The following is a 72,089-nucleotide window of genomic DNA, read 5'->3' as shown; positions in this document are numbered from 1 at the left end:
ATATTTGTCAAATTTTGGGATTTCCACTTGTGGAGGAAATGGAGGCATGTGTAGATTCTTGTCAAATGGAAAGGGACATATTGTTTCCAGAGAATATTGTTTTGGGAACTTGTCCTTATTCTTCAGTTCTATGACCTCTATCCGCAAGGCTAGTAATTGTTTGTGTACCATGAGTATAGGTGAGTCTTCCTTTTTAGTAACAAGTGTCTGGACATCATATCCAATAGGAAGTTTGGCACCTTGTTTTGCTAGTTCTAAGAAATAGTCTTCCTTCTCTCGGGTCATGATAGTTTTCATCATTTTTCTAAAGTCTTAGTCTTTCTGACAGTCAAGAATTTCTTTTTCTAGAGGTTCAACATCTTTGTTAGTCTCACTTGATGCTAAGGAGTCATTATGATTTTTGGGAATATTACGGTCATTTTTGTTTCCATCATTGTATTATGTCTCATGTATGGTGGAGATTCAGGTTCATCAAATATTGGTCCGCCTGATGACGACGACATGTCAGTGAGTGGATCCTTCATGTAGAATGGATTATCTTGATATTTGAAGGGTTGTTCTTTGCCTTTGGCTTCTTTCTTACAAGAATTCCTGGTTTGAATAGACATTTTTATGGATTAGTGTGACCTAAAGATGTTTGTGCTGTAGAGGTCAAGATCAATTTTAGAGCTAGTTATTCTGTTTAGAGTATTGTTTGGGAGAAACAACTAAGATTTAGTCTAGTTTCAGGAATAATCTATCCTGTATAAGACATTATCTAAGTTGATTCAAAGCTAGTGTAAGATTCAGTCTAGTTTCAGGAACGATCTATCCTGTATAAGACGTTATCTAAGTGACTAAAATTTGATAGGTAGTTGACTGAACTAGCTGAAAGGTGATCGACTAAATCGTGCAATGCAAATGGTAAAGGTACACTGTCTTGATCTATTTATGCTCAGGAAAATTGATAACCAGTATTATGTTCACTGTAATCTATTTTTAGGCAAGTTTGACTGTTCTGTTCTAACAAAACCAGAGACTCATATGACAGGATTTTTTAGACCGGACGATAATTTAGCAGCTACAGGATGACAATAGTTCTATTTCGTATGAGTTGCTACCTCATACTGTATGACAAATGGGTATGTGCAAGATGACAAAAGACTCAGAGTAGTTATGTCTCGTATGACATAGGATATAGAGCTAGATGATAGATGAAAATGACTCATACGATACAAGATCGGGCACAGGACGATAAATCAGAAGACTTGTACCACACACAATGTGATCTAGGATGATAAATTATCAAACTCGTACAACTGTTCATAGGACAAAGCCTAGAAATTTTGAGTTTTTCTGATTGCTGAGTATGATAACCGAGTATGACCAATTCTAAGATAGACTGATTTTGACTAGGATAGACTAGTTTCTGACACGGAGAGAGTTTCAAATCACTGAGTTGTTTCTTGTCTTCTCCAATTTTTGGTATTTCAGTTTTTGTTTCAGGGATGAAAACACAGAAAATAGGTAGTATGTAATAGTGACTCCAATCACAGCATGCAAACCCTAAGGAATTTGGTGAGGAAAGAAAACCTTTGCTTGTAGACTCAGGTACACACCCAATAGCTAATCAGAATACGACCATTGAGTCTCATGCAATGGATTCTCAAAGCCATATTATCTAACTCCAAATGCTAATGGGGGAACGAAATGACAAGTATCTTGGGAGAGTTACTATTTCTCTTGCGCAAAGATTATCTCCCTTTCGGAGGTGAACAGGGTAGCTTCTAATTTTGAATTGGATTTAGTCAGGGATCCGTTTGGTGCGTCGAGGTATAAACTTAATTAAGAGGTCTCCCAGCCTTGAAAACCAAGGTTTAATATACCCAAAGGTATGGAGGAGAGCTATTCCCGAGCACTGTCATTGACTTGATTTTCATCAAATCACGTTTATTTTATAGTGGGTTGGAGTACTTGGCATCTAGCCATTCCCACATAGGTCATTCCCCTCTCACTGGTCGTAAAGGCTATAGAGTTATTAGCTCCTCGAGAGGGAAAGCCTGCTAAAGATGTTGCAATCAATCTTAAGAAAATACTTCAAGGGTCTAGATTTCTGATTGTCTAGAAGAAGACAAGAGCATACTCTCCTACCTCTCAGATTTTTCTAAAACACAAAAGATAGATTTTGTTCATTAACTAGATAGCAAGTTAGGTGCCTAAAAATGAATTTAAAGAATACACGATGTTTAGTTGATTTTCCTCAGGCAACCTGCAAAGACAATGTTTCAGTAGTCATATTGTCTTTGTGCGACAAGCATATTCTTCAACAAGCATTTTGCAAAAACTAGTTAGGCTGTGAAAAACTTTGAGATAGACAGATAAACAGTCAGGGTCAGTCGTCAGAATAATCAATCAGAAATGAGAAAATTATGAAATTTGCCATTTTTTTAACTTGAAAATGTAGAATCGTATGACAGATTATCGACGCGTACAAGACAAGATGCAGTATCATATGAAAGAAGATTGCTAATGATCTCTGCTTGTATGACAAAGGATTTCTGCTCATACGACAGATGATTTGCTGGTACGGTAGGATATTTCAGTTCATACGGGACCTGCAGTTTATCATTTTAGCCTGTGAAATTTGTCATACGAGATGACGCAGAGACTGTATAGCTGAAAATCCGAAAAGTCAAAAAACTTAAAAAATAACAAAAATAAAAAATCAATCTTGGAGGCCAAAAAAAAGTAGTCTTGGGCCCCACAGTGGGTGCCAGATATGTGTGTGTGAAAAAGTGAACCTGTAGCTGTAAGCACAACACTTCAATTAAGTCATTATATGCATGGTTAATAATCAATAATCAATAAGTAATAAACCATAACAAAGTGACCAATTGCCTTCTAAAAGATGCGAGTATAAGATTGCTCTCATATTTTCATAAGCAATACCAGTGACTAGACTACACCAAGATGAAAGATTTAATCTATATGATATTAAGCTATATGGATACAAGATGGATGAATAATTCAAGAAAATAATCAATTCAAGCAATAATGGATGCAAGCAATAATGAATGGAAAATGGATGCAAACAATCTAAAAAGGACAATAATCTTCAATGACTCTAGAGTGAAATTAGCATGATAATAATCTCCAAGCGTGTTCTCAAAAATCTCTGGGGTCAATTGGAATGAGAGCTAAAGATTGAATTTATAGAGAATTGCAAGAGAAAAAGCTCAATTTAGGATTAATTGAAAATAATTGAGAAATCAGATTCAGTTAACCTTGAGATAGATTCCAATTATAGTTTAATTGAAATGCATTCAAATTAGAAGTTCAAGTTGCATTGGAAAATAATAATAAATTAATTCCATGCATATAGGATAAAAATAGATAATTCCATGCATATAGGATAAAAATAGATAATTCCATGCATATATTTGATTTATTCAAGAAAAAGGTCTTTTCAATGCAACTGAACTTCTTTTTCTGAAAAGCTTTGAGTTCCAATTTTAGAGAATAATTCAATAATTCAATTTAATTGCTTTTCTAATTTCAAGTTCCAAATTTAGAAAAAGAAATAATATCTCAAGTTTGATTTATCTCTCAATTCAATTCTTTTTTTTTCAATTCAACTCTTTCTTTGTAATTAATTTATCTTTTGTAATAAATTAATTCTCTTTGCATGATTAAATGGCAATTTATATTAATTAATTAAATATGCAAGGATATTTAATAAATTAAAATGGGATAATTGATCAAAATGATATTCTTGGAAATGATTCAATTAATTAAATAAATATTTAATTAATATTGAGTAATTGATTTGCCATGTGATATTTGATCATTAAAGAATTAATAATGTGCTCAAGATTGATTTAATTGCCTTTGGTTAGGACCTTGGTGATGTTGTCGAGATTAGGGGCCCATGGTTTAGATGACCAATTTTATGGTATTACAACCATCATGCCAAGAGTTAAACTGGTTAGCCCAAAAATATGCATGCCTGCATGATCAACAATCAGGCCACCCTATGTCTTTCAAGTCTTCATCAACACCACCTAGGACATAAACTGCACATTCTATGCTACCAGGGCTAATGCAATGATCTCCAACCTCATTGTCTTACATAACCTACAAGTATCTGTTAGCATTCATGTCGGTAACATCCTACACATACCTATTTCGTGTACTAGTCCATCACCACTACCGGAGAACCTTCTTGTAACTCCATACATTTTGTGTCACAGTGCATTTGAGTTCAATTGTTAATCTCCCTCCATTGAAACATGCAATAATGAACCATCTATCATCTATAGGTGTGTAGCCAAGGCAGCCACTACACACACTTATCTTCACATTTTCTTCCTTCATATCGGTAGTAGCTTGTTCTTCCACTGAGGGGGTGAATGATAAATTCATTGTACTACTCCCCCTAAGGTCTTTCATCTCCTTTAAGCCTTAGGAGATATCACCTGTGCATTGAATGCATAGTGTCGGTCCATGGTCTTCTTCCTCCATACCTGCTTAGTCTCATTCTTCTTCCCATTTTTAGTCTTGGGAGTAGGTCTTACCATCTTCTATTGATGGGTCCTTACATTTTCAGATTCTGCATCATGACTAGAAGTAGTGTTATAGTATCACACAACATCCATCCCCACTTCATGATAGGGGAATCTCTTAACATGTCAGTTTGACCATCTTCTTCTGGTCATGTTGTTGTGACTAGCGACCGAAACTGATGGACCTCTTGTTAATGTAGGGGAATTTCTTCTTTGGTTCCATGCAGGTCTCTAATTTCCGTATGCTCTATTTCTATTTCTATGTTGAGCATATCTTCCATACTTTCTTCTATGTGATTGCAAGTTCCTCTTCCTGCATTCAACCTTTCTATGGCAGATTCCATTGCAGTTATAACAAACAATGTTTGCATAACAGGGAAAGGGGACATGCATGTATCTAATCCTAGATACATTTGCTCATATGCATGATTTCTATGAGATCCTAGATTATTCCTTCTATATCTCTTTCTACATTCTTCTGCTCTATGGCCATAACCATTACATGCAAAGCAATAACTAGTAAAGGATGACATATAAATTACAAATTTATTCTGCCATGCATGGGGAGATCTTACCGGTTTAGCATCTCCATTTCTCCTTCTTTGAGAATGGATCCTTGGTTGTCCATTCTTTGCATTTATTCCATCTGATCTTTTCTTCTCCCATACTTTTTTGACATGTGGATGGTAGAATTTCTTTGTCCTCTATCGGGAGGAGGTCCTCTTTACAGTCTTCTCATGTTCTTGCTTTTGGTGAAGCAGTCTTTGTGAGGCCTCACCTCGACTCAGTCAGACATTCAGTGGATTTTATATTTAGACTATTATGGACACTTTATTTTGATGCATTTTGAGACTTAGAACTTATATGATTTCAGGATTCGGATAACATTGCTATGTTTTGATGATTTACTTATATGCTTTATGAGTTAGAACAATACATGATCATTAGATAGGATGATATTGCAATGATAGATGTCGTTATTAAATTTGCAGGACTTTACTATGATAATAGAACTTTGATGTATGGTTAAGTTTATGTGAAATGGGATAAATTGCTTATGTGAAATTGCTTGATAAACGATGTATTTAATCTATGCAGATGAAAATTGTATGCAAGTGATGATGTGTATTGTTATTCCTTTGATTTACATTATATGTGGATATTTGAAAGTACTAATGTGTAAATTGAGATGCGCAAGAAATTTACCATGTGACCATGGAAATTACAGAGAACCAAACCTAGACTTATGTATGTTCGTAAGCCAGGGGTTGTCTATTTGGAGAGACAACACCCCGTTTGTGTTGTATTTTATTCGTAACAGTATATGCTGCATGAGTGTTAAGTGTTATTTAAATTTAATGTGTAAAAATCACAAGAGACAATTTCATGTTTTATTTTGTAAAAGTGTTTTATTTGTGTCACTTGACACATGTGTGGATTTAAATGTAAATGTTTTATTTTTGTCTCTTGGTGGGAAAGTGTTTAACTATAGTTTTTCTTAAATAATATAATGTGTTGTCATAAATACTTTGGGTATATAATCTTTGGAGTGGTCAACATGTGTTTGACCCGAAAATAAACTTCAGAGGGGTTTAAAATGGGTTAAATGAACACCTAGGGGTAGTTTAATAGGGTTTCCTAAAGCCCATAAGGTATACCTAGGGTTAGGGGTAATTTTAGGCAAGTTTCCACTTTTAAATGATCTTTTTGACGCATTAAAAATTGGTTTTTTTGAGTTGTGCGAAAATTGAAAATTAGAAGTTTAAATCTAATTGAGATTTTTCCTATTCAAATGAGAGTCTTTTTGCATTCTGCTTTTCTTTCTTTTTTTGGGTTTTTTTTTAGAAACTTGTGAGAACTCAGAGAATGAGCTTCTTAAGCAAGATTTTGAGAATTTGAGGGTAATCACCCACTCTCCATTTTTGGAGACAAAAGAAATTTTGAAAAGAAAATAATAGTTTGGAATAGAAAAATTGACTAAGGGTAGAAGAAAGAAGATTCATGGATTGGGCAGCTCTTCCTCAAATACTATACTACCATTGGGCAGATTAAGGTTGGTTTGATTATTCTTAAAAAAGTCTATTTTTCTTGTATGTGTTTGAGAGTATGATTGATGAAAGAAATTTGTGTTTTTGTATGTCTTGTTTTAGAATTTCATTTGAAAATCTTGCATTATGTTTTGTTGTGTTTTGGGAGTTTTCTCAAGACCTCTTACTCTTGGGAGAGAAGAGGATATTGTGGGTGGTAGCAGTGACAACCCTCGAGTGAGAGACTCTTGTTTGAGAGCAATCACAAGGGATCTTTGTGTGACCCTTGCTGCATGGCCTGTTTGTGCAATGGGGGTCATAAGGAGGGATATAAGGCTAGAATGCCTTTGGGGGGCATAAGGAATATGGGGTTGAGATTCTTGATACATTTATTGTGCCATGAGGTGGCTACTTGTTTTTCCATACTTGCAATTCTCCTTAGGGTATTGGTCCACTACCACCCTTAAAAAGGTCATCACCAAAGTGTGGTGCTGTGAAGCCAAGTTGAGAGTCTGTCTGAAAATCTGTATGTATTTTGCCTTCTATGTGTTGCCTGTTTGTTACTCGTCTAGGACTTGGTTCTCCGAGCTCGGGGGTGGCTACTAGTTAGCCTAGGCTGGGAGGTGAGCACTTCGTGGTCATATTTATGTTTCTATTATGCAGGAATGCCAGGAGAAAAGACTAGGAAAAGTGAAAGGTTGCAAAAGAATATTGTTGAAGGAATTTTACATTGATTTGCAGTTAGTTGTTTTAAAATTGATAGGAGAAATACACCCTCATTCATAGAAATGAGAGGGAAGATGTAATATTGAAAATATACATGAAATTTATTGTTGTAGTTAAAAAAAAAGAGAAACATCCTGTAAATTTGTAGATTTTCGTTAGAGTTGTAAAAGGCTGGCAATGCTTCTATTCTCTATTTGTTTTAAAAAAAAAAAAAGATTTGTTTTATTATTTGCATGCAATAGTTTTTCTTGCTTTAAAAAAAAACAGTTTTATTTAAATCTGAGTTCTTCTTTTAGCTAAGAATCTAGCTCCATTTTAATTGCAGAAAATCATGATTTGCATTGCTGTTAACATGTAAATAAATTAGTTGTTCCATTGGTTGAGTAATCAATGAATGTATTTATTTTAGGAAAGCATATTGTATTTCTAATTAGTATTTTCTAAGTTCAGAAGAGGAAAATAAAACATATAGATTTCCGATGTGTAAGAAAAAAAAATAGCCTAGCAATAGATTTACTTCATTCTCTGTTTCAGCAATTAAAATAAATAAATAAAAAAAAAGCCTAAGCTTATATATATATGTGTGTGTGTGTGTGTGTGTGTGTGTGTGTGTGTGTGTGTGTGTGTGTGTGTGTGTAATTTGATTTAACATAATGTTTTTTTTTCCCTTTGTTATTTTGTTTTAAAAAAAAATCTGCATGTAAATCTTATTGAGGAAAAAAAAAATATATTTTCACACTTATAATTTTTGTATTTATAAATTTATATAAATATAAATATAAATATATATATATATATATTTATTTAAAATATATTTTAAAAAAAAAATAATTAAAAAAAAGGGGGGTTTTGGTTTGCACGCGGACCCCACTGTGTGTGCACACACTGTGGGCCGCGTGGCTTTCACTGTGCGAACACACAGTATGGGCCGCTTCGGCTCCCACTATGTGGACACACAGTGTTGGCCGCGGCTGCCACTGTGTGGACACACAGTGGTGTGAGCCGCCAGCGGCTCCCACTGTGTGGACACACAGTGGTGCCGTGCTGCCATTGTGTGTACACACAGTGGCACCTTCGGCGCCGTCGCCCTTCAAAAAAAACCTGCGACACAAAAAAAACCCGAGGCCGCCGCTGTTGTCATTCGGCCCTGTTAAAAAAAGAGATAAAAAAAAGTTAAACCCTAGCCGGGTAGGGCTGGGGTAATAAATTAAAATAACCAGTTTAGTTTATTTAGTTTAGAGTCATTTTATATATAATAAAAAAAATCCCTAATTAGGATTGGAAGGCATATTGACTATTATATTGGTAAGTTATTTTTAAAGGATTAATATATATATATATATATATATTCTGGTTATATTTTGGAATAAGTATTTAAAAGAGATTTAAATATTTAAATACCTCTATATGATTACTAATAGGAGGTAAAAGAAAGAGAAATATATAATTTTAAGAATAAAGCCTAGTCTTATAATTTTAAATGTATTTAATGTGATAAATACTTAATTATGCCCTAGTTAATTTAATTAGAGCATTAGAATTTTAAAATGGATTATTACAGGAGGAATTTAATCACTTTCCATTTGAGGATAGAATGGATAATTTTCAATTTGCATGCTAAAGGTGAGTAATAGCTACTCATAATTAATTTTACCCTTGTCGATTTAATTATCCAAATTAAATGTCACTAAAAACGATTATTATAATCATCTAAATAAAATGGATGTTTAGACTATTTAGTCTTATTGGAGATTGAATTAATCTTCCTCTCCTATTTCTTTAACATGATTGATTTAATAAAATTTAATGCCTAGGTATCTCATGGAGATAAAATTAGACCAGTTAGATTTCTGCAAATAAAATTAAATAATAATCGATGCTTGGTTCGTTTCAGAATTAGCTCGAATATAGATGTGGCAAATACATTAACACTTGTCGTGTGAGCGAACTTGTTAATTAATTAGTATTTAAAAGAAAAAAATCTTTCCGTTTTTGCCCTAAATTTTGGGCATGACATTTTGGTATCAGAGCCAGGTTTCCACACTAGGAACCTTACTCCACTTACGTTTCGCCTTAGCTTATTTAAAATTATTTTGTTAAATTCATTTTTTTTTATCAGACTTTTGAATTTAATTGAATTAATATTATTCTAAAAAGGAATTAATTATTTATTTGGCTTTATTTTCCTCTTAGGATGCCTCCGACGACGCGACAAGCTCGCAAGCACGGATGGGGTCCCAGACATGTGCGCATAGCACGCGAAGAGGTAGAGAGGGAGGCATCGGTTCCAGAGGAGAACCCAGGAGCACCTCCCGAACAGCCAAATGAACCTAACCGAGACCTCTTAGCAGCCATTCAGAATCTTATTGGCATAGTTCAGGAAAGGATCCCAGCAGAGAACCCTCAGGTTAGGAGTCATGACTCTGGGAGTCATAGATCTATTAATAGAGAACGAAGCAGGAGCCAAGCTCTGATTCCTGTAGAGAGTCCGGGTGGTAATGAGCCAGAGTCTGTGCATATGCCAGGACCACCTCCAGTGGTGGAACCAGTGTATTTTGAGAGAGCTCGTCGAGATCTAGGGGATCTCATCAGGGAGGTCATGCGCCTCCAACCACCATCCTTTGGAGGGTCTATAGATGGAGTAGAGGCCGAGGCATGGCTTTTGAGTCTTGAGAGGTGCTTTGTGTTGCATTCTTATGAGAGCAACTTGAAAGCACGTGTTGCAGTTCATCTTCTGAGAGGGACAACCTCCACTTGGTGGAGACAGGAAGAGTACAAATGCGGATTAGTTCTTGATACTCTCACTTGGGAGATATTCACAGAGAGGTTTCATGAGAGGTACCTATCAGAACACTTCAGACAGCGTCATATAGACGAATTTCATGATCTCCAACAAAAAGGCTTGTCAGTAACCCAATATGAGAGTAAATTCTTTGAGTTGTTGCCTTATGTAGATTATCTAAAGGATGAGAAACTTCTTGTAAACCGCTTCATCAGGGGATTAAATGCCGGTATAGCCGGGCCTGTTAGGATGTCCGCTCCAGAGAGCCTTCGGGTTGCTGTAGAGAAGGCACTGATTGCCGAGGAAATTCAGGTCAGACCATAGGACAATAGGGATCGGTTTCAGAACCGAAATCCCGCACCTCAGACTTATGGATTCCAGAAACCTCATTGGAAAGGAAACAACCAAAATTCTTAGGGGTTCTCCAAACCCCCTCCTCCACAACAGACACCACAAAACTAGAGGCAGAAGCCTCCACAGTATCAGCAGGGCTCCAAGCCCAAGCAGTGGCAGACTCAGGGACAGAAACGAGATCAGAGAGCACAGGGGCAGTACACACAGCCGGCGGGGACTCAGCAGTCCTCCAGGGGCGGGTACAGCGGATCCAGTAGGACAGGAGGTCAGGCATTCTCTAGGCCTCAGGGTGCCCTGTTTTAGGCACGGGGTGCTTGCTTTACGTGTGGAGCCATGGGGCATATGGCGAGGGATTGCCCTCAAGGATAGGTGACAGGGAGTTAGTGGATGGCCGCTTCAGAGCTGATAGTTGGTGATATGGGCAGGTCCCATAGAGTATTCACAGCGGTCGACAACCGCCAAGCTGAGCATCAGGCCATGGTTATCGAATCTTCAAGTATAATCAAAGGTAATAATGTATCTATTTTGTTTGATTCAAGGGCTATTGACTCCTTTATATCTCCATTGGTTGTGGAGCGTTGCGAGCTAGTGGCAACTAGACAGGGTGTCAGTTGGGAAGTGGAATTAGCTTCAGGAGCTAGAGTGTCAGTGGAATCAGAGGTTAGGGCATGTCAGCTGCAGATTGGCAAGACCACCACTTTAGTAGACCTTAGAGTGACTCCACTTGGATCTTATGGAATCGTACTTGGCATGGATTGGCTTTATGCTCATAGAGCCAAGATGGATTGCCACCTGAAAAATATCGAGTGTGAGGATGATCATGGTTCGCCCATAGTTATTACCGGGATTCAGAGGCCCGTGTCTCTTCATATGATCTCCACAATGCAACTTAAGCGGAGCATGCAGAAGGGATGTTAGCTTTTTGCTATCACTATCAGTGATAGAGGAGAAGAGGAGGAAAAAGAAACATCGCTTGATGACCATCCTATCCTTAAGGGATATTCAGATGTTTTTCCTTCAGAGTCACCAGGAATGCCTCCCCGTAGAGAGATTGATTTTCATATAGACCTAGTACCTGGAGCCAAGCCAGTTTCCAGAGCACCCTATAGGATGACCAAAAATGAGCTAAATGAACTTAAAATGCAGCTTGATGAACTCCTTGAGAAGGGTCATATTCAATCTAGCGTATCCCCTTGGGGTGCACCAGTCATCTTCGTTAAGAAGAAGGATGTATCTCTCCGTTTGTGTATGGATTATCGACAGCTAAATAAAGTAACCATCAAGAACCGATATCCTTTGCCCAGAATTGATGATTTATTCGACCAGCTTCAGGGTGCCAAAGTCTTTTCCAAAATAGATCTGAAGTCAGGATACCATCAGTTGAGAATAGTGGAAAGTGATATCCACAAGACCGCATTTCGCACTAGATATGGTCACTATGAGTTTACAGTAGTCCCGTTCGGACTTATGAATGCACCAGCAGTTTTTATGAGCCTCATGAATGGGGTGTTCCGTACCTTTCTGGACCGTTTTGTTGTTGTGTTCCTCGATGATATACTAATATATTCTCAGAATGAGAAGGAGCATGAGGAGCACCTAAAACAGGTATTGCAGTATTTGCAGGATAATCAGTTATTTAGCAGCCTATCGAACTGTGCTTTCTTTCGGTCTGAGGTTAAGTACCTTGGGCACGTTATTTCTGGTGATGGGATCTCAGTTGACCCATCAAAGATTAGGGCTATTATGGATTGGCCAGCGCCTACCAGTGTGACAGAGGTCAGGAGTTTCATGGGCTTAGCAGGGTATTACCGATGTTTTGTTGAGGGTTTCTCCAGAGTCGCACACCCTATTACTTCTCTTCAACGTAAAGGGAAGAAATTTGAGTGGATAGAGAAGTGCGAGAAGGCCTTTTAGGAACTCAAGAAGGCACTTACTAGCACTCCTATCCTTGTTGTACCAGATCCTACAGCTGACTTCATGGTTTGTACAGATGCTTCACTAGAGGGTTTAGGGGCAGTTCTTATGCAGGGTGGTAGGGCCATAGCTTTCGAGTCTAGGAAACTTAAGACTCATGAACTTAATTATTCCACTCACGACCTTGAGCTCGCAGCAGTAGTGCATGCACTTGTGAGGTGGAGAGACTTCCTTTTAGGTCATCACTTCAAGTTGCATTCAGATCATCAGAGTCTTCAGTACATCTTCACTCAGCCGAACCTTAATGCATGTCAGAGGAGATGGATGGAGTTCTTGTGCGAATATGATTTTGACGTCCACTACATCAAGGGAAAAGAAAATGTAGTTGCAGATGCCTTGAGTAGGAGACGTCACGAGGTTTACACCATATCCATGGGCACGGACTTGAGAGACTGTATACTACAGCACTTGCCAGAGGATGGATGGTATGCAGAGGTTTGTCAGGTAATACGATCTCAGGTTACTCTGGAAGGGAAATATGTGCATTATTCTTTGGAGTCTGATGGACTGTTATGCCACAGAGGGCGCATTTATGTACCTTCCTCTAGAGGGTTGCAAGAGTTCATTGTCATGGAGGCTCATAGAGCTCCTTATGCAACACATCCCGGGGTTAAGAAGTTGCATGCTGACTTGAGGCACTTGTATCATTGGCCAGGAATGCGGCAGCTCATTGCTGAGGTAGTAGCTCAATCCCCGAGTGTCAGAGGGTAAAGGCGGAGCACCGCCATCCGGGTGGGTTGCTCCAATCTCATGCTATACCAGAGTGAAAGTGGGATACTATATCCATGGATTTCATCATTGGTCTTCCTATGTCTTCTCGTCGCCATGATGCTATCTTGGTGACAGTTGACAAGTTGACCAAAGTAGCTCACTTTTCACCAGTTCGTACTACATTCACAGCTCCAGCTGTAGCACAGGTGTTCTTGCGAGACATTGTTAGACTACATGGCATACCCCGCAAGATTATATCTGACAGGAATTCTCTTTTCACTTCTTCCTTTTGGAAGTCATTGCAGGCAGCTATGGGCACTAAGCTCAATTTTAGTACAGCCTATCACCCGAAGATAGATGGTCAGACAAAGAGGGTCAATTAGGTGTTAGAGGATATGCTTCACATGTACATCATGGATCATCAGAGCTGGTGGGAGGAGTATCCTCCCTTAGTGGAGTTTGCCTATAACAATGGGCATCATACTTCTTTGGGGATGCCACCCTATCAGGCATTATATGGCAGGCCTTGCAGGACGCCCTTGAGTTGGGATCGCATAGAGGATAGAGTTGCTATTGGTCCTGAGTTAGTTCGGGATATGGAACAGCAGGTGGATTTGATTAGGCAGCATCTCAGAGAGGCTCAGGATAGACAGAAGAAATATGCTGATGCAAAGAGGATAGATCGTAGCTACTTGGTTGGAGACAGAGTTTTCTTGAGAGTGCGACCGCATAAGAGTCCAATCCATTACGGAAAGGGTTCTAAGCTCGCACCTCACTTTGTAGGACCTTTTGAGATTCTTGAGAGGATAGGCCCAGTTGCCTACCGTTTAGCATTGCCACCTAGCCTGTCACGCATCCACGATGTGTTTCATGTTTCAGTTTTGAGAAAATATATCTATGATGAGTCTCACATTCTAGATTGGGATGCCTTGCAGGTGGAGTCGGACGTGCAGCTAGCTTTGGAGCCCATTCACATTTTGGCATGCCGAACATTGGCCCTTTGAGGGCGAGAGCTGGACCAGGTTAGGGTCCAGTGGGATTGTTATGATGAGGTTACGGCTTCATGGGAGGACGCAGCACGTATGAGATCAGAGTACCCCCACCTCTTTGATGAACTCTAGGAGGAAGTTCATGCCTAGAGGGGGAGGATATGAGGCCTCACCTCGACTCAGTCAGACATTCAGTGGATTTTATATTTAGACTATTATGGACACTTTATTTTGATGCATTTTAAGACTTAGAACTTATATGATTTCAGGATTTGGATAACATTGCTATGTTTTGATGATTTACTTATATGCTTTATGAGTTAGAACAATACATGATCATTAGATAGGATGATATTGCAATGATAGATGTCGTTATTAAATTTGCAGGACTTTACTATGATAATAGAACTTTGATGTATGGTTAAGTTTATGTGAAATGGGATAAATTGCTTATGTGAAATTGCTTGATAAAAGATGTATTTAATCTGTGCAGATGAAAATTGTATGCAAGTGATGATGTGTATTGTTATTCCTTTGATTTACATTATATGTGGATATTTGAAAGTACTAATGTGTAAATTGAGATGCGTAGGAAATTTACCATGTGACCATGGAAATTACGGAGAACCAAACCTAGACTTATGTATGTTCGTAAGCCAGGGGTTGTCTATTTGGAGAGACAACACCCCGTTTGTGTTGTATTTTATTCGTAACAGTATATGCTGCATGAGTGTTAAGTGTTATTTAAATTTAATGTGTAAAAACCACAAGAGACAATTTCATGTTTTATTTTGTAAAAGTGTTTTATTTGTGTCACTTGACACATGTGTGGATTTAAATTTAAATGTTTTATTTTTGTCTCTTGGTGGGAAAGTGTTTAACTATAGTTTTTCTTAAATAATATAATGTGTTGTCATAAATACTTTGGGTATATAATCTTTGGAGTGGTCAACATGTGTTTGACCCGAAAATAAACTTCAGAGGGGTTTAAAATGGGTTAAATGAACACCTAGGGGTAGTTTAATAGGGTTTCCTAAAGCCCATAAGGTATACCTAGGGGTTAGGGGTAATTTTAGGCAAGTTTCCATTTTTAAATGTTCTTTTTGACGCTTTAAAAATTGGTTTTTTTGAGTTGTGCGAAAATTGAAAATTAGAAGTTTAAATCTAATTGAGATTTTTCCTATTCGAATGAGAGTCTTTTTGCATTCTGCTTTTCTTTCTTTTTTGGGGTTTTTTTTTAGAAACTTGTGAGAACTCAGAGAATGAGCTTCTTAAGCAAGATTTTGAGAATTTGAGGGTAATCACCCACTCTCCATTTTTGGAGACGAGAAATTTTGAAAAGAAAATAATAGTTTGAAATAGAAAAATTGACTAAGGGTAGAAGAAAGAAGATTCATGGATTGGGCAGCTCTTCCTCAAATACTATACTACCATTGGGCAGATTAAGGTTGGTTTGATTATTCTTAAAAAAGTCTATTTTTCTTGTATGTGTTTGAGAGTATGATTGATGAAAGAAATCTGTGTTTTTGTATGTCTTGTTTTAGAATTTCATTTGAAAATCTTGCATTATGTTTTGTTGTGTTTTGGGAGTTTTCTCAAGACCTCTTACTCTTGGGAGAGAAGAGGATCTTGTGGGTGGTAGCAGTGACAACCCTCGAGTGAGAGACTCTCATTTGAGAGCGATCACAAGGGATCTTTGTGTGACCCTTGCTGCATGGCCTGTTTGTGCAATGGGGGTCATAAGGAGGGATATAAGGCTAGAATGCCTTTGGGGGGCATAAGGAATATGGGGTTGAGATTCTTGATACATTTATTGTGCCATGAGGTGGCTACTTGTTTTTCCATACTTGCAGTTCTCCTCAAGGTATTGGTCCACTACCACCCTTAAAAAGGTCATCACCAAAGTGTGGTGCTGTGAAGCCAAGTTGGGAGTGTGTCTGAAAATCTGTATGTATTTTGCCTTCTATGTGTTGCCTGTTTGTTACTCGTCTAGGACTTGGTTCTCCGAGCTCGGGGGTGGCTACCAGTTAGCCTAGGCTGGGAGGTGAGCACTTCGTGGTCATATTTATGTTTCTATTATACAGGAATGCCAGGAGAAAAGACTAGGAAAAGTGAAAGGTTGCAGAAGAATATTGTTGAAGGAATTTTACATTGATTTGCAGTTAGTTGTTTTAAAATTGATAGGAGAAATACACCCTCATTCATAGAAATGAGAGGGAAGATGTAATATTGAAAATATACATGAAATTTATTGTTGTAGTTAAAAAAAAAGAGAAACATCCTGTAAATTTGTAGATTTTCGTTAGAGTTGTAAAAAGCTGGCAATGCTTCTATTCTCTATTTGTTTAAAAAAAAAAAAAAGATTTGTTTTATTATTTGCATGCAATAGTTTTTCTTGCTTAAAAAAAAAACAGTTTTATTTAAATCTGAGTTCTTCTTTTAGCTAAGAATCTAGCTCCATTTTAATTGCAGAAAATCATGATTTGAATTGTTGTTAACATGTAAATAAATTAGTTGTTCTATTGGTTGAGTAATCAATGAATGTATTTATTTTAGAAAAGCATATTGGATTTCTAATTAGTATTTTCTAAGTTTAGAAGAGGAAAATAAAACATATAGATTTCTGATGTGTAAGAAAAAAAAATAGCCTAGCAATAGATTTACTTCATTCTCTGTTTCAGCAATTAAAATAAAAAAATTAAAAAAAAAAGCCTAAGCTTATATATACCAATTATATATGTGTGTGTGTGTGTGTGTGTGTGTAATTTGATTTAACATAATGTTTTTTTTTCCTTTTGTTATTTTGTTTTAAAGAAAAATCTGCATGTAAATGTTATTGAGAAAAAAATATATATATATTTTCACACTTATAATTTTTGTATTTATAAATTTATATTAATATAAATATAAATATATATATTTATATAAAATATATATATATATATATATATATATATTTATATATTTATATAAAATATATTTTAAAAAAAAAAAAATTTAAAAAAAGGGGGTTTTTGGTTTGCACGCGGACCCCACTGTGTGTGCACATAGTGTGGGCTGTGCGGCTTTCATTGTGCGAACACACAGTGTGGGCCGCTTTGGCTCCCACTGTGTGGACACACAGTGTCGGCCGTGGCTGCCACTGTGTGGACACATAGTGGTGCTGCGCCACGACTGTGTGTACACACAGTGGCGCCTTCGGCCCCGTCGCCCTTCAAAAAAAACCTACGACAGAAAAAAAAACCTGAGGCCGCCGCTGTTGTCATTCGGCCCTATTAAAAAAAGAGATCAAAAAAAGTTAAACCCTAGCTGGGTAGGGCTGGGGTAATAAATTAAAATAACCAGTTTAGTTTATTTAATTTAGAATCATTTTATATATAATAAAAAAATCCCTAATTAGGGTTGGAAGGCATATTGACTATTATATTGGTAAGTTATTTTTGAAGGATTTATATATATATATATATATATATATATTCTGATTATATTTTGGAATAAGTATTTAAAAGAGATTTAAATATTTAAATACCTCTGTATGATTACTAATAGGAGGTAAAAGAAAGAGAAATATATAATTTTAAGAATAAAGCCTAGTCTTATAATTTTAAATGTATTTAATGTGATAAATACTTAATTATGCCCTAGTTAATTTAATTAGAGCATTAGAATTTTAAAATGGATTATTACAGGAGGAATTTAATCACTTTCCATTTGAGGATAGAATGGATAATTTTCAATTGGCATGCTAAAGGTGAGTAATCGCTACTCATAATTAATTTTACCCTTGTAGATTTAATTATCCAAATTAAATGTCACTAAAAATGATTATTATAATCATCTAAATAAAATGGACGTTTAGACTATTTAGTCTTATTGGAGATTGAATTAATCTTCCTCTCCTATTTCTTTAACGTGATTGATTTAATAAAATTTAATGCCTAGGTATCTCGGGGAGATAAAATTAGACCAGTTAGATTTCCGCAAATAAAATTAAACAATAATCGATGCTTGGTTCATTTCAGAATTAGCTCGAATATAGATATGACAAATACATTAACGCTTGTCGTGTGAGCGAACTTGTTAATTAATTAGTATTTAAAAGAAAAAAATCTTTCCGTTTTTGCCCTAAATTTTGGGCATGACAGTCTTCTCCCATTTTCCCTTTTCCTTTGGGATATGTATTGTTCCTTCTTCTTGTAGCATCGGTCTTCATTCTTGTCTGGAAGTCTTCACTTGTTGCATTTAGATCAACCTTCTTCCGGAGAGCATTTCTAACTATGAAGTTTTGACCCTTTTTTTCTCCATTTGAGGAGACAAAAAAAATGTCATTGTCGGGGACATTCTTGTTGGTGGAGCATTCACTAGCACCACTTCCTAAACCTTTAGTGTCCTTGGCATGCTTTTTCTTTTTCAACATTTTGTCCAAGGCATCACTACTGCCATCAAACTGGATTCTTACCTTGAGCTCATCTTGACACTTCTCAAGGTCATTTTGGAGAATCTCCATTTCTCCAAGAATTTGTTGATATTCTTCATTTTTTACTTCTAGCCTAGATGCTAGATCTTCACACCAGCACTCCTCGGTTCCTTCTTCTTGAGACTTTAACTCTAAGATGCATTTCTCAGATTATTCAAGGCATTTGATCAACTGGTTATGCTCCACTATAGTAGCATTCTTGAATAGCTTGTATTTCTTTCTTACTCTACTAAGTTCTTCAAGTGAATTCACAAGCTCTCCTTCAAGATCAACTTTTGCTTCCTCTTCTTCTTCACCTTAACTATCACTGCCAAACACATCTCATCAGTAGGAATGATCTGCATGATTATTCTCAGATGTGTGCCTCTCATCTTCTGATTCTTGAGCCATGAAGAGGTGGGTTCCTTCATCATCATTGTTGCAGCTGCTAACAAATCTGCCTTCATCATTTGTAGATACATGAGATTCATTTTGCATCATATCATCACAAGTTAGTTTTGTAGTAGTGGTCTCATTTCTATAGAGCTTCTTCAGTCTATCCCATAGACTTTTTGCCGATCTACATCGGTCCACTAGTGAAGAGAAATCATCTGTTAGTCCACAAAGTATAGCCTTCATAGTTGTTTCATTGCACTGGATTCTTCTTTCTGCATCTGAATCGGTGGGAGGAAAGACTTTACTAGGGCATCCATTTACAACAGACATCCACACATAAAACCCTAAAGAGGATAGATAAACTTCCATTCTACAACTCCAAATAGAATACTTTGAACCATCAAAATATGGAGTAGCGATTGACACTAAATAAGTGATAACTCAATGATGAACCACTAGTACCAAACCGGTACTAAGAGGGGGGGGCTGAATCAGTACAGACACAAATACAGTTCAAAATCGGTTTGACAGCAACCACTCTCAATGATTGATAAACAGAGATATCGGTAAAATAAAGTGCAACCGGTAGCATCCAGAATAACTCAATCAGTCATGAACCGATCACTTACTAAGCTTTTCTCTTAGCTCAATACCACATTATCATAATATTCTCACGCATGAACTAGTAGATCTAACCATCAAATCTTCACAATAGTGAGTTCAATATGTTTTATAGATAGGCATAAAACATAGAAACTTCATGTGCATAACAGATAAAACAAAGCATCACAAGACAAAAGCATTTCACATGACACACATATTTTTCACGTGGAAACCCAACTAGGAAAAATCACGGTGGGGATGAATACCCACAAGCTTCTTTTTGAACTCTTTAGAAGTCCGCTCTATTAGGAGCCTTGTCTGGTTAAGAACATTACAATAGGTTCTGGTAGGAACTGATCCTGTTAGGGATCACCCGGTTAAGGGTTAAACCTGGTAGGGTCACCTTGTTAGAGGATTTTAAGAACTCAATAGCTGAAAGGATCTCCTAAGCTTTTCTAGCTTCTCAGAACTCATTAGCTTTGAGCTACCCGATTAAGGGATTTACAGCAAGCCGATTAAGACCACCTGATTTAAGGGATTTTGAATCAAGCCAGTTAAGGCTACCCTGTTAGGGGATTTTGCAACTGTTGAAGTGGTTAGAGATCAATAGGTATTACAATGATCTGTTAACAATACTTAATACTAATACAAATCCATTTAGGCTCCTCTTCTCCTTCTGTACATTAACTTTGCAGGTATCTCTTTTCTCCTATGGTCTGGCAAGAATCTTGTATCACTTTCGTTGGATACACACTCACTACTTTTTGCCAACAACTTTAGACAGAAACCTAACATCAACCTTATAGGGAACATACAGGTCGGTAGCAAAAACCCTAAACCCTAAACTTGTTAGGTTGAACAATTCAAATGGTTCGATCCTAATCGTTGAAACATACTGCATTGAATTCACCAGTCTTGAGTCGATCTCAAGAAATTCTCCATCGTCCATTATCCATCATTTTCATGGTGGCTGATAACCCATCACGCGTTATCACTATTTGAAAGACTTCACACATTCCCGAGGTAGATAGGAATAGTCTTCTTCATGCAAGATCCTTCAGGCGCACAGAGCTTACGTGGCAACACGATCTGTCCTCCATCATACTACTAACTCATCACACAAAGATCACCGATTGAGTCACACAGACTTGAGATACTCCAACCAGAAACCTCGAAGTGGAAGTTTCCTTACCATCCGGTTGTCATACGATGCTTCCATGTGCTAGTTCCCATAACTGCATGCCGGTTCACTTTGAACAAATTTGCCACTTCACTTAGGCATATACCGGTTCACACATATGCCAGTATCTCTTTCTTCTCTTATCTCATGTGCCGGTTCACACTATGTCTCATATTGACATCAATGACAACATACAATATCATCATATCTTCATGCCAGTTTACATAAGGCTCATGCCAGTTCTCATAATGCCAACAATCTCCCCCTTTGGCATTGATGGCAATATACAAAAGATATCTTCTCTACTTCACATCTTCTCCCTAGTTGCTGTAGATGTCTTTTCATTCCACTTCTTCTCCCCCTTTGACAACAATGCCAAAGTGGAGGTACAATCACCATTGTTTCCTTATGCTGCTCCCCTTGAGGAGTAGCATCCTTAAACACACCAATCAACCAAAGATTTGTCTATCCAGTACCTGACTGATGTGGAACTACCACTTTTAGTTCACCTCCTGAAGGGGCAATACCCCTAATTCACCTCTCAAATGCACAAATGTTGTCTTTGGGAGAGGCTTGGTGAATTGTCTACTAACTGCTCCTTACTGAACACATGCTCCAGTGCAATCTCTTTATTTTGAACATTTTCCCTCAAGAAATGATACTTAAGTTCAAAATACTTGGTTCTAGAATGTAAAACTGGATTCTTTGATATATTGATAGCACTTGTGTTATCACAGAATATACTTACCGGTTCAAGTACAGGGATCTTGAAGCCTTCCAGTACATGCTTCATCCAGATTGCCTGAGTACAGTTCATGAAAGCTGCAACATACTTTGCTTCCACTATAGATTGAGAGATGCAACTCTACTTTTTACTCATCCATGAGACCAGTCTACCACCGAGAAAGAATGCACCACCGGTTGTGCTCTTCCGGTCATCCACATTACCGACCCAATCAGCATCTGTGAATACTTTCAGATTGAAATTATTGTTGTATGGGTACCACAATCCATAGTCAATTGTTCCCTTTAGATACCTAAGAATCCATTTGACTGCACTCAAGTGAGATTCTCTTGGACTCTTCTGGAACCTTGTAGTGATGCCAACTGCATGTGCAATTTCCGGTCTGCTATGCACTACATAGTGCAACTTACCAATCATTGATCGGTATTCCTTCTCATTAACCAGTGCGCAATCATCTTCCTTTGTCAATTTGTAATCGGTCGCCATCGATGTACCAACCGGTTTGCTATCTTCCATGCCAAAAGTCTTCAACACCTCTTTGACATATTTGGACTGAGTGATGAAGATTCCATCTTTCATCTGCTAGATCTGCAATCCAATGAAAAACTTAATCTCCCCTATGAGTGACATTTCAAACTCTTTCTTCATCTCATCAGCAAACTCATGACTCATCTTGTCATCTCCACCAAAGATGATGTCATCAACAAGACTTCACAGATCAGGATCTGATCTTCTTCAGACTTCAAGTAGATATTACTATCTTCACTTGTTCTCTCAAATCCAATCTTCACAAGATGGGAATGTAGGCACTCATACCATGCCCTAGGTACTTTCTTTAGACCATATAATTCTTTGTGTAGCCTACATACCATGTCACTATCTTTAGATAGGGTAAACCCATCTGGTTGCTCAATATATACCTCCTTTTCAAGTACACCATTTAGGAATATAGATTTTACATCCATTTGATACACCTTGAATCTCTTAAAAGCTGCATATGCAAGAAGCATATGAACTCCTTCCAATTTGGCTACAGGAGCAAAGGTTTCCCCATAGTCTTCACCTTCTTCTTGAGCATATCCTTTGCATACCAGTCTGGCTTTATTCCTAATCACTATGCCATCCTCATTCAAATTATTTCTAAACACCCATTTGGTGCCAATGACATTCTTATGCTCTGGTCTAGGTACAAAGGACCATGTACCATTTTTCTCTATCTAGTCAAGTTCTTCTTCCATTGCCTTGATCCAGTCTTTATCATTATGAGCCTCTTTGAATGATTTAGGCTCAAATTCAGAGATCATGCATAAGTTTTCTCTGATCTTTCTTCTGGTAAGGATTCCTGCATCCTTATCACCTATGATCTGCTTGGGATCATGATTCAACTTGACATACCGAGGAATGGTCTTAATTGGTTCTTCTTGCTTTTCTTCTTCATCCTTATCTTCATCAGTATCAACATTCACCAGTTTAGGAACACTGTTACTGGTGCTCGCTTGACTGACAACCGGTTCCCAGAAGGTTGCAACCAGTTCATTTACAACTTTCTCACTGCCAGTTTTCTCAGTCTTCTCAGAGGATTCATCAACTCTTACATTAATGCTTTCCATAATTCTCTGAGTCCTATTGTTGTAGCACTTGAAAGCTTTACTCTTGGTGGAATATCCTAGAAATATTCCTTCATCACATTTAGCTTCAAATTTGCCCTGATGTTCACTCCTCTTGATGTAACATTTGCTACCAAAGACCTTAAAATAATTTACCACAGGGGTCTTACCAGTTCAATACTCATAAGGAGTTTTGTCCTTGCCCTTTTTGATGAGTACCCAGTTCATAGTGTAAATTGTAGTGCTCACCGTTTCTCTCCAAAAGGTGTGAGCAACCTTTCCTTGGATCAACATAGTTCTAGCTGCTTCAAGCACAGTCCGGTTATTCCTCTCTGCTAGGCCATTCTGCTATGGAGTTTGGGGGGCAGACAACTGTCTCTTGATGCCAAATTCTTCATAGTACTTGTTGAATTCACTGGAAGTGAATTCCCCTCCTTGATCAGTTCTGAGACACTTGATCCTTTTACCGCTTTCCTTTTCCACTAATGCTCTGAAAGCTTTGAATTTCCCAAAATCTTCAGACTTGTCTTTCAAGAATGTGACCCACATCATTCTTGAGCAGTCATCAGTGAGAATCATGAGGTACCTATCACCCTGCACACTTCTAGTTTTCATAGGACCACATAAATCAGTATGTACAAGATCAAGCAAGTTGTCAGTAGTGAAAGATTTACCTTTAAAAGTTGAGGAAGACATTTTCCCCAATTGACATTCTCTACACAAGGTATTATCTGGTTTGCTCAGCACCGGCAACCCTCTAACTGCCTTGATCTTACTAGCCTTCACAATGTTGTCAAAGTTCACATGGTAGAATCTCCTATGCCATATCCATCTATCATCAAGATTAGCCATAAGACATGTACTTATATTAGCATTTAGATGAAATAGGTTACCTTTAGTTTGCACGCTAGTGGCTACCAATTTACCATCTTTACCTTTGATTCTGCAAACTCCATTCTTGAATTGTAGAGCGAGTCCACTATCATTTAACTGGGCAACACTTAGAAGGTTGTGTCTGAGACCATCAACCAAATACACATTGTCAGCACTACTCTTTCCATTCAAGGAGATGGACCCTCTACCTTTGACCATGCATGGTGCATCATTGCCAAAGTGAGCCACACCACCATCATACTCTTCTAATGATAGAAACTTGCTCCAATCACCAGTCATATGGTGAGAGCAGCCACTATCAATGATCCACTCATTGAAATCATCAAATTGGGAGACAAGAGCCTTCTTGTCTATCACATCTTCCTTTATGGCAATGAACACAATGTCTTTATTTTCTTCATCTTCAGATTCCTCATCTATGACACCTTCATCAACTACCACAAAACAATTTCTCTGGTTTCCTCCTTTGAATTTCTTGAACTTTTCAAGTTTGTCGTTGTTGTCACTATTAGGACAGTTCATAGCAATATGTCCTATCTGGTTGTAGGAGAAACATTTCAAAGGTAGTTTACCTTTGTATTTACTAGTTCCTTTTGGGAATCTCCTGGCCAGAAGAGCTTCAAATTCCATCAGAAACTCTTCATCCTTCATCTCTTTGTTCTGACTAGGTTCCCCATTAGTGCTAGCCTCTTTTCCTTTTCTGGATGGTATAGCAGAAGCTTTAAAAGCTGATTTTGACTTTTGAACACTACCATCAAAGCTATTTAGCTCATAGGTTGTCAACTTGGCTATGATGGAGTCCAAGGATGCCTTAGACTTGTCTATTGATCTCAGAAGTTGAATAGCAGCAACCCTTATTGCATAGACCGACAACAAGGATCTTAGGACTTTACTTACCACAGTGGAATCTTCTATTTTGCCACCTGCACTCTTTATTTCTCCAACAACTATTTTGATTCTTATTCCATGGTCTCTCCTTCAACTATTCTCATGTCTTCAAACTTTCCTCTCAAGCTCTCTTCCTTAGCCTGTTTTACATGCTCATCACCACCATAGATATTTTCAAGAGCATCCCATACTTCTTTGGGATTTGCCTTGTCCTGAACATCAATAAACTCAATGTCAGATAGACTACTGATGAGGGCTTCCATGACTTGCCCATTTTCTTGTATGTCTCTCTTTTGGTCATCAGTGAGAGTACCGGTAGGAACAACATATACATTTTCAACATAACTCCAGTGTTGAACACCCATACTTTTTATGAATATCTTCATCCTGTCTTTCCATATACCAAAGTTTTCCCTGTTGAACTTTGGACCTTCCCTCTTCATCATTTGGCTAGGATCTTTTCCTCAAGCGGTTAAGCTTACAACACAGAGGACCTAGAGGGCTCTGATACCAATTGATAACTCAATGATGAACCACTAGTACCAAACCAGTACTGAGAGTGGGGGGTGAATCAGTATAGACACAAATACAGTTCAAAACCGGTTTGACAGCAACCACTCTCAATGACTGATAAACAGAGATACCGGTAAAACAGAGTGCAACCGGTAGCATCTAGAATAACTCAATTAGTCATGAACCGGTCACTTACTAAGATTTTCTCTTAGCTCAATACCACATTATCATAATATTCTCATGCATGAACTAGTAGACCTAACCATCAAATCTTCACAACAGTGATTTCAATATGTTTTATAGACAAGCATAAAACATAGAAATTTCATGTGCATAATAGATAAAACAAAGCATCACAAGACAAAAGCATTTCACGTGACACACATATTTTTCACGTGGAAACCCAACTGGGAAAAATCACAGTGGGGATGAAGACCCACAAGCTACTTTTTGAACTCTTTATAAGTTCGCTCTGTTAGGAGCCTTGTCCAATTAAGAACATTACAATAGGTTTTGGTAGGAACTGATCCTATTAGGGATCACCCAGTTAAGGGTTAAACCCAGTAGGGTCACCTTGTTAGAGGATTTTAAGAACTCAATAGATGAAAGGATCTCCTAAGCTTTTCTAGCTTCTCAGAACTCATTAGCTTCGAGTTACCTGGTTAAGGGATTTACAACAAGCCAGTTAAGACCACCCGATTTAAGGGATTTTGAATCAAGCTAGTTAAGGCTACCCTGTTAGGGGATTTTGCAATTGTTGAAGTGGTTAGAGATCAACAGGTATTACAATGATTTGTTAACAGTACTTAATACTAATATAGATCCATTTAGGCTCCTCTTCTCCTTCTGCACATATACTTTGCAGGTATCTCTTTTCTCCTATGGTCTGGCAAGAATCTTGTATCACTTTCGTTGGATACACACTCACTACTTTTTGCCAACAACTTTAGATAGAAACCTAACATCGACCTTATAGGGAACATACAGGTCAGTAGAAAAAACCCTAAACCCTAAACCTGTTAGGTTGAGCAATTCAAACGGTTTGATCCTGACCGTTGAAACATACTACATTGAATGCACCAGTGTTGAGTCGATCTCAAGACATTCTCCATCATCCATTATCCACCATTTTCATGGCGACTGATAACCCATCATGCATTATCACTATTTGACAGACTTCACACATTCCTGAGGTAGATAGGAATAGTCTTCTTCATGCAAGATCCTTCATGCGCACAGATCTTACATGGCAACATGATCTGTCCTCCATCATACTATTGACTCATCACATAAAGGTCACCAATTGAGTCACACATATGCCAGTATCTCTTTCTTCTCTTATCTCATGTGCCGGTTGACACTATGTTTCACATTGACATCAATGACAACATACAATATCATTATGTCTTTATGCCAATTTACATAAGGCTCATGCCGGTTCTCATAATGCCAACAATAAACCATTGTATCCTTAAGCCATAGTCTACCCAAGTTGGAGAAAGCTTGTCTGACTAGGAACCTATACTTTGACACCAATTGTTAGACATAATGCACCACTGAGACGGGGGTGCATCAGTGGCTCTCAAACTTTTCCCTTTAACTGTCCTATGTGAGTATATCGATTAATAGATCTAACTCAATGTCGACTTTCTATTTAGAGGGGAGACCAACACAAATAAAATCACACACAAAGGAACATCACATAACACTAGCATATATGAGGAAAACCCAATATGGGAAAAACCTCGGTGAGAAATGCTCCTGGAGACTACTGCTCCAATCCAGCCTCACAATGAATCTCTGATTACAATGTTTAGGGCATCAACCCAAGGAGTACCAACCTCTGATTTTAGGGCACCAACCCCTAATTTAGGGCACCAACCAAAGGAGCTACAACCCCTGATTTAGGGCACCAACCCAAGGAGCTACAACCCCTACATCAAGCTCCAACTCAGTGAATACAAAAACATATTTTGATACCAAAGTTATCTTCTTGTTACAAATGGATTTTGTAACTTTTCTTCAAATCTTTCTACTGGATCTTCTATCTAGTTAACTATCAGTTTTCTTCACTGCTCTGCTACTCTCTACCGGTACTATATTCTATCAGTTCTATGCTTGCCTACTCTACAACCTTCTACACTTCTTCTTTGCTGGTATGGTCACTGTCGGTTTTCTCATTACTATTGGTTGAACACTTCAACCTAGTTCTCCCTCACATACAATCTCTTCTATATCTCCTTGTTGAGAACTTGACTAATCTATCTTTACTTGTAGCAACACTCCATTTAGTGGCAATACTCTCTCCTTTAGCAGCACTCTTCAATGATTTTAACTTGCATATTTATAGCCCGGTCTTCCCGCCAAAGGCCAATTCAAATTCCAGGCGGTTAGGGTTTCCTCATCAACCTCAAGGCAAACCAAATCCAATCAGATCTCATTCGATCTGATCTCCTAGATAGATATTTGCACAACATCATCATTAATGTGTCTTCCAATACATGTTTTCTAAACATGGAGAGAATGGTCCTCTATCTCGACCTGCATCTATCAAAACGCCATAAATATCTTAGTTGTTTCCTTATGGAGGTCCTCCTACAATCTGATTTCCTTGCTTTGATTCTGGTGTCAACAACTCCCTAATCTTTCTCTATCCTTCACTCTTCCTCAAGCTGCACTCCTCTTATCTAATCCACAAATCATGGGCTCCATAATAAATGCACACTACTAGAAACACCTATCCCTATATGACACTTCACCGAACTTTGCATGTGCTCCACTTTATCTCCATGTGGCAACCATGTCGACATCCACCTCTATTTGAACAATTATGTCCATATGAATCAGATCACCAACCAATTTCTTTACTAGGTTCATCTACTGGCTTACTAACCTTGTCAGTTAAACCCTCAAACTGGTTTGTTATCAAACTTGCACTCTTCTTCTCTTCCAATGGAACACTCAACCGGTTAACACTCTTGCTAACTTTACTTATGCAGATCTTCATCATGACATGAAGTCTTTTGCATTTGCACCTTGTCCATATTGCTGGTGGATTTACATACCAGTAAACACTCTTGATGACACCATGTCATCAACCTTCAACAGACTCCATCTTCAATCCATCCATTTTCCTTTGTCTATATTTTCTCAGCATTGCCTTCTTCTTGATCAGCTTAGACCATATCTCAACCAATTTTTCAAAGTGAGAAATCCATCACTCTTCATCTATACTGGCAACTCAACATGCCTTCTCTATCGGTCTAGTGCATATCCCTGATTTCATGCATTTGAGGAATTCCTTTGATTCATTGGTAGATCCGATGTGAGCCTTCAAAACACCTTCCTTTACCTCTTTTTCCTTATCTTATAGAACTATGATGCACACTATGCATAATAGGAGATAAGCTCCCCTTACTGGTGGTATTCATTCCTTGTCATCAGCATCCTTTATTGCACTCATGTGGTTTCCCTATTTGTGCAACATATCATGAAACATGCACATGTGATTAGGTGTAGGCACATTCATTGTCAATCATCTCTTCATATGGTGACTGCATCTTCATCCGGTGGGAGTCCTGTTATTCTGCAATCACATAGCATACTGATGACTTGTACATCCTTCTACTCCTATATTGATGTGATTTAGGTAACATTCGACCTCTTCATCACATATAACAACTCAAGCACCTTGCCCATCTTGCTTGTACACTAGTCATGAGCTTATCGTTTGACAACTACTCATTGTCAACACAACACTTACAAGTTGACATCCTTTCCTTACCAGTGAAAGACTGTACCGGTAACCTGTCCATTTCATCCACACAAGCTAGACACTAATTTGTGTAGCAATGATCTTAGTGATCATTCCTTTGAATGACATTCTCTCTCTTACCTTACCGATGTTCTACAACACAAGGTGATATCAAAGATATCTCATCTTGTACTCATCCATGACAATGTTGCACATATATCTATTATAGCAATTGTCATGCTATACTAGTTGACATCAATGACAACACAATGCCAAAATAACTCTCCTTGCATGGTGAAAGGGAAAGGATCTATCTCCCTGAATAGTAAAAGTAGTGCAGATGATGTCTTCTGGGTTGAAGGTCTAAAACACAATCTTTTGAGTGTTTCTCAACTCAATGACAAAGGTTACCCATTAGCATTCAAGAATGGAGTTTGCAAGATCTTTGGAAGCAAAGGTGAACTGATTGCAACCGACAAACAAACCAGAGGTAACTTCTTTTACTTAAACTCTAAAGTCAATAGTTGTTTGTTTTCAAAAGTTGAAGATTGTTGGCTTTGGCATTAGAGGTTTTTCCATGTGAATTTTGATAACATTGTAAGAGTCAGCAAGCCAAAATTAGTAAGAGGTTTTCCATAGTTGGACAAACTGGTGAATTCTTTGTGCAAGGAATATCAGTTAGGGAAAATGACATCCTCTACCTTCAAGAGAAAATCTTTCTCAATTGAAAATTTGCTAGATCTGGTTCATACTGATCTATGTGGACCAATGAGGACTAGGAGTATTCAAGGAGATTGGTATTTCATGATATTTACCAATGACTTCTCAAGGATGATGTGGGTCACATTCTTGAAAGACAAGACAAAAGTTTTCACCAAATTTAAGGCATTTAGAGCCTTGGTTGAGAATGAAAATGGAAAGAAGATAAAATGGTTAATAACTGATCAAGGTGGTGAATTTATTTTAGAGGAATTCACTAAATACTGTGAAAGCAATAGAATCAAGAGGTAGCTATCTCCACCAAGGATACCACAACTACTCAGTAGTTGAAGCTTCTAGGACTATGTTAACTCAAGGAGGTGTAGCTAAGACATTTTGGAGAGAAGCTATCAGCACAACTGTTTACATAATGAACCAAATACTAGTTAAAAGAGGTAAAGACAAAACACCCTATGAATATTGGTATGGTAGATCACCTAATGTCAGTTAATTCAAAATATTTGGCAGCAGATGTTTTATTAAAAGAAGTGATTATATTGGTAAGTTTGATGCCAAAAGTGATGAAGGCATATTTCTTGATTACTCCACCAAGAGAAAAGCTTACAAGTGCTACAACAACCGGACTAAGAAAATCATTGAAAGTGTCAATGTTTGATTTGATAAATTTCCTAAAAAATCAGAAGAAACCAGCAAAGAGAAGGAAAAAGAAGAACCTAACACATTGTTTTTGGAATGGGAACCAGTAAAGCTAGAAGTTGGAGAATTGAACATAGAAGCCCCAGTTCAACCAGAACGGGAAGGTCCAGTAGAAGATGAAGAAAGTGAAGAAGAAGAAGAACCTTGAAATCAAGATCATGTTATTCCAAGGTATGTCAGACTGAATCATAGCCCTGATCAGATTATTGGAGATAGGAATGTAGGAATGCTAACTAGAACAAGGCTTAGAGAAAAATCTTGTATGTCTTCCACAATTGAGCCTAGAACTTCAAAAGAAGCCTTTGCAGATGAAGGTTGGATCAAGGCAATGGAAGAAGAACTTGACTAGATAGAGAAGAATAATACTTGGTAATTGGTACCCAAACCGGAAAATAAGAATGTAATAGGTACAAAGTGGGTATTCAGAAATAAACTGAATGAAGATGGAGTAGTGGTTAGGAATAAAGCCAAACTGGTATGTAAAGGATATGCACAAGAGAAAGGTGAAGACTATGGTGAGACATTTGAACCTATAGCAAGATTGGAAGGAGTAAGGAATTTACATGCATTTGCAGCATAGAGAGGATTTAAAGTATATAAGATGGATGTTAAGTCAACATTCCTAAATGGAATATTGGAAGAAGTGTACATAGAACAACCAGATGGTTATGCAGTGACTGAAGAAAAATAAATGGTGTGCAAGTTACATAAGGCACTTTATGGATTGAAACAAGCACCAAGATCAGGGTATGAAAGATTGCACTCTCACTTAGTAAAGATAGGTTTTCAAAGAACTAGTGAAGATAGTAATATTTATGTCAAGACAGAAGGAGATTAAATACTAGTAAGTGAAGTATTTGTTGATGATATCATTTTTGGAGGAAATGATGATATGTGTCATGATTTTGCTAATAAAATGAAGAATGAGTTTGAGATGTCACTAGTAGATGATCTATAAAAAATTTCATAGGTTTGCAAATCCAACAGATGAAGGAAGGTATTTTTATCACACAATCCAAGTATGTGAAGGAAGTGTTAAGTGTTGGTATTTTGGTTATGTTGATATGGTTTTGTCATTGATGTCGATACTTATTAACACTTATCAACTCTAGCACTTTGGAGAATTGGAAATGTTCACCGGCAAGCAAGTGACTTTATGCGCAGTCACCGGTATCTGGTACACCAGTAGGATATATTGTTCACCGACACTTGGAATAACATGGAAAACACGTGGTTATGTTGAAAACATCATTTGGACACTTTGTCTTGGAGATTTGTTCATTGGATTATTCGTATTTGCATATTTGTTGTTACTGACAAATAGGTCCAGAGTAAGCACCGACGGGATTATCTATTCCAGATCAGCACGACATGCTTTGGAGATGATGTTGTTGTTATGGTAAATGCATTAAGCTGACATGTTCAATCAGATATTGCATCAGTTATTGATTTAATTGTAATTGTTTTATTGTAATATCTTTTAGAGCCGACCTACTTAAATTGGTCTTAGGTTATTGTATATATGTAAGATCTTATTTGTAAGATTGATATGCATTTGAGAAAAGGAATTGTAATAAGGCATATGCGAGATTAAGTAGAGCTATACATGCAGACATCATTTGAAGGTGAAGCAAGGTTTTTGTGAAGGCATATCAAAACTAAACTTGTACTGAATCCAGCATAGGAAGATGCTATTTTGAGCAATACATCTTTATTGGATTTAACCATCCAATTGTAGTCAGTGTGACTCCTATTTGTGTTTGAGCAGTGAGCTCTAGGCACTTGGACTTTCTACATGTGCAGACCCCATTTGTATACACATACTATCTACAGTAGTATCATTTGATTGTGGGTAAGGTTTCCCACTATGGTTTTTCCCCTTATAGGGTTTCCACATACAAATATTGGTGTTATGTGTTGTGGATGTTATTGTCTTTCTATTTCACGCATTAATCTTTACCGGTACTGCAATTAACCAATAAACTATCTACCGACATAAAGTTTGGTTTATCAGTATTAAGCATTAAGTTTGGTTAAGTTGTTTTGGGTTTGAATTTATTAGACAACTGATTCACCCCCCCCCCCCTCTTAGTTGTCTTCGGGACCTAACAATTGGTATGAGAGCCTAGTCCTCTTTTTGCAGAAGTTTAACAGCTTGAGGAGATCAAACATCTACTAACTATTTTAGGAAGGATAGTCCTAAACTTGATGGAACCAACTATGGCATATGGAAGATTAGAATGGAGACACATCTAAATTTCATTGGAAAGGACATATGGGATGTTACAAAGAATGTCTATATTGCTCCTACTCAAAGTCATCCTAATCCACCTACCTTAGGAAAAGATGAGGAAAATGATTGCAAAGCAAGAGAAGTAGTTTTGAGCACATTATTAGATCACAAAATCATGGGATTATCAAATAGGTCTACTACTAAAGCTATTTAGGATCATCTAGAAACATTGAATGAAGGAGATTCTACAGTCAAAATTGCAAAACTTGAAAGCTTCTCGGTGAGGTATGAAAATCTGAAAATTGAAGAAGATGAAAGGATTTCTGCTTTTATGGAAAGAGAATGAAATTGTTTTTGGGTATTAAATGTTGTGGAGGAACCTTAAGTGGAGATGAAATTTTTTCAAAAGTTTTAAGAGGATTTCCACTGGCATATAAAATGAAAGTTACTGCTATAAATGAGTTAAGAACAATGCCTAATACATCAGTAACTAGGGACACATTGATTGGAAAACTTTTAGCTTTTGAAATTGAGGAATTTGGTCCCGTTGCTACTATAAAGATAGATTTAGATTTTAAGGCATCAACATCATCTACACCATCATTTGACAAGCCTGATTGGAAAGCCTTTTGTGCAAGAGAAATTGAGGAAAGCAGGAGAGAAAATGAAGAACTTGAAGCACTATTTGCAAGGAAAATGCATAAAGGTCCAGTTGGAAGTAAGTATGAAGGTAAAGCACCCTTTAAATGTTTTAACTATAATAAGACTGGTCATATGGCTTCAAGATGCCTTGGTAGACATGCTAGACTAAGAGAAGAAGCTAGAAGAACATACAAGCCTAACCCTAAATATCAGAGATACAAATTTAAGAAGAATAAAGATAAATCTTGTTATCTTGCTGATGAAGGAGTCATTGATGATTTTGATGAGGATCTGACAGACAATGGATGGGTTTTTGTTGCTATAAAAAAAGATCAACTAACACCTTCTATTCAACCTATAGAGCAGGCCCTAGTAGCTAAAGTTGAAGTTAAGGATGAATGGATCATTGATTCTAGATGTTCACATCATATTACAGGTGATAAAGGTAAATTCTTTAACTTTCAAGAATGTAATGGAGGTCTAGAAAGATTTGGAGATGATAAAGCTTGTTTGATCAAAGGAAAAGGTATTATATCTCTTGATGGTAAGCATAATACTGATAATGTTTACTATGTAGAAGGTTTAAAGCATAATATTTTGAGTGTTGGTCAATTAGTTGAAAAAGGATACAATTCAAGAATGGAAAATGCAAAATTATGAACAAAACCGGTTTGGAAATTGCAACTGGTAATCAAACTAGAGGTAACATCTTTCATTTGAATAATAGTGAAAAGACATGCTTGATTGCACATATTGATGAAAGTTGGCTATGGCATAAGAGACTCTGTCATGTAAACTTTGATTGCATGGTAAAAATCAGCAATACTAAGGCAATTAGAGACTTACCTAAGATTGTTAAACCTCACAATCCGGTATGTAAGGAATATCAATTTGGAAAACAAGTTAGAGCATCTTTTAAAAGTATTCCAGAAAAATCCAATAATGCTCTTGACTTAATTCACACTAATTTATGTGGTCCAGCTAGAACTAAAAGTTTACAAGGTGATAAATATTTCATACTAATCATTGATGACTATTCTAGAATGTGTTGGGTTACTTTTCTCAGAGAAAAATCAGAAGCACTTGGGAAATTCAAACTATTCAAGGCAATGGTAGAAAATGAAACTGGTAAGAAAATCAATGTCTGAGATTAGATCAAGGAGGTGAATTCACATCTAAGGAATTTAATGCATTCTGTGAAGTAAATGGAATCAAAAAATAGTTATCAGCACCCCAGACACCACAGCAAAATGGAGTTGTAGAAAGGAAAAATAGAACTATCTTGGATGTAGCTAGAAGTATGTTATCAGAAGAAAATCTACCACATGTATATTGGAGAGAGGCAGTAAGCACAACAGTCTATACATTCAACAAAGTTCACATCAAAGGTGAAACTGGTAAGACCTCTCATGATCTATGGTTTGGTATTACTCCTACTCTTAAATATTTCAGAATATTTGGAAGTAAATGCTATATTAGAAGAGATGAGTATATTGGAAAATTTGATCCTAGAAGTGATGAAGGAATATTTCTTGGTTATTCATCTAAGAGCAAGGAATATATATGTTTTAACAAAAGATTGTAAAAAATTGTTGAGAGTACAAATGTGAAGATTGATGAAAAGTTTAGAGGAACTTCAAGGTATATAGACTCTGAACCGGCAACAGAGATACTGAAAAATGAACCTACATTGAATCCACTAGTACAGAATGAAGATCCAGTTACACTGGTATCATCTGAAAATTCCACTGTAATTGAGGAACATCAGCAAATGAAGACACCTTGGTATGTAAGACTGAATCACTTAGAAAATCAGATAATTGGGAACAAGTATCAAGGAGTTATGACAAGAGGAAGACTAGAAAATGAAGAGGTATGTCTTATTTCTCAAACTGAACCATCATCAATTAATGAGGCATGTGAAGATAAAAACTCGATTAAAGCTATGGAAGAGGAACTAGAACAAATTGAGAAGAATAACACATGGACATTAGTTCCCCAACCTAAAGACAAAAATGTGATTGCAACAAAATGGGTATTCAGAAACAAACTTAATGAATATGGTAAGGTAATAAAAAATAAAGCAAGATTAGTGTGTAAGGGATATTCTCAGAAAGAAGGAATTGATTATAATGAAACCTTTGCACCGACAGCTAGAATTGAGGCAGTCAGATTATTCATGACTTTTGCAGCACACGAGAACTACAAAGTATATCAAATGGATATTAAATGTGCATTTCTGAACGAAGATATTGAAGAAGAAGTTTACATTGAGCGACTTGATTTATTTTATTTAATAGATAACAAAGATATGATTTGCAGGTTAAGGAAAGCTTTATATGGGTTGAAGCAAGCTCCAAGAGCTTGGTATGCTAGATTGGATAAATATCTTTTAAAGATTGGATATTCTAAAGGTAATGCTGACAACAACTTATACTATAAAGTGACTAATGATGACATCTTGGTTATAGAAGTTTTTGTTGATGATATAATCTTTGGAGGAGAAGATGGATTATGTAAAGACTTTTCTATTGAAATGCAGCAAGAATTTGAAATGTTTATGATTGGAGAGATAAAATTATTTTTAGGATTGCAGATTTCACAGACTGATAAAGGTATATTCTTGAGTCAATCCAAGTACTTAAAGGAATTACTAAATAAATTTGGGATGGAGAACTCTAAACCGGTAAGTACACCTATGACTACAAATGACAAATTATCACTAAGGGATGAATCTACACCTGTTAATCTGACTAGGTACAAATCTATGATAGGAGGTTTACTCTATTTGACACAAATAAGATCTGATATTATGAATGTAGTATGTATTGTTTCAAGATTTCAGAGTAATCCTATAGAAAATCATGAATCAGCAGTAAAAAGGATTTTCCGGTACTTACAAGGCACTACAAATCTTGGTTTATGGTATCCTAGAGATGAAAACTTTGAATTATCTGCATACATAGATGCAAATTGGGCAAGAGATGTGGATGATAGAAAAAGCACCACCGATGGAGAATTTTTTCTTGGAAGCAGATTAATTTCTTGGTTGAGCAAGAAACAAAGTTGCACATATTTATCAACAACAGAATCAGAATATGTTGTAGTAGCAACTAACTATACACAGACATTATGGCTTAAGCAAATGTTGAAAGACATAAAGATAAAATGCAAGGAACCTATAGCTATCTATTGTGATAGCACTACAACAATTGATATATCTAAGATTCCGGTACTACATTCTAAAACTAAACATGTTTCTATCAAACTGAATTTTCTGAAAGAGAATGTTGAAGCAAAAGAAGTAAAACTGGTTTATGTAAATACTAAAGAACAAATTGCAGATATTTTCACTAAGCTATTGCCTAAGGAGACTTTTGAATATCTTAGAGATCAGCTTGTGATCATACCCCCACCGGTAGAGACTTAGATAGTTGATTTTTTTTCATCAACCGACACAATTAACAGAAAAATATTTTACTCCGGCCTTGATGATGAGAGCTACTTCTTAGGGGGTGTAGTTGGCATACTGAATTGGTTGGTATTTTGTATTTGAACCTGGCTTTTGTATTGGCTTTGGCATTTGATGTCAAAGGGGGAGAGATTGATATGGAAAAACACAAGGAAAACACAGGTTACTCTCAGGGGGAGAGATTGTTACTTTGGGAGAGATTGATTACTCTCTGTATCTGAATTTTGATTTCTGGTTATGATCTCTTTTGGGAGATTGCTGATTTTTGGTATTTGGCATTTCTGTTTTGGCACTTTGATGGTTTTTCCATCTTGTGTTGCCGTCAATGCCAAAGGGGGAGATTGTTGGTATTTTGGTTATGTTGATATGGTTTTGTCATTGATGTTAACACTTTTTAACACTTATCAACTCTGGCACTTGGAGAATTGGAAATGTTCACCAACAAGCAAGTGACTTTATGCACTATCACCGATATCTGGTACACTGGCAGTATGTATTGTTCACCGGTACTTGGAATAACATGGAAAAAACTTGTTTATGTTGAAGACATCGTTTGGACACTTTGTCTTGGAGATTTGTACATTGGATTATTCATATTTGCATATTTTTTGTTACCGGCAAATAGGTCCAGAAGAAGCACCAACAAGCTTATCTATTCTTGATCAGCACGACACGCTTTGGAGATGATTTTGTTGTTCTAGTAAATGCATTAAGCTGACATGTTGAATTAGATATTGCATTGATTATTGATTTACTTGTAATTGTTTTATTGTAATATCTTTTAGAGCCAACCTAGTTAAATTGGTCTTAGGTTATGGTATATATGTAAGATCTTATTTGTAAGATTGATATGCATTTGAGAAAAGGAATTGTAAGAAGGTATATGTGAGATTAAGAAAAGCTATACATGCAGACATCATTTGAAGGTGAAGCAAGGTTTTTGTGAAGGCATATCAAAACTACATCGGTACTAAATCTAACATAGGAAGATGCTATTTTGAGCAGTACATCTTTATTGGATTTAACCATCCAATTGTAGTCAGTGTGACTCCTATTTGTGTTTGAGCAGCGAGTTCTAGGCACTTGTCCTTTCTGCATGTGCAGACCCCATTTGTATACACATACTATCTGCAGTAGTATCATCTGATTGTGGGTAAGGTTTTCCACTGTGGTTTTTCCCCTTATAGGGTTTCCATGTACAAATATTGGTAGTATTATGTGTTTTGGATGTTATTATCTTTTTGTTTCATGCATTAATCTTTACCAGTATTGCAATTAACCATCTACCAACATAAAGTTTGGTTTACTGGTATTAAGAATTAAGGTTGGTTAAGTTGTTTTTGGTGTAAATTTATTTGACAACTGATTCACCCCCCCTCTCAGTTGTTTTCGAGACCTAACATTAAGAACTTTTGGAATGGGAAATTGTAAACTAGTTGGAACACCAATGGTTACAAGTTGTTAATTGTTAAAGGAAGATGATTCTGCACTAGTTGACGAAAAGGAATACAAATCCATGATAGGTAAGCTACATTATGTTGTCTATAGTAGACCGAACATTGCTCATACAGTAGGATTGGTTGCCAGATTTCAGAAAAGCCCAAAGGATTCACACATGGTTGCAACTAAAAGAATTTTTAGATAATTGAAAGGTGCTATAGATTATGGATTATGGTATCCATATGCAGGAAAATTTGACTTAAAAGTCAATACCAATGCAGATTGGGTAGGCAATATTTATGATAGGGAGAGTACAACCGAAGGAGCATTTTTTCTTGGAGGCAGATTAATATCTTGGAGCAGTAAGAAATAGAGTAGTATTTCTCAATCAATGACAAAAGATGAGTAAGTTGTAGCTTACATGAATTGTACCCAAGCAATTTGGATGAAATACATATTGGAAGGTTTCAAGCTGAAGATATCAGAATTGGTAAGAATTTTTTGTGATAACACAAGTACTATAAACATTTCTAAGAACCCGGTGTTGCATCCTAGGACAAAGCATATAGAGCTGAAGTATCATTTCCTAAGAGAGAAAGTTCAAAGCAAGGATGTGTCACTGGAGCATGTTTCCACTAAAGAATAGCTCATAGATATTTTTACTAAGCCTCTACCTAAGGCTACATTTGATTACCTTAGAGGTAAGTTAGGGGTTGTACCCCTACAAGAAGTCAACTAAGCAAATAGGGAAGCCATCAATCCCGAAGCCTATTGAAAATCTTGAAGCAGGATTGGTGAAGAATGTAGCTACTCCATAGGGGCAGAAGTTAATTGTAGATCGGTGAAGCATGGATGAGAGCCTGAATGGTTTACCTTCACTTTGGCATTGTTGTCAAAGTGGGAGAAGAAATGTATATGATTGATAGCCAGTTACCAGCTGAAGACATGAAGATACAGTTGAAGGATAGAATATGATTGGAAAATGTAAACCAAGATTCCTATACCTATGTATGTGCTTTACTCTCAATCATGACAATCAATCAATATTGATATTTATATTGCCATCAATGCCAAAGGACGAGAATGTTGGCATTGCATGAAGATTGCATTGGAGAAGTATAGTGTTATCATTGATGTCAATAGCAATTGGTAATGAGGAAAGAATGCTACCGATAATGATGCAGTAAAGCAATCAATGTTGATGCAGTGAAGATCAATCGGTAACCCTAACCAGTTAGATGCAGAACCCTAACCAATGTAGTTTGGAGATCGGTTGTGATGATCTATGACCAAATGATGAATCGGTGATGAAGAGGCCATGTAAGCATGTTGCATGTGATGAGTTTTGAAATGGATTTGGCACGTAAGTGATAACTATTTATCTTGGGAATGATCAAATGCATAGTTTGAAGTGGCAAATACGTGATGAGTTATATATTCAATGTGTGGTGATCCAGGAATAGTTTTAAATGCCTAAAAGAATGTAATGTCGATTGCATGTAATCTAACGGTCAAGATTGAACCAATATGTTTGTAATCTCTATGAGATTTGTAGGGTTTGTGCTATGTTACCGACCTAATTTTTTTGCTTATAAGGTCGATGATTTGATTCAATGAAGTGTTGGAAATTTGGTTAAGTGTGAAAGTGATTGTTGCCAAACTAGGAGGTGTGTCTGCAGGATATTGTGAAGGCAGATAGGAGTGATAAAGGATCTGATTCAGTAACAAAGTGATATTTCTAGATCAATCAAGAACCTGTTGTTCTCTAACCATTACAACAATTAAATCCTTTAACCAGGTGAGATTTAACAGGTTTTTTGTTGAAATCCTCAAACCAGGTGATCCATTAGCTTGTATTTGAAATCCTACACTGAGGTTACCTTTAATAGGGTATTTCCTTTAACAGGGTATTTGTAGTTAATTCCTTAATTGGGTGGTCCTTAACCGGATCTGTTCCTAACAGGAAATTATTGTATAAGCTTCTAACAAGGCTTGGCTCCTAACAGGGATAACTTCAGAAGAGTTCAAAATACTTGTGGGTATTCATCCCCATCGTGGTTTTTCCCATTTGGGTTTCCATGTGAAAAATCATTGTGTCAAGTGGTGAATGATTTTATGGATGTGTTTTTGATATGGTTGATTTGAATGACTGGTAAATCAGCATAGATATAGTTGATTGACCAAAAATGATTTGAAACATGTTTTTTCTTGGTATTAGTAAAGTGGTTAAAATATTTGTCAAATGGTATTTAAGTTTCAAGATTTGTTGCATTGTGTCACTGAGTATTAGGACAACCACTAAAGTTTAATAGTGCAGTTGCAGATTTGTCTGAGTGTCTCAGCCGGTATACTTTATGAGTTGATTCATTGGTGAAAGTTTAGTTTATTTTCTATCTACTGCTTCACCCTGGCCCCTCTCAGTAGTTGACCAGATCTTTATAGTTTCATCATATTATCAAACAAAACCTTTACTACAAACCATAGAAGTAGAAACCTTAAGCTGAGATAGTTTTCATACTTTGGAAATATCATTGTGCAAGGGTGGGGAATAATTCACCCCCAAGATCACTCACTATACATCTTCCAAGATGATTACTCAATTCAAGACTAATCCTCTTTGGGTTAATTTATGGAAAAAGGCAAAAAAATGGGTGCCCCCTAGAGGGTGACACAACTGTTTGAGATGAAGGAGTATCTATTGGAAATTTGGAGGAATTTATTATGTGTTGCATTAATGTTTATTATTGATGTTAACACTAGTTGTTTTGTTGTCTACCGACTTCCAATAGAGTGGTTGGTCTTTGATGTTGATCTGGAAATTTATCTCTAGTTTTGGTCCAGTTGTTGGAATTGGTTTAGATTGGTTATTCATGTGTTCCTAATGTGTATTGTTGTCTTCAAAATCTGATTCCCTTTAACATCCTCAAAATAATATGGTTTAAAGCTTGGTGCAGAAGAGATATCAAAGATAAGGAAATTCTCAAGACAACATATGACAAGGTTTGATTAGACCTTCTACACTTCAAACTTACTTAGAGCCCAAGTGGGTATACCTTTGTGAATTAAATTCACGCTTTCAAACATAAACCCACAGCAAACCAGTCTAGAAAACCAGTGGGTCTATTCACCTTGAAATCAACTGAAAACAAAGAATGAAAATTGTACTTATGTTCAGCATTTTGATCAACAAAAGTATGCAATAAACAACTTCGATTTAATATCAGTGCCTTATCCAAGGTCACAGAGTCATCTAAACTCAAATAAGACTCCTCAAACAAAACATCTTTATGTTTCTCGTCGACTTGGTTTCTATCAATCCTTGTATATGCCTGACACCTACAAGAACTCAAGCGTTATAAACCAGGCTATGGTCATCAGAATTCAAAGTTCATTCCAGAGAGTTTACTGGTATGAGTGATCCCCACCTCTTTAATTTTCCTCCTAAAGAGAAAAGCTAACGAACACTTATACTAAAATTGCTTTGCAATTCCATTCAAATAGAACAACCTTGGATTATTCAGAATGAAAATAGTAAGCAAATTTGTGAACAAACTTGAAGACAACACAGAGCTTTACTCAAAATCGATGGTCTGTATATTGATATTTAGTTCAAAAAGTATTACAAGAAATTTTGATTCTCCATTAAACTTAGAAAAGCTCAGATAAATTTTTGTAGCGTTTTCTTAAAAAAAAAAAATTTTGCGATCCCCTTTCCTCTAGTCCTGGTATCCATTTATAACAACATGGATGCACAAAGCTTTGGACTTCTCGAGGAGAGTTTGTTACAATCATTTCTTTCAAAATAAAGAGGTTACAAGCTTTTCGCAAAAGCAGTTACAAGCTCTTTTCAGCCTCCGCAATTACTTCAACATGTTGTTCAGTTGCAACCTCTTCTGTCTTTTCAGGGGTGCTCTCCAACTATTTCAGATCCTGGGTGGCATATTTAGTTGCCCACTCACTATATACCTCTTATGTCATCCACGAGAAATTAATCACATTATCTTTAGTTTTAGTCAACCTTTTCCAAGAATTTCTCATTTTGTTGACTTCTGAATTGAGAAAACCATAATGTGATTTAATTTTCTCTATTTCTTGTATTGTCACAATGAAAAAAGAAGCATCATCAAGATCAATAATTCCTCTAACTCTTGCTAATAACTTAGCTTCTATCTCCTTAAGCCATATTTGTTTGTCTTTTAACTGATCTGGGCTAGCAAAAACTCCTGGGAGCAACTCAAAAACTTGGTCAGTGTATTCCTTCTTGCACAAATTGACCTTTCTATCCACATTATCCACCTCTGCTGCTAATTGAATTAAGATTTTAGCGACATCAAAAGTGGATTTAATGATGGGATTGGCCCTTGCTTCATCATAGGATACACACATAAACTCTAAATCTACCTCCCTAGGCCTCCATCTGACAAAAATAGGCGTTAAAATGGCCTTGTCTCTCTTGAGCTCATTCCATATTTCCATAATTTTACCTACATTGTTGTAGAGAAATGAGGCATTTATTGTATCTACAAAACTGGAAATTGTAGCTCTTACCCTCTCCTCATACTTCTTTTCATATAAGGCCTAAGCCTGTTTCAAATTTTCTAATTCTTGAGAAGTAATTTCAATCATCTGAGAGCTGGAGGGTGCTGGAGATGGTGGAAACTCAATGATAGGGCTCAAAGGTGGAGGTCTTGCAGGAGAAGAGGAGATCATTAGTGTTGAAGACTCACCTTGATGGTGTTGTCCAGTCAACTGGGTCTGCAATTTGGCAATGATGCTATCCTTACCTCTTATCTCCTCCTTGGCACTGTTGTAGGCCTTTAAAACTGTTTCCAACTTGATTTGGAGGGCCTCTTTCTCTTTAGCTTCTTTCTCTACTACTGCAACACTAAATTTTGCAGTCTCCAACACAGTGCTGGCAGCCTCTACTACCCCTGTACTTTGCACTCTCTTCACCATCATTCCACCAAGGTAACTTGACCCCGGGGTGTCCTTGCTTTTCTTGCTCTCATTTCTCTTGAGAGACCACATAACAAGTGCAGCATTATCTTTATTGAAAGTGACCCCCTCCATAGGTTTAGTCTCTTTCCTTACTACATCTAATACCAGGGCATCTACAATATCCCATTCAGGTAAGATAAGCACTCTAGCTTGTGCTACCATATCTCTTCCCTGCTCAGGGGTGATGGTTTTGAATTCTTCCATCATCTCTTGCTTTACTTCCTCTTCCACCAAGGCTGGATCTTTATTAGGCTGCTCAGCCTTTCTTGTTTCACATCTAGCATTATATTTATCTATGTGCTATTTCCATATAAATTGCATAAATGCTTTGGATGCGACAAAATTGTTGTCAGCTAGAAAGGCACTACTTGCCTGCTTTATTTTAGGATCCCATTCCTGGCCTTTAAGTTTAGTGGAAGTAATATCCATTCTAGCAGCAATGGGTTCTTCCGGCATCCCCTCTTCTACTTCATCATAGGTGTATGCAATTTCCCCTAAACTACCCAATTGTATGAGTTGCTCAGCTGCTGCTTGCTCATTTCCTATATGGATAGGGGATTGGGATGGGGAATACAAAGGTGTATCTGATTGTATTTCTTTCCCCACCCTTTGCTTCTTTGGGCTCTCTTGGATGTCAATGACATCTTGTATCTTCCTCTTTCCTTTGGAGGTAGAGGGCTCCCCTGTTGTAGGCACCAGCACACTATAACCTAATTTTTTATGCAATGTGTAATCACCAGGAGGGATTGGCTTGCTAGAAGCTGACCTACTAAGGGTCATTTTGGCTTTTGCTCTTGATTACAGCTTCCCTCTTCTCCTTCAATGTCTGCATCACATCCTCAAAACAAACAATTAAAAACTTTATTTTCTCTTCTAGTGAGAAAAAGCTAGACAATGGGTCATAGCTAGCATCAAACTGATGCACAAAATCCAGGGCTTTCTTATAAGCCACCCACTTTTCTTTTCTTAGTTCCTGCTCATCTAGATCAAATTCCTTTCTGATGAGGTCCTTAGGAAACTGGAATTGATGAGGCCTACCTTTGCATGCTAGCTTCTTCCTAAACATACCATTGAAGAAGTCCTCTGGATCAACACACCTGGACACTGCAGTGGATAAATGATAAGGTTTGAGGAAATCCTCAAAACAATTCCAGCCTCCCTTTATTATTACAAATTGGTGAGCTATGGTAGCTGCAGGGAAAATAGTCCCTTTACCCCTGCCTATCAACTCTTCCTCTTGCAAGCCACCAATTTGTTTGAGGATCTCCACGATTCCCACTTTGAGAGGGACCTAGTAAGGTAACAAAAATGGAGTGCCTCTGAAACCAAAAATTCTGAAAACTGTGGAAACTGGATATAAATAAATGTCACCCCAGTTATGAACAATGTTTATGTTCTCTACGAATTCTTTTGGTCTCATGAATTCCAGAAGAACTTTGGGGATTCTTGGGTTTTTAGAGTAGAGGAGAGTCCTTATCTTTGATGCAAAGTATTTATCAAACTTTAGAAAACTGGCATCCTCTCTATCCCATGACAACACAGTACTCCATAACTGTACTAGCATTTTTTCTCCTTCCTTCTCCTTAACCAGGTCTAATCCACTGGCAAAATAATCACCACCTTTGAAGAGAAAAAGATGCATTAGGAGTGAGTACCATCCGAAAGGCCTATCCACCTTTCCATTCTTAATTCTTATCAACCCTCCATGGATAGCATCAACAATAAAGGAGGCATAATCAAAAGTGATTGCGAGAGAAGGATTCAAAATCTGAGCAATCATTAGCAAGTAATGATTCGGCATATTTGCTTCAGCATCTTCTCCCAAAACTTGACAAAGTGCCCAATACATTCCTTTGGCCCTCAGAGTGAACATACTTAATGAGAAGGGCTCTTGTGTGCTAGGTCCTACAACTGTTAACCCTCCAATTTTCACAAAGAATTCCTTAAGAGGCCCATTCCTGAGATGACTCCTCTGTGCACCGTAAATTTGGGCTAATGATGTGAAGTTTATAGGTTCTAGAAAGTTTGTAAACTCATTAAGCCCAAATGCTGTCCTAAACTCGTCAGCATTAATTTCAACAAGGGTTTTCCCATTTACATCCTGAATGCTTCTTGTAACTGGGTCATAGTTTAACGCCATTTGGGTCAGCAAATCTGTGTCCATGAATACCCATGGGACTACTAGTTTCCCAACATCCAGTTCCTAGTTATTGTTTTGCGGGGCAGGAGAATTTCTCATTCCGAATCCCACTTTAAACAACCCCAACCTAGACAGTCCAACCTGTGGGTCTCTCAACCAATTGCCCTTGTCATATAATCCTTCTCCTATTTTTAGACGGGGAGCCTTGGGCACTAGCTCTTTTGCCTTTGATGCCTGGTTAGTTGACAACGTCAACTGTTCTAAAAAATCATCACATACACTCCTCTCTAAATAGTTAACCTTACCGGAAAATTCTCTTTTAGGAGCCATTTTGAAAATGCAAGAAATAAATGCCACTCTTAAACAACTCTGCGAATAATTAATTATCTATTTTAGAACACTGCACAAGAATTGCTACACAAAAATACAAGAGAACCTGTTCTTTGCTTGAAGGAATTTGCTCTGCAACTGAACCGACTTGCTCTGTATATCAAGAGAATAACTCTGCGTCTGCTCTTTTGCAAAATCCTTTAAAAGATATCTTTACCTAGTTGTTAGGAAATCAAATATTTGTACTCAGGGCCTTAACTATAACATTGATTCTGCATGCTTCGGTTGTCCCTTCAAAATTGAATTCATACAAGAATTCGTATTTTCGCTCCAACGGGTCACAACATTCCTGCAAGTGTTTCATTCTACTCTTTCACAACTTCGCGAAGCATAACTGTCGGGCAGCTTGGTCCTGCGAAATAACACGAACCGTTCGATCAAAAGAAACTTGATCGAGCGTTAGGTTAACTGACGGCTTTGGCTTTACTCTGGGTCCCGCTTTTCTATTGGCTACATGATACCACATGGCGTCCGACCATTGGCCTTGAAATTCCCTTCGCATTCCACTTGATATTGGCCACATATCTTTCTTTCATACTGCCAGTTCCACCTTGGCGGGCCCACACTTTCTTCTTAGACCACATGTCATCATGACACGTGGACGGCTCGTGTTCACTCTCACTATTTTGTGGGGTATAAAGGATGTGCATCTTACCTTTGCAAAATAGCGTGGGCCGTCAGATCATCTCTGAAGTTGATCGGTGTTTAATCCTCTGAAAAGGCTCTCAAGAAGGGTGGGCCCGCTGACTCATCGTGAACACCTGGCACCGAGTCACTTTCGGAGCTGACTTGTCACTCTGTTATTTGCCAAAAGGAAACCACAGGGCTTGAATAAATTGTTAATAGCTATACCTGTGAGGTCATCTCCACCTGCGACCTGAATCACCTCTGGGGCCCGCCTTTTAGCCTTTAATCCTGACCCGCTGATTGTTGTGACTTGTGCCATGTGCCACCATTTTACTCGCTGTCAACAACCAGCTGGACCGTCTATGTGGCATGCCATGTGGTTTTCACAACTTTGCTGGTTTTAAACTACGTGCAACTTCGCCTAGTGAAATAGCTCGAGCCGTGGATCAATCCGCGAGATGCGCACTAGTTACTGGGCCCGACAACTTTAGAAGAAAAACATATAGGGCATAAATTTTTTGATTAATTAACATAACCACCTAGGCAAACAACAAGGGGGGCACCTCCTACGACCCCATGACCCATTACTTAAGTGAATAAAGTAACGAAAGATTAGAAACCAGAGGGTTTAAAACAAACACAAGAGGATCTAAAATCACAAACCCTTAAACCCTTGAGGTCTAGAACAAAGTTGAAGCATTTGGAATGACACCTTATTCAAAATTTCAACAAAACATAGCCAACCATGAGAAAAGAAAAGCCCATTTTAATCAGTGATAACATGTATCACACTCAGGGTGTTCAGGATTTCATTATCCTAATGCTATCATATGTTCTAGTAAGCCTTTTGGTTACCGATAAGGGATTTAATGACAATGCTTTGATGCATATCTTTTGGTGAATCTGATAAGTGGTGTTGGTGTGGCTTCTAGAACGTTATCAAGATGTTGATGGTTATCATGTTACGTTCTAGTTGATTGTGGTGTCTCATTTGTCTTATGGTGACCCATTTTGGGTTTGATGTTAGTTTGCTAGGTTATGGACCAGTTTATGTAATGTGTTGGTTGATGCTCCCGATGTGTGACCGATTAAATTTATTGTTTGGTTTATGTTTTTTCGGTCTTATGATGACTTGGTTTATCATTGGTTTGTGGGATTATGCAATGGATTTATTGTATTATCTTTTAGGTGGCCAACCTAATTATTTAGGTCTTGGGTTGGTATAAATATGATGTGCGATCTCTTTGTAGATCATGGGATGGATGGTTATGAGATTATTTGTATGAGAATAATGTTGTAATCATATCCAGAGGTTTTGGTTGATCATAGGTGATCAAATTGGGTTTGTGTAAGAGGTTTAAGACCTATGTTATTGAGCTTAACCAGAACTATACTCAGGCATAAGATATGCTATCTTGCAATTCAATCTTCATTACAGATTGTAGTTCGATGTTTTCTATAGTCAATGTGGCTCATTTTGTGATGAGCAATGCACTCTAGGTTGTTTGCCTTCCTACATGCGTAAGCCCCTTATTTTAATATTTATTCATCTGATCAATGGATAGATATTGTGGGTCTCCAATCCCAACATGGTTTTTCCTCTTTGAGGTTTTCTATTTATAAATCTGTGGTGTTATGGTGATCATCTTGGTGGTTGCATTGTTGCTTATTGTTATATAATTTTATGTTTACCAATTGCTAAGTTGTTGTGTTAATAAGGTTAAAATTCTCCTTTCTAGTAGAACATTGATTCACCCCCCCCCTCTCAGTTTTCTTGGATCTCAACAGTTGGTATTAGAGCCTAGTGCCTCGGAGTAAGTCTAACAGCTTGAGAAAGATCCTATATCCAGAATCTATGGAGATAAGTTTGAGGAAGGAACTTCAAGTTGCACTTGAAGACTATGATGTTGAAAGGTTGAGGAACATGAAGCTACAAGATAAGTTGAGATCTACAAAGGAATTCATTTTTACTTTGTAGGATAAGTTTTCATCTACCCAAGCTAAAAGGAAAGAACTTCGTGATCAATTGCAAAATGAGAATGATGGAGAGAAGAATACTTTAAAGGAATTATGTCAGAATTTGAGTTAGGAGAATGGTGTCATGAAGAATGAGATGAAAGTTCTAACTATGAGGATGTCTAAGGAGATTGAATATTAGAAGAAGAATGAAGAAAATATTGCTATATATATGAAAGACAGGTCTGAGGAATGCATTAGGTTGCTGCATGAGAATGATGTGTTGAGAACTGAATTGGTGCAATCACAAAAAAATGAGCAAGAGTTAGAGATAATGATTATAACCCTAAGAGGTGATCTGGATGCTACAAATAAATACAAAGATAAGTTCAAGGTTAGTTTTGCTAAGTGTGACGAGTTATTGAAGGATCAAAGAAATATTGGAGACAATAGAGGTCTTGGATTTGAGCATGATAAAAGCTCTGGTACTACAAATCAGGATGACACATCATGTCAAAAGGTCAACAAGAATCAGATATCACTGGTAAGGAAACCCAATGCAAATAAATTTAATGGTAGATGCTTTGTTTGTAATAAGTTTGGTCATAGATAAAATCAGAATAATAATGCAGTTCTTGATCAGTGTTCAAATTGTAATAAGTATGGTCATAGGATAGAAGATTGTAGAATGAATGTGAGATGTCATGCATGTGGAAATATTGGACATATGGATAATCAATTTAGGTCAAGGAATGGTCAAGGACTCAACAAGGCAATTTAGAAGAACAATGTTACTTTCTATGCATGCAACAAAGTAGGAGATATTGCTAAATTTTGTAGAAGCAAGAATCTACCAAAAGGAAGTGATAAATCTAATGAGAAGGGAAAGCAGAAGGTTGATGATATTTGGAAGGAGCAAGCAAAGAAGTGGGTTATGAAGTCTAAGGCTCAACCAACAAAATAAAATGCCCCTCATATTCATTCGACTAAAGCATATACCCCGGTTACTCAACCGACAGAGTAGAATGTTCCTGCACCATCAGGAAACACATTCAGTTTCTATGGCATTTGCCTTAAGCAGAGGAAAATTTATGACATAACTTGCATTGCCCCTAGTAAATGGTCTGAAAGCTTGTTTCAGATTTTGGAGAAGTCAGTTTGAAGGTTAATCGACAAAGATTTGTTGGATCTTGGATCTGGTTTGGTAAGGCACCTTATGAGTTATGGTTTGGTCATACATCTATATTTAGGTACTTCAAAATATTTGGTAGTGAATTGGAAGTTTGATCCTAGATGTGATAAAGGGATATTTCTTTGTTATTCTAATCAAACCAAAGCATATAGATATTATAACAAAAGATTGCAGAGAATTATGGAGAGTGCTAATGTCAAGGTGGATGAGCTATACTGAGGTCAAATCATATCTTATGAGAGAGAACCGGAAGTGGAGATGATCATAATTGAACCGGTAGCACCTATACTAGAACAAAATATTGAACCAATGACTCCAATAGTATCAAAAAATTTAATAGTAACTAAAGATCAAAGCAGAGGAACACAAAGTAAGAAGACTCCTAGGTATGTAAAGTTGAATCATTTAGAAGATCAGATAATTGGACAAGAAGAAGGTTGGTAGCTAATTAGGTATTCTTAATTTCTTTAATTGAACCAGCATCAGTGGATGAAGCTTGTAAGGATGAATGTTGGATGTAAGCTATGGAAGAGGAATTGGATCAGTTAGAAAAGGACAACACATGGACTTGGATGTTATTGGAACTAGGCTTGATTGGTATGTAAAGGATATTCTCAGAAGGAAGGAATTGGTTATGTTGAATCCTTGCTCTGGTAGCTAGGATTTTCAGATATTTCGAAGGATTTTCATGTATGGTTTTTGTTTTATGATGACTTTACACTATGAGCATGTTTAGATGTGCATTGGGCTGGAGATACAGGTAATTGGATAGGCTCATCTAGTGAAGTTTTATTTCTTAGAAAGAAACTTATTTCATGGATCAATAAGTAATAGTCAGGTACTTCTTTATCTATTGTTGAAGCTAAGTATGTTGATGCTGCTACTAACTATACACAAATTCTATGGATGAAGCAAATGTTGAAGGATATAAGGGTGGACTGTAATGAATCAATAGTTATTCTATGATAACTCTGCTGCTATTGACATATAAAAGAATTTGGCATTTCATTCTAAGACTAAGCATATTTCTATCAAGTATAATTTTATGAAGGAGAAGGTGGAAGAAAATGAAGTCAGATTGGTGTATGTGAACACTAAAGAGAAGATTATAGATATCTTTACTAAACCTTTGTCTAATGAATCATTTGAGTACCAAACCCTAATTTTAAGAATTTTCCCTATGTGAGCTCAAAATTCATTATGATTGAAATGAATTGACTAAATTTAAATCACCATGTGATGTATCCATAGCTAGGAATATGTTTGAAAACCCTAGATGTAACATCTAGAACAATAAGGTCAGCCTCCACTTAAAGAATTCCTTTGAAAATAACATAGAATGCTATGTAGACCTAAGAGAAGGTTGGACACAAGCCAAGGAAAATTGGGAGTAATGAAATTAGGTTTTGCAAGATACAAAAATGATCTACAAGATTCTTCATTAGCAAAATAGGTCCAAGTAGCTCTAGTGCTCAGGTTAGAAAACAATCTCACATTCTAAAAGTGATAACTTGTTGGAAAAAAGATCAAAACATCCTGTGAACTTAGGATAAGGAAGATGAACATGTCCACCAACAAATTCCAGCTCCACAAGATCTGGTGAACAAATGTGTAAAAATGTAGAATGAAATGTTGAAACTACAAGTGAAGCTGAACATAAAACAAAACAGAAAAACAAACTAGAATGTAAATGTTTTTGGGTGATGCAAGATTGCCAAGAACCAGGGATGCTCCTGCATCAAATACTCAAAATTATCCTTCACCAAAGCCTTAGTAAAAATGTCTGCTACCTAATCTATTATATAAATGTATTCTAGTCTAACTTACTTCTTTGCAACCTTCTCTCTTAAGAAATGATAACAAATTAAGATATGTTTAATTATTGAATGCATAACCAGATTCCTTGAGATATTTATAGCACTAGTATTATCACACATAATAGGTATAGCTTTATTATATACAACTCTAATATCCATAAGAGTCTACTTAGTCCACAAAACTTGAGTATAGCAAAATGTTGTGGCAATATATTCAACTTGTGCAATGATAATGACATTGATTCTTATTTCTTACTCATCCATGAAACCAATTTGTCTCCCAAAAATAATTCACCACTACTAGTACTTTCATTATCATCAATACTTCTAGCCTAATCAACATCTATATATACTTTCAACATGAAATCTTCATCCTTCTTGTACCATAGGCCAAAGACCTAATTTCCTTTCAGATATCTAAAAATCTTCTGTACTTCTCAATCATGATTTTGCTTCAAAGTAGCATAAAATCTTGCTACCAAACACATATCTTTTATAATATTAGGTCTAGAAGTAGTAAGATATAACAATCCTCTAATCATAGGTTTGTACTTCTGATCAACATCTGGAGATGTATCATCTTTACATAATTATCATCCAATAACTAAAGGAGTACAAACAAGTTTACAATTCTCCATATCAAAATTCTTTAACATACTTATCTTGAGAAATAAAGATTCCATCATTCAATTGAGTAACTTGAAGACCAAGAAAGAATGGCATCTCTCCAAACATAGACATGTCATTTTTTTTCTACATCTCTTATGCAAATTCTTTACATAAGACATCATTTCCTCTAAAGATAGTTTCATCAACATAAACAACAACAATCAACAGCTTAATGCCTTCAACCATGAAATAGAGATTGTTGTCTACAATTCCTTTCTTGAATTTTTGCTATAACAAATATTTGTCTAGTCTTACATATCATGCTCTAAGTGCTTGTTTGAGTCCATACAATGCCTTCTTTAATATGCAAACCATGTCAAGATTTTTTGACAATCTAAATCCATCCATTTGTTCAATGTATACTTCTTCTAGTTCCCCATTCAAAAATGTTGACTTAAAATCCATCTGATATACTCTAAAATTCTTGTAGGTAGAAAAAGAAAGAAACATTCTAATAGCTTCCATCCTAGCAACTAGAGAACAAGTTTCTTAAAAATCAATACCTTCTACTTTAGAATAGTCTTTACATACCAATCTTGCCTTCTTCCTTGTGACTTGTCCCCATTCTAGAACACCCACTCAATTACTATCACATGTTTATCCACCAGTCTAGAACTCCTTTTGTCTTGTCTCCTATTATTTGATCTTCTAAATGATTCCTCTGCACATATTTTGATGTCTTGATTTCTTTCTTTGGTTCTTCTTTATCTTATTCTTCTATTTCATCTGATTTTTATTCATTGTTTCCTTCTAGATATGTCTTTTCTTCTACAACAGCATGGATAATCTCAAATTTAGTCTCTTGAATAGGTTAAGGGGCAGTCTAATCTCATACCTCACATACTTTAATATTTGTACTCTCTACTATCTAGTTTAATCTCTCATTGTAACACCGCTAGAATTTGATATTCGTAGCATATCCCAATAATATTCCTTCATCTGCTCTGGTATCAAACTTTTCAAGGTCATTCTCATATCTTCTAATATAGCACTTACTCCCAAAGATTATAAAATATTTCACAATAGGTGGTCTTCCATACTACAACTTATAAGGTATCTTAGTATAATTTATTCTTATTTAAACCCTATTGAGAATGTAAATAGTAGTATGCATGAATTCTTTCTAGTACACATTAGCAAAGTTAGCATGTTTCATCATAGTTCTATCCATCTCAATAATAGTTTTATTTTCCCTTTCTACCACACCATTCTGTTGAAGAGTTATCAGAGAAAAAAGATGTTTCCTAATATCATATTAATCATAGAAATTGTCAAATTAATTTGAAGTAAATTCTTCACCTCTATCAAATCTCAAACACTTGATTCTAGCATCAACTTGATTTTCTACAATTGAGTTGAAAACTTAAAATCTTTCAAAAGCTTTAAATTTTTCTATAAAAAATGTAACCCATGTCATTCTATAATAATTGTCAATGAGTAACATAAAATACCTTTCACCATTAAGTCTACTTGTCCTTGTAGGGCCACATAGAACTGTATGAATTATCTCCAATGGATATGTCATAGAATACTCCTTGTTCTTGAAACTTCTCTTTTCCTACTTCCCCAACTGGCATTCCTTGCATACAGTGTCAGTAGGCTTTATAATATTTGGTAAATCTCTTACTGCCTTAACGTTATTGATCTTTATCAAGTTATCAAATTTAACATGTCCCATCCTCTTATGCCATAAACACCATTCATTTCTCTAACTCAGATGACATCTATTTCTACTTCTACTACCAACTTTTTGTTTTTCCTTTTCTAATCATACATCTAGTATCGATGAACATAACTTCATAACCTATATTACACATCTGACTAACACTCAAAAAATTATGTCTTAAACCTTCTACATAATAAACACCATCGGTTTTATGCTTACCATTAATCAAGATACTCCCTATTCCACAAATTGGTGTAGCTTCCTCTTCTACAAATTTTACTAATCCACCATCATACTTCATTAGAGTGATAAGCTTGTCTATGTCTCTAGTCATGTGATTCAAGCATCGAAAATCAGTAATCCATGATCTTGGTTCAATTTTAACATGCAGTGCAGTCTTTTCTTTTAGTCTTTTGGACCTATCTTGATTCTTTTCTTCTATAGCTAGGAATAAAGATTCTTCTTTCGAGTCTTCAACATCTTCTTCTTCAAATAAATGAACCTCCATAGAGAAAAAATTATTTTCCCTTTATCTCTATCATTTTTTCTTTTCTTAAAATCATGTCTTCTATATCTATTTTTTCATCATCATCATATTTTTTGTAGTATTCTTTATATATACATATAAAAGTATAATGACCAATTCTCCCACAATTAAAAAAAACTTTGCAATTTATAGTTCATCTCTTCAGTCTTCTTACAAATTTTGCTTCAATCTCTTCCAAGTTCTCAATTATTTTTTTGTTCCTCTCCTAATATCCTTGAAACATTAATTTCCACTTCTGTTCGATACAAATTTATATCTTTGATGTCTCCAATTTCATAGGCAGACAATGTTCTGATAAGATGATCAATTGTATAGTTATTCGGGTCATGACATTCTTTGGGTTGTATTGTTTGGTTAATGTAAATAGGATCTTTATGATGACATCACTTTATTCTATCATTCCACCAACAACTTAGATAGCCTCCACGGTATCATTTACTCTATGTATGTAGCTATCAACACTTTCATCATTAGCCATTCTTTAACCTTTATATTTTTATTTTAGGTTCAAAAGTCTTGCTTGTTGGGTCTTCAACTCACCTTCGTATACATAACACAACTTGTTCCAAATTCCCCTAGCTTCTTTCATTCCTTTAACCTTTCCAAATACTTCATCACTAAGATAGCTGATAAGTATTGTTTTAGATTTTTCATTTGTCCCCTAAGTCTTAATTTCATAAGAAGTTGATGGTCCATTCGAAGGGCATTGATAATGTGACTGAATAATCTCCCAAATTCCAACTGTAATTATTTCAATTAATACTCCATGCTTTCCTTCCAATATGTGAAGTTTGTTCCATCAAACATCAATGCTTTATCATGAAGGTCCTATTCCATCTCTAGATCTCCCTCAAGTGATGAAGCTTTCCAAAGAGGAAACTTGCTCTAATACCAATTGTTCAACACCCAACATGACTGAGAAGGGGGGTGAATTAGTCCGGAACTTCAAAATATATTATTAATAAACAACAATAACTTACTTAGAAATAAAACATTAATCATAAACACATAAGCATCAAACACCAACACATGAACACCAAATTTACGTGGAAATCACAAGTAGGGAAAAACCACAGTGAGAATCTAACTCATAATATGAACAACAATGTTTACAATGTTTTAGGCTCACCACAAAGGATCACCAACACTTTTAGGGCTTTCAAAACTAAGGCAGACAACTTTAGGAAATATACAAAGAGGACTTGCTCAACTAAATATCTCTTCTTCGGGACAAGATACAAATCGCTACCACAAGAATCACTGTCAGTAAAAAATGAATTAAATTGTTGAATTGAAATTGAGAAGGATTCTTTTGAACATTAAATTATCCTTGAAAAAAATAATCAACTGATCAACATCATGGACAACATCTCTAATAATCTCCACTGTCACAACACACTGTCTTGCAGAATATATCACCTTCAAAGCTCTTCTCAAACTAACTTTTGCATCACCACTTACTCAAATTTTCTTGCAAATCATTCACATATACTTCTCACACAATTCACTACTCGTCCTAACTATAATTCATCCATCCACACATCTTTAATATGAGATACAACATTGAAATCCTAATAAAGGGTCAACCAAAATAGAATAAGCAATATTACAAAAAATAAGCCACCCAGAGCTAAAATACTTAAATCAGTCCACTCCAGGAGAAAGAGGGAAACAAAACATATTATAATACATCCTTCCACAATTGATCCAACAAGCCACACATGCTAACACATACTCCAAATCCATCACCAAACATAAATGTAGAAATAACAACCAATAGGCCACATAACTTCTTTCGATACAAAATAATCAATGCATATCTCCACATTCCATGGTGAGACCCAAATCAATATCTCAACACATCTTCCAACACATATTTAGACCAAAATAATATGATCCACTAAACCACAATACAATTTGCAACATATCTAGAGGGCACCAAAAACTTTATGGACCATCTTGAATACAAGATGATCAAACCAACTCCATAAACATTAATTGCAACATAAAACATAGTTCGACAATAACCAAAAGTATATATGGACCAACATCCATCCTGATAACTAGGTTTGGCATCAATAACAACCATACAATCTCATGCTAATAATAATATCCAACAATCTCCAACAATATTTGCTTACTATGAGTCATGAAAAATAAAATACCAAATTGCAAAGGAAAAGGCTCAATTTACAAAGTAACATGAAAATTGAAAACACAACATTGGTGTGTTTAAAAAGTTTAACATTGAGCATATGTATGTCGCCATGTTAAAGTGATTTGCATACACCTTATTAGGACCAATAGCTTTAAGGTAGCATGCATCCAAAAGACAAGAACTTTACCATAATGAGATTCCCCAAGAAAGGACAAATGAAAGGATAATGGTCACAAATCATATAGGAAAAAGGCACATAAGGGATCCACTAACTCTAGGGTTAGTAATGTGCTTGTGATAAATAATTTATATCGAGAATAATTATATTGAATTGACCTCATCCCCCAAAGGTAATGGAACTACAAACGTAATGGAAGAAGAGCACATGAGACAATAAACAAATGTACTTTTTTGGTCAACATGGAAGAGACCAAAAAGATATCTCAATGCTTAGTATCATCCCCAAGTAGACAATACAAGAGTACATTTACAAGTAATAGCTCATGCATGACATAACATAGATACGACATATAGAAGAAATGAGATACAAATAGAGGAATTCCACAACAAATTCAACCTCTTTATTACCTTGCACTAATAGAGTAACAAGGGTCATCCAAAGAGAACCTAATATAACACAAAAACATATCAAACAACACATCACAGGGGAAGCACATTATGAACAATAAAACACACAAAACAAAATCCATGGCATGAATAAAGCTAGTCAAGCAAATAATATACCTCCCAATCTTGCTTAACATCATTTAGGGATGGTGGAGAATATGCAAGAGGAGCCACATCAAGCATGGTAGATGGATCTACTACAAGTTCCAAACAAGGACCATGCTCTAATGATGAATCACTTTGTTTGTCATTAGGAGCTAGGGTTAGTGCTTTTGAAAAATGTGAAGATAACTCATGATTAATCTCAACAATATTATACATATCATTAGAATAATTAAGACCATCAGTGTTGGAATGAACAACATTATCATCATCTAAATAATAAAATTAGGATCTTTAACACAAAATGAAGTTGAGCTATCATTTTTCTTGAGCTTTTTTAATAGGTAATTTGAGTTGAACTTTCTCCCTAAGTTTAGGTGAAGGCTTCTAATAGGGGCATGTTGTGATGGTTAAGTTGTTGTATTGTTGTTCTTTCCATCAAGGTTCAAGCCCCACCAGTTCATAGCTCTGGGTTAAAAGTGTTTACCCCTTAAAAAAAAAAAATAGGTGAAGGATAGATAAGTGGGACCAAGACAAATTTAGTGTCTTCAAGGAGGAAATGGTTTAGGAAGCAAGATCGTGAGCCTTAGCACAATGTATTCATCAATGTTATCTCACACAAAAATTCCTTTTAGTTTTTATCGATACTTATGAAGGTTGAGGATCAATTGACATAAGCTTCTTTTCTTCAATTATAGGGGGAGTAATAGAAGAAACCCCAATAGGTTGAGATACATGATGCCAAGTGCTTTCCTTTATAGGATGTAGCAGGTGGGATTGTGGCATATATATGAGGAATAGAGGGAGCAGGAACAAGACCAAGTCCATTATGAGGAGGAATGTCCATGGGTGTAGGGTCTCTAGGTTTACTCAAGGCCATTATCATCTCATTTTTCTTTTTGATAAGATATGAAAATGATTTTATTTTGAGGCTTTAAGGGCTCACTTTCTTTAGGCCAAAAGTAATCAAGAGTGAAATTTCCACACTTCGTTGTGGGTTGGTAAAGGATATTATCAATCATTATAATAGTGTCATTATGAGATAATTTCAAACATCTACGAATTGTAGAAGTGTTAACTTTAATGGAAGAAATCAAAGGATGTCCCAACTTCACAGGAAATTGATCTGATGTAGGAAAAATAGAAAAGGTGACATCTAAGCACTTAGTACCAACCACAATGAGAAGAGTAATAGAACCAATCATAGGTAAATATAAACAATAATACACCTCAATGATAACATCATATTTATCATATTTTACTTGATGCAATTATTGAGTAAATAGACATTCTTCAATATTGACATTCACCATACATATTGGATCAATGAGCACTCCGTGTGAGATTTTATCATTGATCTTCATAGTATTATATAATGCGTCATTAGGTACAACAATAGTCTCACTAGGATCGAAGGTAATGAATAAATATTTTTTAGGTTTGTTAATGAGGTTCACAATATTATTAGATTCTATACCAAGATCATTAGGGGAGAAATAAAGAGGCTTAGACTCAACACCATTAGTAGAATGAGAAGGCAATGGTAAAGATTTAAATATTTTTGTTAGGAGAAGCTACTAATTTATTCCCTTTGTCATTCACATCAACTATGGATATAGTATTGTTATTAGTAAAGTCTTGAATCTTATTCCTCAACTAGTAGTATTTCTCAATATCATGACCTAGTTGGTAGTGATATTGACAAAAAAATTTAGATAACGGGAAGCTAGAAATGGTTTAAAATGGTCAATTTGTTTTATGGGATGAAGTTTCAACACATTAGCATTCATCAACCTTGACATTATACTATGAAAAGACTCATTAAGAGGAGTTAAATATTTTCTCTAGTATTTGGATAAAGGGGCCACACCTGGTGTTGTGATTGCCACTTGAGTGTTGATATTATCATTTATCTTAATGAAACCTTTGTTTGGTTTGAACTTCATAAATGATTGTTGAGAAATATCATTCTTATCAACCAAAACCATTGAAGAGGATGATTTAAATTGACTCACCTAAAGTTGATAATTATGAAGCATTATGCACAATTGCATAAAAGAAGTAAACTTAGAAAATAGAATCTTATCTCTTATATCCTTTTGTAAATTAGCAAAAAAAATTATTTGAACATCATGATTAGGAACAAGATATAAAGTTTGTGAATGAAAATATTTATATCTACCAGTAAAATCAAAGACTTATTCTTTAACTCCTTGCTTACAATGAATAAAATGAGTTAAAGTAATCTTAGGACCATTGTTATTTTGAAATCGTTGAATGGAACATTGGCCAAATTTTGAAAATAGGTAATAGTATAAGGAGACAATGAACAATACCATTACAAAGCTTTATCTCTAAAGGTTCAAGTAAATAGTTTTTCCATGAGTCTTTGATCATGAGAGAAATCACTACAAAAAGTTTGAAATGTCTTCACATGATTCAAGGAGTCACCTTTTCCATTATATCTCCAATTGGGGAATTTCCATATGTTTAGAAGGAACCATACAGACAATCTCATCAAATAGTGGGCTTCCTACATCAAGTCTAAGAACATTGAATTTGGATTGAGTTAAAGAAGCCAATTGTTATTGTAAGGATGAAATAGTTTGAGCTAGGTTATTCATAGTTTCTTTGATGGATGGATTGGAATTGGATAAATTAGATTGTGATGGAGGAGTAATATTGTTGTAAGTAGGTGGAGGTTGAGAATAAGGAGGGGGAACATTATGGTATGTTGGTATGGGAGATTGTTGTGAAACAAATGGAAGACTCACAATAGGAGGTATGTAAGAATATTGATTCATATGATTGTCCCCATAACTAACATGTTTAGGATTGACATTTTTTGTGGAAGTAGTCATGATATAGGATGTAAATGTAGGTACACTAGACAAGGATGTAGTCATAAGAATGGAATGGTTAACTTGGCTCGTAGGTTGAGAATATCCAAGGACTTAAGAATAATTTTTTATTGCCATAATATTAGTATCAACAATATGAGCAAGGACATGCAACAAATCCACACCTATCTTATCACTTTGCACCATTATTTCCAATCCTTCAATCAAGGGGATTGCCTCACTATCCAAGTATTTTTTACCCATCCATTGTTAAATATTTTTAAGTCATAATCAATCTTCTCCAATTGGTCAATAGTCACCCTAGTTAGTGATTCATCCTCATCATAAGAAGTATTAGGTGAATGGAGATATGTGATGGCATTTATTGGATTAGAGGAAGCACCAACATTCACATAGAATAGGTTAGTCAATTGAGACTTCACATCCTTAGTTTTAAAATCTTGGGAAGCCTTAAGTCTATAACTTCTTCTCACTGGAATATTTTATGTAGGGCTAAGGGTGACAAAACTTATGCATAAAGAGGGAAAATTGAATGCAAATATTTGAAAAAGTAATTAAACAATGCAATTTGTTTGTAAAATGATTTATTAACCAATGCATTAAACAATTTAAATTACGATATTCAATATTAGATGCATCTAAATCTGAAAATAACATGTCATAAAAATCATATCTACAAACACAATTACAAAATTATGCAATCCACAAGTCAATTTTAGAATAATAAATAAGGATTTTTATGAAATTAACCTCTATAATTATGTAATTCAATTGCATATATGATTTATGAGTGCAAATATTAATTTCCAAGTACATAAAAATTAGATCTCAGACAACAAATTAGAAATAAGCATGAAGCAAGTCGAGTTCACCAAAAATTTAAAGGTTTAAAATTAGGGTTTCACAAATTAAGGTAATAAAACCATTAATCTTATTAAATTAATCATTACATTAAAAGAGGGTAAATCCAATAGATCTAGCCATTATTTAATTAGGAAAATAGTTAAAACACTGATTAGATTTACTTGTTTATTTGCCTCCCCCTTTTGAGTTGAATTTTGATTTGAATTGTAAAGTTTAGGGAAAAGAAAAGGATAATTGAAGTGAAACAATAATAATAGAATGCTACAGATGTCAAACAAATCCATAGATAGAGATCTAAGAAAAAGAAGAGGATCAGAACTTGTTGCTAGAAATTTAGGTAGAATTGTCAGGAGCATGGTGGTAGGTCACCCTAGTCCTATAACTCTCTATTGAGAAAGTGGGACCTTTTCTAGATTAGGGAGATGCACTATCAAAATCTTAGACAAAACTCTCGAGATTGTGGTGGTAGGTCACCCTGGTCCTCCACTTTTCTCTCTTTCAAAATATGAACCTCTTTGTCATCATCAATTTTATTTGGAATATTTCTCAACTCCTAAGTCAATTTTGTACACACATAAAGAGAGAGAAATGACCTTGTGGATTGGGGTTTGCCTTGGGTCAAACCCCGGTTACAAATTCACCTTGAAATTTAAATGATAATTATAATTGAAATAGAATTAAATTATAGCAAGGTGATTTCCTCTTGAGGGAAAGGATAGATTTGAAATTGAATGATTATAATCAGAATGTATACCTTGATGAAGCTTGGTTGGATCCTCACAGAAGGGTTTTGAGGATGTCATGTAGAATGTCTTCATAGAAGTTTCATCATGGACGCCATCTTTAATTATTGAACTTGACTTCACTTCTCCTTCAAGGATTGATGGATGCTTGATTTATTGCAAACTTGAATGGAATTTGAAATCTTGATTGAGGTTCTTAGACATCATAGGCTTAGACTTGAAATGAGAAGGGTAGGCCTCCTTTTATACCTAATTTTTTGAAAACTATTCTAATTTTTAGAGTAGGTCGATATGGTGTTGGAAATATGAAGGAATTGATTATATGTTGCATTGATGTTTGTCACTGATGTCAACACTAGCTTATTTGGTTGTCTACTAGGTTCTGGTAGAATGGTTGGATTGTGATGATGATTAGGAGATTGGTCTCTGATATATTTAGATTGGTGGAAATGGTTTGGTTTGGTCATTCATGTGGTTCATATGCATGTCACATTCACTTGGTTCAGGATTTGGTGATCCGGAAGCTACCATATGTTCTAGTAAGCATTTTGGTTACCGCTAAAAGCTTTGTTGAAGATATTTTGATAGATTTGATAAGTGGTATTGGTGCGGCTTCTAGAAGGTTCTCAGAATGCTGATGGTTATCTTGTTTGTGTTCTAGTTGATTGGTGGTGTTGCATTTGGCTTATGGCGATCTATTTTAGGTCTGGTGCTATTCTGTGTTATTGACTCCTAGGTTATGGACCAATTTGAGTAACGTATTGGTGGATGCTCTTGATGCATTACCAGTTGGATTTATTGATTGGATAATGTTGTTTTGACCTTAGGCCAACTTGGGTTGTGGATTTATGTAATGGAATTATTGTATTATCTTTTAGGTGGTTGACCTAATTGTTTAGGTCCAGGGTTTGTATAAATATGATGTAAGATCTCTTTCTAGATCATAGGATGGTTATGGTTATGTGATTATCTATGTGTGAATAAAGTTGTAATCATATATAGAGGTTTTGGTCAATCATAGGTTATTGAATTAGGTTTTTGTAAGAGGTTTAAGACCTCCGATATTGATCTTAACTGGAATTATACTCAGACATAGGAGAGACTATTCTTGTAGTTCAATCTTATTTCCAGATCGGAGTCCAAAGATTTCTTGTAGTTAGTGAGGCTCCTTAGTGATGAGCAGTGTGTTCTAGGTAGTGTTCCTTCTTGCATGTGCAAGCTCTTCTCATGTAATATTTATTCAACTGGCCAGTGGATAGATATTGTGGGTCTCAAATCCCATCATGGTTTTTCGTCTTTGAGGTTTTCCACGTATAAATATTTGTGTTATGTTGTTGATCTTTGTGGTTGCACTATTACTTGTTGTTACTTGCTTTTATGCATACCATTTACTAAGTTGGTTTTCTAAGAAGGTTAAAATTAATCATACCTAGAGAACACTGATTCAGCCCCCCTCTCAATGTTCTTGGATTCCAACAATTGGTATCAGAGCCTAGTGCCTCAAAATAAGTCTAACAACTTGAGGAAGATCTTGAATCCAGAATCCATGGAGATGAGTTTGAGGAAAGAACTTGAAGTAGCACTAGAAGAATTTGATGTTGAAAGATTGAAGAACATGAAGCTGCAAGATGAGCTGAGATTTGCAAAGGAATTCATCTTTATTTTGCAAGAGAAGTTATCATCTACACAAGACAAAAGGAAAGAACTCTATAATCAATTACAAAATCAGGATGATAAAGAGAATAATTTTCTAAGGAAGCTATGTCAGAATTTGAATCAGGAAAATGGTGTCACGAAGAATGAAATGCAAGCCCTAACCATGAGGATGTTCAAGGAAATTGAAGACCAGAAGAAGAATGAAGAAAATCTTGCCAAATCTTTGAAAGATAGATCTGAAGAATGCATTAGATTGGCAGATGAGAACGATATGTTGTGAACTGAATTAGTACAATCTCAAAATAATGAGCAAGAGTTGGAAAGAATGATGACAGTCCTAAGAATTGATCTAGATATTGCAAATGAGTAGAAAGACAAGTTCAAGGTCAGTTCTACAAGGCTTGATGAATTATTGAGGAATCAAAGGTACAATGGAGACACTAGTGGTCTTGGATTTGAGCATGGATAAAGCTTTGGTACTATAAATTAGGATGATGCATCTGGCTAGAAGAACAATTAGAATAATCCACCAGTCAACCGGGATCAGATTTCATCCATAAGACAACCCAATGCACATAAATTTAATGGTAGATGCTTTGTTTGCAATAAGTTTGGTAATACAAAAAGTCAATGCAGAAATAGCATCAATCAAAACAACAATTCATTTATTGGTTAGTGTTTCAATTGCAAAAAGTATGGTCATAAGACAACAAATTGTAGAATGAATGTAAAATGTCATGCATGTGGAAAGTTTGGACATATGGATAATCAATGCAGTTCAAGGAATGATCAAGGTTACAATAAAGAAATTCAAAAGAACAATGTCGATTGCTATGCATGCAACAAGATAGGGCACATTGCTAAATTTTGTAGAAGCAAGTGTACTGGAAAGAAATGATAGATCAAATGACAAAGGGAAGAAGAAGGTTGATGAAATCCAAAAAGCGCATGCAAAGAAGTGGGTTGTGAAGTCTAAAGAACAACTGACAAAAACAAATACCCTAGTTACTCAACCGACATAACAGAATGTTCCTGCACCAGCAAGAAACTCATCCAGTAACTAAGGCAGATGCCTTAGGGGGAGGCAAATTGATGACAGATCTTGCATTAACCCTGGTAGTGGTCTGAAAGCTTGTTTCAGACATTGGAGAAGTCATTTTGAAGGTTAAACGGTGAAGATTTGTTCGATCTTGGATCCGGTTTGGTTTACCGGTAAGCATTTTGTAATACCCTAAAATTGGTCACCTAAACCATGGGCAGCTAATCTCGACAACATCACCAAGGTCCTAACCAAAGGCAATTAATTCAACTTTGAGCACACAATTAATTAATTTTTCTATCATTAAATGTCACATGGCAAGTGAACTATTTAATATTAATTAATAAATTTATCATTTAATCATAAAAAAAATGAATTAATTTATTACAAAAGAGGAATCAATATGCAAAGAAAGAGTTAAATTGAAAATAAAATAAAAGAATTAAATTAAGAGAGAAATCAAGCTTGAGATATTATTTCTTCTTCTAAATTGAGATAACTTGAATTTAGAAAAGCAGTTAATTGAATTATTAATCATTCTCTAAAATTGGAACTCAAAGATTTTGATTAAAGAAGTTCAATTGCATTGAAAAGACTTTTTTCTTGAATAAATCAAAGAAATTGCATGGAATCACCTATTTTTATCACAAGTGCATGGAATTAATTGAATTTTATCTCTAATGCAAACTCAAACTTATAATCTGAATGCATTTCAATCAAACTATAATTGGAATCCATCTCAAGGTTAACTAAATCTGATTTCTCAATTATTTCAATTATCCTAAATTGTGCTTTTTCTTGAATAATCTCAACCACTCATTGCTAATCGATCTTGACCGTTGGTCTCTCTTGTGATTTTCTATAAATTCAGCCTTCATGTCTCATTCAAAACACCCTGGAGATTTATTGTTATTATACAGTTTTTGCTCTGGAGGCATTGAAGATATTGTGCTTGCTTTTTGAGATTATTGCATCTTAGTTTAACTTTTTGCATATTTAGCTCAATTATAATTGCTTGAATTCATATAGTTTAAAATTCATCCATCTAGTATAATCTTGCATCCATTTAGCTTAATATCATCCTCATATAGATTAAATCCTTCATCTTGGTGTAGTCTAGTCACTGGTATTGCTTATACAAATCTGAGAGCAAGTCTATACTCGCATCTTTTAGAAGGCAATTGGTTGATTTGTGATGGTTTTATTATTCATGCTTATATATGTCTAACCATACATGTAATGACTTAATTGAAGTGTTGTATCTTACAGCTTGTAGATAATTATTCCACTTTTCACACACACATTTCTGGCACCCACCGTGGGGCAAAAGACTACGTCTTTTGGCCTCAAAGACTAAATTTTTTCTTATTTTTCAAATTTAAATTTTTTAGATTTTTGTCTGTATAGTTACTGCAAAATATCATACGAGTTTTCCCACAGTCCTGAATGACAAAGTGCAGGTATTGTGCAGTCTCATATGAATTATCGTACGGCGCGGTGAGAATTGTCGTACAGTATTCTATATTTTTGTTTAAAAGAAGATTGCATTCTTCAAGTTGTTTATTGGATTTTGATCATACTAACACTGACCCTAGCTTGTTGTCTATTTGTCTAAGGAATTTACATAGCCTAATCAGTTCTTGCAGAATGCTTGTCGAGGAATATGCTTGTCAAACAAAGACAATATGACTATTGATTCGTTGTCTTTGTAGGTTGCCTAAGGAGATTCAAATAAACATCGTGTATTCTTTAAATTCATTTTTAGGCACCTAAATTGCTATCTGGTTAATGAACAAATTTGTCTTTTGTGTTTTAGGAAAATTGTGAGAGGTAGGAGAGTATGCTCTTGTCTGCACAGACAATCAAAAATCCAGACCCTTGAGGCTTTTTCTAAGTTTGAGATTTGTGTACCTTTAGCAGGCCTGTCACAGTGGGAAAAAGTAATCACCATGTGAGAACAACCCAAGTGAGTATAGTCAGACCTAGGCATTCCAACTCACTATAATAAATAGGCCTCTAGTTGATTAAGTCTCAAAGAATGGGATTATTTGAGTTTTCTCTTTGAGATCTCTCATATCGAGCATTTTGTAGTGCCTCACAGTCTTAATCATGTTTACATGACTACAACTTGTTTTGGTACCTTGTTGGGCTATAGGCCTCAATCATGCTTGCATGACTTCAAGGGGTAATTTCAAATGAAATTTCTAACTAAGAACTATAGCATAGAAGATACCTGGTTCACCTCTGAAAGGGGGGATAATCTTTGTGCAAGAGAGATAGTAACTCTCCCAAGGTACTTTCCATTTTGTGCCCCCATTAGCATTTGGACTCGGCTAATACGATGTTGAGAATCCATTGCGTGAGAACCATTATGTTGAGTCTACAAGCAAAGGTTTTCTTCTCTCACCAATTTCCATAGGGTTAGCATGTTGTGATTGAATTCATTATACATATTGTGTGTTTACAGTGTTTTCATCCCTGAAACTGAAACTAGAATACCAAAACTAGAGAAAATAATAAACAACTTAGTGGTCCAAACTCTATCCGTATCAAAAACTAGTCTACCTTAGTCGTCAAAACTTTGTCCGTATCACAAACTAGTCTACATCAGCTATCAAAAACTCAGTCCACCTTAAAACTGGTCATCATTAGTCATTGAAAACTCTCTATCAGAATCTTGTCTTTGTCCAATAAACTATTGTACGAGTCTTCTTAAATATTGTCTTACTGCCTACAGTTTGTCGTACGAGGTTTCATCAATCCTAACAGTTTTTTGTCTGAGCCTCTATTCTATGTCATATGAAATTAATAAATTGTCGTCCTAGTTAGGGAAGTGTCATCTGAGTCTTTATTCTGTGTCATATGAAAAATCTTCATATCCATCAATTTATCATCTGAGGTATACCCACCTATCGTATGAACCTAGGCAGCAACTCATACGAAATGTTGTTTTCATCGTCTTGAAGCTATCAAACTATCGTCTGGTCTTATAAACCCTATCGTACAAATCTCTAATTTTGTCAGTCCAGAATAGTCAAAATTGCATAAAAATAGTCTATAGCAAGCATAAAACTGGTTATCATCATCCTGAGCATAAACAAATCTAAACAGTGTACTTCTGCTGCTATGTTGCATGATTTTGTTGATCATCTTTCAGCTAGTTCAATCAACCATTTATCAAACTTAAGTTACTTAGATAATGTCTTACATGGGATAGATCATTCCTAAAACCATACTGAGTCTTAGTCACTTCTCTCAAATCAAATTAGGTAACTTAGATCACGTCTTACATAGGATAGATCTTTCCTGAAATCAGACTAAATCTTAGTTGCTTCTCTCAATCAATACGTTAAATGAATAACTAGCTCCATTTTCGATCTTGACTTCTGCATCACAAACAACTCCAGGTCACATCAGTCAATAAAAATGCTTACTCAAACCATAATTTCTTGTAAGAAAGCTGACAGAGGCAAACGGTCATCCTTTTCATATCAGGATAATCCATTTTACGTAGAGGACCCTGTCACTAATAAACCTTAATCATCAGATATACCAGTTTATGATCAACCCTTGTCTCCCACCATAATTTGAAGCCTTTGAACCTACCAAAACTGATATTCATAAATGTCAAAAGGATAAAGATTTCTGAAAATGATGAAGGTTATCATGGCTAGAGAAAAATAAGACTATTTTCTAGAACTAGAAAAGCAAGGCGCTAAACTTCCTACTAGTTATAAAATTGAGGCCCTCATCACTAAAGAGGAAGAGACACCCTTAGCAATGGCATACAAACAATTACAAGCATTACGGACTGAGATCATAGAAATGAAAAACAAGGATAAACTATCAAAACAATATTCTCTAGACACGATATGTTCATTTCCATTTGATAAAAACCTTTACATGCCTCCATTTCCTTCATGGGTGGAGATTCTAAAATTTGACAAATACGATGGCAACTCAAATCCTCAAGACCATGTCAGAGAATTTTGTGCTTTGTGTATGGAGTTCCTGCACAAACAAACCTATCTCATGTGCCTTTTTCCAAGAATTTTAGGAGGGCAAGCTATGGGATAGTTCTCATGCCTACCTGTGGGGATCAAATTTTTTTAAGAATTAATCCAATTATTTCTACAACAATACTCCTATAATATTTATCATCCAGTCACTATGATTGAGCTTTGCAATACCAAATAGAAAACAAGAGAGCCCTTTGTCACTTTCCTCCAACATTGGAGAAATATGTTCTCTAGATATTCATGACCTGTTCTATATTCTCCGAAGATGGATATATTTGTCAACAACTTGATCCCTGAATTGAAATATAGTATCCAAATGAAAGTATACCCTTCATTCAACAAAATGGTAGATAGTGCCCTTAGAATGGAAGATGTGCTTATAAAGAAAGGAGATGTCTCACTTTGGAAAGAAACACAACAAGGTTCTAGTTCCAAAGAAAAGAACAAATATTAGAGATATGGAAAAGACAACAACAGAAATGTTGTTAATGATGGAGTGGTAGATATTGTTAAAGCAAAATCAAAATCCACGATATTTAACCTAGCTAGTGGCACACAAGAACTCAAAGCAGCTGAAACTACAACAGAAAATCCTCCGAAGAAAGTAAAAGAGTGGTTTAAAGAGAAACCTTGGCTTTCAAAACCTAAACGCAACTTCACTCCTCTGGAAGAATCATACGAATCCGCTTTCAAAACATTATTGGTAAATGATCTGATAACCTTACTAGATAATTCTAGGCCATATGATCCCAAAGTCAAACCAAAATGGTAGAGAGAGAACGAATACTGCAAATACCATCAAAACAAATGTCTTAACATAAACAACTACATGAAGCTCAAGAATGAGATTCAAGATCTCATCGGCACTGGCAAAATTGTTGTTGGAAATCACACAACTAATCCTGATCACAAGGCTTTTAAAGATCCCTTACCTAGTTACGAACAAGGTGATTCCTCAAATTCAAAAGGAGGTACCAAAGTTAATTACACCTATACCAACAATGACAATGTGATCAACATGATTGAGTCTTCCCAACCTAAATATTGCAATGTGATCACAATCAAAGATAAACAAAATGAATCACAAAAATGCAAATATTGTGACCCACGCTCAAAATAAATTCACTCTCCAAGGAGGTAGTTATTCAACTCATGTTCAAACAACATCAAACCTACCAACTTATTCAAACAGACAAACATATACAACCATGGCTAAATCCAAACAACTGGCTTCATCATTCTCTCCTAGTTATATCATTGTCGATCAATTGAAAAGAATAAATGCTCAAATCTCCATCTTTGAATTGCTCAAAATCTCTTCTGCTCATAAAGAGATCCTGGACAAAGCCTTGCTCACTATTAATATCCCAAAATATTTAGATATCGATCGGTTTCAATCTATGGTGGGTCACCTGACATTGCCTCATTATCTCACTTTCTCTGAAGGAGATGACAACTCTCTGAATCATCCACATAACCAGCCATTGCACATTGAAGCTATGATCCATAAACACCGAGTTAAATGTGTTTTGATAGATGGAGGCACTAGGTTGAATATTTGTACTTATAATCTGCTTACACATATGGGATTTTATGAAAATATCATTGATCCGACCAAGAAAATAACAATCAAAGCTTATGATGAAGAACAAAGAATGTCTAAAGGTTTGGTACTATTACCAATCAGGGTAGGACCTATAGAAAGAGATGTTATCTTTCGGGTGCTTGATCTCCCTCTTTCATACAATACCTTACTAGGTAGGTCATGGATTCATGAAATGAAGGTAGTTCCATCTACATATCATCAGTTCTTAAAATTTCCTTATAACAAAGTTGAAGTCAATATTCCTGCTGATACAAACTCCCCCTGTAATGCATTGACAAAGAGTGATGATACCTTTGTGCCTCATAATAGAGAAGCCTCTATAGCTGAAAGTTCAAAAACCTTGATGAGGGACTTAGAAAAGAAATTGAAAATTACAAATACTAGCATAAATGGATACAAGATAGAACCAGTGCTTTCACTAATCCCTCTCCCTCCATCACCAAGACAGTCAGGAAAACCATTAGAGGTTATGAAGCCACAAACTTCAACTCCAAATGTCATTTATGATGGTCTCTTTGTATAATCCTCTACTTCCCTTGCAGATAAAATAGAAGAGGATGTTGTTTTCAAATGGTTGTTCAAAGAAGATAGTGATAAAAAAGAAGTATGACATTGTGAGATTTCCCCGACACAATATGGTCCAGGATATAAAATCATTCAATGCATGGGATATTTAGATACCGGTCCTCTGGGAAAACATCAAGAAGGTATTTTTGAACCTATTCAACTACAAACTAAGTTTACAAATGATAAATCTAGACTGGGATACAATCCAGGAAAGGCATCAGACCAAAAACATAATTCCCATCATCAGTCTAAGTGGACGAAAAAGATACTGCCTTCAACATCACAAGAAGTAAACACTCAATAGACTCAAGAAGAGTATGAAAAAGAACAAGAAGAATGAGTATGAATGGGGTCTAGATCATCTCTCAGATACATCTAGTACAGAAACTCCAGAATAATCTAATAATCTCACAGATGATGCACAAGAGCTGATGCACTTAAAGATACAAAAGGAGATAGAAGAAATTAGACTAAAAAGATAAGAAGAATTGGAAGCTATAGAAGTAGAACCAATCATTAATTCAGAGGAAGCTAAATGGAGTAGATGATAGAGATTCATAGAGCCATTAAGCTTATGTCAACAGGTATGTCAAATACAAGTGTTAAATGAACTAAATCATGAAGGAGCTTGCAACATCAAAGATGTAGGTATTGACACTATACATACTTTTACTCAATCACATAAAGAAGAGTCAGAAACTTCATCCTATGAATCTGATGACTCCGACAACAACTTTATTTATAATAATACTTATTCAACATCAAACTCTGACTCCTCCATCATGAATGTCGGGAATCTGTCTACTGATCTTATTGTTGTCGAACCACGATATGTTTTCCAGTCTAGCATAGAAAACGGTGCTACGAGTAGGTCTATTGGATTTGGTCAACTAAATATTAACATGCACTTCAATGATCATGTTGTAACTCATCCTGGTCTCTAGACAATTATGCAAGGTAGTCTTCTAGAACTAGACTTGTTGGTCCCAAGTTATGATAATAATACCACGAACTCCCTCGAACCTATTCAAACTTTATCCTTGGTACATCCTGAAATAATTGACTGTAGTCTCCAAAACTAACCTATGAATGTATCTATCTTTTCCAATGACTACATGTTAGCCTACTACCTTAATGTAGTTGAACCAATGGACTCTTCCACCAACAAACAAAGCGAGAACATGACTGAAACAAATCAAGTATCTTAGTCACAAAAATAAAATAAAAGAATAATAAAATATATGATCGTGAAAACCACGTTGTGGTGGTGTCAGAATCAAAAATATAGAAAATAAAGGACATACCTAAGGGTGAAAACCTCTCTAAGGCACCTAAAGGTGAGATACTTGATATACTATCAAGTCACTTCCAGGAAAGGTCTTCTATATTGATTGAACCAACTCAGCCAATAAATATTGGGATTCAAGGGACACCACATATCATCCACTTAGCTCAATCATTATCACCAGAAGAGTTAAAAGATTTCAGAAATCTCTTTTTAG

Source organism: Cryptomeria japonica, chromosome 1 (genome assembly GCF_030272615.1).
Source record: "Cryptomeria japonica chromosome 1, Sugi_1.0, whole genome shotgun sequence".
Classification (NCBI taxonomy): Eukaryota; Viridiplantae; Streptophyta; class Pinopsida; order Cupressales; family Cupressaceae; genus Cryptomeria; species Cryptomeria japonica.
This window is presented reverse-complemented; position numbering follows the sequence as displayed.